A 70,353-nucleotide genomic window follows, 5' to 3' on the forward strand; every position below is an offset into this window, starting at 1 on the left:
GAGTTCACCCCCTGCTTCACAAAATTCATCCCTTTAACACTTTGCATTTATTTGGAAATTTCTTTATTAAGTACTGACCAGACCAAAGCCTGTTTGATTTGGCAAGTGCAGACCTGGGGGAGGGGGTCAAGGAAAAAAAAACAACAACACTGCAGCCGATTCATCCCTCCTTGTTTATTCCACTAGAAATAGATTTGGCAGAGTGCATCAGGAATGAACTAATCAGCAGGGAATTAATTGGCGTGTTAGTTAAAAGGCAGGAAGAACACGGTGAACAAATTCATGACTGGATGGCCGGAGGGTTCAAGCAGCCAGAGAGAAGCACTGCATAGTGGAAACTGTGATTAGTAGGAGAAGTCATACAGCCGTGCCAGAGAGTCAGCAATTCAGAGCTGCCCAAAAGAGCCGGGGGCAAAGATAACACGGGTGTCCTTGGAGACAGAGCTTTCCTTCCCATAAGGCTCCCATGTGCAGGGAGAGATGGCTAGTTTGCAGGAGTGGGAGGGAGGGGTGAGAGAGGTACAGCTGGAGGAGGCTCCAAGGAAAGACTGTGGAAATGTGGAAAGCAGGGAAATGAAGAGGGACACGTCACTCGTTGCAAGCTGAAATGCAGAGGGGGTGTTAAGGGGAAGAAAGGAGCAGGGAGGCAGAGGTTTGGAAGCTTCATCACAGAAGAACAAGCCTCAAGAGCACAGGTAATGCTTGTATATGATTCTATGCCTTCTTTCCCAGGAATGTTTTGTTTCTTCCTCTGGAGAAAATAGATCCATACACCTCAGAAAGAGGTTGTTGTGTTGAGGGACTCTAAAGGCACCTGTGGGAAGAGCCAGGAGAGGAAGGAATATGTGCTGGCTGGCATGGATGTGGAGGTTGGAGGATTGCTACTTACAATTCCTACAGAGTACAGGGGTGTGCAGAGTGAGAGAAGTACGGAGAAAGAAAGAGAAAGCAAATCCTTGGAGTCAGACAGACTATCAGACAGGCAGACATGGAAAGTGCAAGATCTGTGAGTATCTCAGGAGGGAGAGGAAACTTCCTAAGAGGAAGGACCGAGCACTAAATGAGAGAGAATTGAAGATAAGACATATCCTGAGAAAGAAGGCACACCTGGAGAAGAGGCAGAAGGTGAATATTACCTCCTCAAACTCAACAGTACTTTACAGATGCACTGCAGCAGATGTGTACTTTGCACCTGGATGACTTTTTTTTTTTTTCTTCTTTATCCCCACTGTGGCTGCCTGCTGGCAACAGCACCACCCCAGCAGTCTGTCATCAGGGCTGTCAATCAGATCTCCTTGTTTCACAGGGTGGTCAGGCTGTTAGGCTGTTCCAGGGATTCAGATGCTCTTCACTTTCACGTAACATCCAGGTGGAAAATGAGCACTGCAACTCTTAGTTATATGAAAAAACACTATTTAACTCAAATTTGTTGCCAAACTTGAAAAATTCAGGAAGATATTGTTATTCCTATATATCATTATTCTGACCTCAAACCAAGTGTGTGTGTGTGTACCAACAGATAGCATTACACCCACACATGTAAATTGAAGAATATTTCATTACAATGGATTTATAATAAAGACTTGTGAAACAGGTGATATTCTTGCTGTACCACTGTGACTGGCTTAATATTGTAGGATACAATTTTTAAAAATATTTTTGGCCTTTTTCATGATCTTTCCACCATTACATAATTCCACAAGCATATGCTAATGTTTCTTTTTTTTTCTTTTTTTCTTTTTTCTTTTGCTTGGAGAGCTAACAAATGCCATCCGCTTTGCACATAGAACTTGCAAATGCTTTGATTGTTCTGGACTCACAGGCTTGGCAGCTTTCTACTCTAAAAGCTCAGAGACCTTTCAAGATCCCAGGCTGGGAGTCTCAGAGAACTGGCATTAGAAATTGTATGCAGCTACAATATGCATGTTTTCTTTTTTCTTTTTTTTTTTTTTTAAATAAGAAACTGTTTGGTTTATATAACCTGAATCTTCTTGAACGTAATACATAAAACAGAGCCTCTTAGTTTGGTGTAAGTAATATAACCTTAAAATATTGCAATGGAAATAAGAGAGATAGAAGGGGAAAAAAAGATAAAGGAATTCCAACAGTCTGCAAAAATAGTTTTATTATATATTGGGATCCTTTACAAAATAGAGAATCTTAAACATACTTTGATGTTTAAATACCCACAATACCCATTATCATTGGAGTGAGAGCTACATTTTACATATTTATGATTTACCTGAGATCAAACTCCCTGATTCACTTAGAAGAATATTTTATTTCCCTGCGAACAACCCAAAATCCAGAATCACTCCTCAGCTTCAGTCTGAAGGTAGCACAAAAGGAACTGGAAAAAGTTATGAGAGAACAAACCTCAGATGAAAAGCATGAATGTAATTCATTTACATTTCAATATTCAAATGCAGAAAAAAAACCACCCTCATTTTAGGTATCACTGCAGGGATTGATAACTCTAATCAACAACATCCTCTTCTCAAAGCAAGCATGGGCTTGAGCTAACACACTGGGATGCTGATGCAGTCAGGAGAGGGCATGTGCTTAGAGCAGTCAGAAGTACAGGGATAGGTTTCATGCCCTTTTGATATACAAGGGGCAGGCAAGCTCTGCATCGTAAAGCAACAACTCGCATGTCTGCAATAGGATGCGAGTGTTTTCCTCAGGCTTCAGGGGAGAGAGGGCTCTCTGAAATGAAGCTGTGTTTGGTACTAGAAGCAAGTGACCTGGGCAAATCCCCCATATCCTGGCAGGCAGCACAACCCATAAGCAGTGGTGCACTTCAGTCATCACGCTCGACCCCAGTTGTTAAAATCTGAGGCAGACACCAAGGCAATGTCAGGGCTCTGTTGTGATTACCCACTACATTGTGAGGAGGGATAAAAAATGGAAATGGAGTGACAAGAAACCAAAGGGGTTAATGGGAGAGGGACAGCGATGGGAGTTCAAATACTGGCAATACTTCTTTGCTTTGGGGCAGGGATTCTGGCTTGGATGGAACAACTGCTGTTCCCAGCAGGGCTGTGCTCAGGGTATTAAGCTAGCTGAGCTCTTTTATCATGCTGAAGTGAGAAATCAAAAGGTTAAAAGATTAAAAAAGTATTGTGTAATAATAAGACAAATACGTTGGTCTTCACTGCCTGAAGATGAAGGGACTGTCCAGTGAATCACTGAGCCTACCCTGCTCCAAGGGCAGAATGGGATGTAATTTTCTGACATCACTTCATATTATTGTAATTAACAGTAACAATGACAAAACTAATATATTGAAATTGTTATTCTCTGCATTTAGGAAAGAGTTTCCATCCAAGGATGTGAGAGAGTTCTCCCTGCTTATCCATCCGTATTCTACCCTGATAGTACTTTCCAGTGCAACTCTGCAAAAGAGCAGAAGACATATTTGAATCAGCTGGGGATCTGGTTCCTGTTACAGATGACCCCCACAGACTTTTTCAGCTAGGAACTTCATTAGTGAATATCCATTTGTTGTCTACAATTCGACCTAAGAGAGGGAAGATTGCTCATTTTCTTTGTGCCTGAGGTATGAGAATCTACTTCAAAGCTGATTATAACCTGATGTTTGCTGTGATAATAAATTACAGTAGACCCTCAGGAATGCAGGGAGCAAAGCTACAAAGAAACTGGTCTGTGAGGGGCCCTGGGGAACATGTGGGTATTGTGATTCATTTGGACACCTGATGTCTTAAAAAAGTTCGAGCTCAAGTAGGGTGGATTTTCGGTATAAGATGTAGGTGGAATTTATTACCACCCTGCTTTTAACAAATAGAGAAAGATCAAAGTATCCCAGCTGTGGGGTACTGAAACAAGTGGGAGGTGGAAATGATAAGGAATGGACAATCTCTTCAGGAAGTTTTTCTAATTAGCTTGGAAGCCACACTGTCTCCTTGATGTTGGCAGCACTTTCAAATCATTTGCAATTAGACACATCAGTGTCTGGTAAGTCCTTTCCCATCAGGGAAGATTAAAAAGGCATGTGCAGGGCATAGGCATTCAAAGAAAGAGAGGGAAAAAAAAAGCTGTAAAGGCTGGCACATTTATCTGGAAAAGCTGAGAGGTGGAGGAGGTATGGTGTCAATGCAAATAGTTTCAAGAAGGTCCATGAAGTCCTTTTCATTATGAGCCTTGGTGATATTGTCAGACCTTCTTAAAGATCTTTATTTTGGCAGCTCTGAGTTAGTGGGAAGAAAAGGTGTATGCATGTGTGAGATAGGAAGAAGGTAATTTATTTTCCCTTTAAATGAATACTCCAATTAGATGAAGAATACTAAATACAAATTACATCCTGACAGATGGAAAGTAATGTTTTTAAAGTATCATCACATTTTCCATTAGTGTGGTTATATTCATGCTGATACTTTAAATAGCAGAAAAATAAATGCAGTTGCAATTAAAATGCACTAGTGATCAAATGTTAGAAAGGCACAAAGTGAACGGAATTATTTATTTACTGCTTTATCTGCTACAGCTTCTGGTAGGTCTTGAGGTAACTGAATTCTTCACAGATGGTCAGGAGATGAAGGTTGTATTATATTAAAAAAGAAATTTAATGTCCTCATATTTTGCAGTGAGATCTTAGGCTTTTGATGCATGTACATGAATAGGAGAATAATTCAGATTTTCTGGATGTGGCTGCTTCTCACATGAGCCCCTCCATCACTGTGACTAAAGATGACCGAAATCATCACTAAACCCCATGAACTTGGCAATGCATTTTTTCTGCTTGCCATGTGCAATATGTGCATAATGGATATTTTCCACCAATTTCTATCAGAACAGCTGTTCACGAACTTTTTTTTTTTTCCCAATTAAAATACTGATTCAACACCGAGGGACTAATTTATTAGGATGGAATAACAAATCAACATGAGTAATCTGTGGAGAGACTGATCTATCCTCTTACATTTAGAGATGGTACTTGCCCAGGAGGGCATCTAGGTTAGGGTTGACTTCCTTAGCTTGGAAATGATGGCAAACTTGAAAGAAAACAAGGAGTTAAGTGAGTGTTCATACATCAGTTCATACACATGTCCTGTCAACTCTGCAGCTTTGCTCAGGAGGAACTGACCTGGTGACATCAGGGCAAGGTGGAAACAGTACAGGGGTTGGGGTTACCTTTGAGGCTCCATCACTGGGCAGCATCTAAGATATTGCCACTGCTTAGTAGATCAGATAAAAAATAACAATTTTTTATTATTCTGGCCCCTATGAAACACTTGATAAATTGTTTACTAGTTTTTTACCTTGTTTGTCCCAAATACAAAGTAGGGATGCAGTGATTTTCACACTTCGTAGTACTTCCTCCTGACACTGCTAGAACAATTGTAGCTATAAGGTGCTCTCCCAACAAGGCTACACAGGAAGAAAAACTATTTCCCCAGCTGCTGCTGGTTGATGAAGCATCTTAGTACCACTCTGTTCCTTGAAATGGAAGTGAAATTCATACTTGTGAAAAAGAAAAGTCCTTGTGCTTCTGTAAAACCTATTCTGAGCAACTTGAATAACATTTTAAATAAAAACATCACCAAAGAGAAATTTGGTGTTGTGGTGACAGATGGGAAGTGTAGAAAGAGAAGAAAAAAGAAACAAAGCACTTAGCAAGACTTTTTGTCTCCACAGTGACAGGGGGAGGTCAAGATTCTACAACAGCCATCATGGTGACTCTTCCTCTTTTCTTCCTCTTCATCCTTTTGCCCTGCAGTAAATCTCAGGAGGACTTTCTGGACCAGCATCAGAAATGGAATTACAGAGAAGGAGGTAAGAAGTCACAGTGGTGGTTCAGCACGGGGAGGCGTTCAGTGACTCAGAGATGCAGATTCACTTATTTTGTCCTTGGAGTGAGATAGACAGTGCTCATTCATGACTGCTCTTTCTTGATTGCTGGGTAGCTGCTGAGACTTCTGGAGAAAAAAAAAAATTGTTTTAGAAATAATAAGCCCGGTATCCAGTGACAGCAAAATACCTCGGCACCTAGAGGCAGAGAATTACACTGTGAGGGAAAGTTACCTGCTTTTTAATTTAGGTCCTCCATGTGTTTTAATATTTGGCATTTCATTGCAACTGAGTTGTGATGGGGAATGGAATCAAACTTGGAGCACTGGCTTGTGTTTTCTTGTGCTGACACATTTGTTTTCCTCTCTTCTGTGGACATCCTGCTAACCTAGCTGACAAGGTCAACATAGAAGGTGTTTACAGCATTACTCAAACCCTTGAGAAATGGGGAAATGACATCTTCTGGCAAATGAAGCATACCCTGCTGAACAACCCAAATGCTCTCCTGCCTGAGTTCTCCAGGTAATTCCTCTCATCTAGAGGTAGGATTCAGTCCTCTTCTGGGTGTCCTTCCTTGAGCAGGATTCATCTTCTTAAAGATGAATTTTTATATTTCTCAGCTGAGGGGGAATAAAATACACTGTCTCAGTACCTGTCATGCTACTAGCTCTGATTAGTAAACTAAAAACTAAGTTTACTAATTTTACTGATTAGTAAAATTAGTAAACTTAGTGAAAATAGTTACTAAATAAAGTAACTATTTATTGTGAAACACTCTCAACTGCCATCATTGTATTACAAGAATCTTCCTAAAGTAAATTCCCTTGGCAGCTCACACTTGTGAGCACAGCTTGGAAAAAATGAGTTGTTCTATGAATCCACACATGGGTTTGGCCACAGGTCAGGGAAAAGAAGCTGATTTGGTCTGTGATGTTTTTTTTTTTTCAGTCTCTAGCACCTAGATCTGAGAAAGCTGTTCACTAGTTCATGTCATCATATTCCCCCTTTGCATTGCAAGAGATATGAACTGTTGAATAAACTCACAAAATTTACTTCAATCTCGTATTTCCAGAAAGACAGTAGGAGAGGCAGGGAAAGAAAGAGAGGAAAAGGGAATACTGGGAATTACTAGAAATGTAGCATCACTTAAATCAGAACTGCTCATAAAGCAAGTGGCTGTCTTCCTAACTAATTGTTCTTTTAATGGTTGCTTGCAACTCTTTCATTATCAAGGGCCCTTACCCAGCAAGAAACAAAGGTCATGGTAAATTACTCTGCATGCTCAGAAACACTCCCTAAACTGAGTTATTCTTCTAAATTACTCTTTGTAGTCTCCGCCCTGTCTCTGCAGCTGTGGACAACCTTGTGAGGGAAGTCCAGTCGATAAGGAAAAGGCTGGAAGAACTGAATGAACGTCTCAATGTCATCAGCAGAACTGTCCTTCCCCTTCGACTGAATGCTCTGCAGAGCCAGAGGCGTGGAAATACTCAGCTGCGGAGACTCCAAACACATAGGAGAAGGTTATATGCTCGCAGGAGACCTCAGAGCACTTAATTCTCTACCAGGAAAAAAGGGAAATCTTTTTTATTTTTCTTTTTTTTCCATCTGCTTATGCCTTTCTCAATGGAACATTGCTGGAGAGAAAACAAGGAAAGCACTGCCACAAGTCAGCTTTGCTAAGGAGACCAGAATTTCTGCATTTTGTTGTCACCTTCCAAACCTAGGTCAGTAGGTAAAATCTGACCCTGTTCTTTAATGATGGCTGTTTTGTGTCCCGAGCAAAAAAAAGTTGACAAGCTCAATCTACTTGAGTGTGAATACCTTTAGTCTATACAGGCATTCTTTCTGCTTACCAGAGAAAGATATTTCTATAAAGATCAGGTGAATTTATCTCTCTGCCCTATTTTTAAAGCACTCCATCTGAAACAGCTGAGGAAGCTGAACTTCAGAAGTGCTGAATGACTGATGAATGCAGAAAGATGGATTAGTGCTTGGCACTTCCAGCTGGGCAGGGAGAGGAAGTTATGTTTCAAAATATAGCCTTAACCTATTGTCCATGTTCACATGTTCAGAGGGTGGGAAGGGCAGGATAACCTTGGTCTGTACATCATGCTTCAACACTGAAGATATATCAGTAGTTAGGGACCAATTTTGAGCATCCACCTTCTGCAAAGAGTGTTTTTCTAGCTACCTGGAACTGTGCATTTAGAATGGTGTTATTCAGTAGATATGTTCAGAATTTCCAGCACTCTGAAACACACTGAACTGATTTTTGCCAAGACCCAGGGAAACCAGTGTTTTGGGGTTTTTTCCCCCAAAATTATTTCGATATCTAATGGCAAAGATAGGTGTCTGGAAGGATCTTCTGAAATAGCTTAAGAGACTCTTCAGTCCCCAAAATCACAGATAATAACTCAGTTGGTGTTTCGTTCGCAGAGTATTTTCTCCACATGCCAGCACTGACCTCCAGACATTTCCCAACATCCTTGAGCACAATTAATATCTGTAGAAAATTAACAGCCATGCTCTACAAAGACTCTGGTCCCTCAGGGATTACCCAGAATACCCTGCCTTCAGCTTGTCTTTGCCTGTGTCTTCCTGACAATAAAGCTGGTGATAAAAAAGAGTGCATGAATCAAATTATACAATGAACGGAGGATAGAGTGGGCTTGCCCTTCAGGTCTCTAAAGATAAATCCAATACAGAGATTTCCATTCAGCATTGCAGTCAACCGTGTATATGAAATGTGTTGAAACATAAGAAGGAGAGTAAGAGAGGAAAACAAACAGGTTGTCCTTAAGGTCTGGATGGACCAATTTGTGAGAACACAAATAAAGAATGGATTATGTCTAAATCATTGTCTGGCATGACAGTTGTTTTGAAAACACTCTCCAGTCACAGTGAGGGTGCAGACTAGCTATCGAAGGATTCCCAAAGCCTGAGTTTATGGAAAGAAATTCAGTGACAGTACAATAACCTCCAAAAGGAAAGGGGGAAAAAAAAAACTAGTTTCATATGAAATCTTTCAGAAAGGACCAGAAGAATTAACACAGTAAGAATTTCAGCTGCAACCTGGGAGTTAGTTCAGTGGGGGAAGTATGAGCAGTGTATGAGACAATCTGATAATTATTTCCTGGATGTAAATTCTCTGAGTTCAGGTTTTCAGAAAATAACAAAACTCTAACTTGGCTCTCTTTGGCTTTTGCTTGGGAATTTGAAGCACTGTTTAGCTAGAGAAGGGAAAAATCAAGACTGTGAAAAGGATGATAAAAGAATACAGTTGTGCCTTTGTTGAAGTTGTCATCATAATTTCTCAGGAAATGTAGAGCATTTTGATCCCAGAATATATTTACATAAATTACAAGGAATAACAGGAGAGAAAGGCCCCTAACGTCTTGTTATTCTGCATCCAGAGTTTCTAGGCTGTGCTGTAGCAACAGCTGCATCCTTGCACGGACTGCTGATCCCTTTGCTTGGGGCTGTAGGGACTGCTGGTTATTTTGGCCTATCTGGAGGAAGAGTACAACATAAATTTTAGCTTTCATGGTTATATTTTCAACACAAGCATTTTATCAGGCCACCTGAAGTTGTATAGATTGAGGACTGCTTGAAACAGAAAGATGAGACTTCCCTAAGTCCCTCAAGTTAGAGATGGCTGGTGGTGGGAGGCCAGACCAGATCATTGCATACTTTTACTTTATACCTAGATGTCCACCATCAGCTTCTGCCAGAGACAGAGGACAGGGCAAAGTGGACCCCCCAGTCTAACCCAGTCCACAAATTTCTACACTGGTATGTGCAAGTTTGTAGTCTTGGCAAAACCTCCTCAGCACAATGGAGAAAGTCACCATTTGTTTTAAGAGAGAACAAATAAGCTGCAGCACGCAATGTATATTACAATTCTGCAATTTCTTGCATAATGGCGAATAAACCAAGTAATATAAATGGTTAATGAATTACTAATCTGTGACCTTGTCACCAGTGATAGCAGCCCCTGTCATTGACTCTGTGAAAGCCCATGCCAAGCTCTAGCCCAGCTCCCTGACCTGAACACAGCCTGTTTGATCAGATGATAACAGCCAGCTTCTTTAACCTCTTTGCCTTTGCACGACCCTCTCTCTAGATGGAAGTTTTAGTGTCCTATTTCTTTTATAATTTTAGTTTTTGCTCTTTAAGAGTGTAGGAAGGTTATGCGCCAGCCTACTTCTGCACTGTTCACCTTCTCTTTGAGGAGGCAGTGGTCCAGCTGAGCAACTTGAGATGCCACTATCCCATCTGCATGGGCCTGACCCATGGGACTGATTCCCAGAGACTGGTGCTTGATTTCTGCTTCTGCTAACGTCTTCTTAAGAGATCGTGGGTAAGGAATTTTCTCTAACTGGCACTCATCCTTTGACATGCTTTATACACCAAAAAAACACTTGTCACAGGTGTCTGAGTCTTCAATGCATATAAATGTATCCAGCTACATAAGCCATCAAAGCTCTTTGTTGGATTCATTTACATGTTTCCTGGGAAAGGATCTGGATGGAACTTTCAAACAAGAGCTGACCAGTTGGGCGATCAGTGGAAGGAGATCAAATATAATTCAGAACTTCTAAAATTTACCCCCCACCTAAAGCTTACAATATCCAGTGACACAGACCACTTCCTTAAAAAACAGCTGTGTTCCCCTTTAGTGCTGTTTAAAAAAAAACAAAAACAAAAAACACAAAAGACCGAAAAATCAAGAGGTTATGATTTTGCAATTCCAGGAGCACGGTGCCCTTCCACACTACGCACGACACACTTCGCCAGCACTTCCCTTTTCCTGTATTTCATTCCTCTCATAACCCCTCTCATATTTCCTGTCTTCCAGAGATGAAGACCATCTGTTCCCACACTTCACGACTCCTCACCCTCCTGGCCGCCCTCCAGGACACTGCACCCTCCGCGTGTGCCCGCGGTGCCCTCCGCACGGTCCCGGTCCCGGTCCCGGTCCCGGCCCCGGCCCCGCGGTGCAGGCGGCCTGGGGCGCGCCCCGGGGGCGATGGCCGCGCTGCGGGCGGGCGGGCGGAGCGGCTCCGGCCCTCCCACCGCCTCCGAGCGGGGCCGAGCCGAGCCGAGCTGAGCGGGGCAGAGCCGAGCCGAGCCGAGCCGAGCCGAGCCGCGGCATCATGCTGGGCATGGTGAAGAACTCGCTGCTGAGCACGGTGGAGGCATGGCCCCACCGCCTGCTGAGCAAGGGCGAGAAGGTCTGTGCCGGGCGGGCGGAGCTGCTCCCGGGCGGGTCTGCGCTAAGGCGCTGCGAGGGAGCGCGGCTGTCACCCCCCCGGGCAGCGCCTCCATCCCCAATTCCTTCCCCAGGATCAGCTCAGCTACGAGGAAAGGGCGTGCGAGGGTGGCAGGTTCGCGGCGGTGGAGCTGGTGGGGAAGCCGTTCGACGAAGCCTCGAAGGAAGGGGCGGTCAAGCTCCTCAAGTACGTGGGAGGAAGCAACGACAAGGGTGAGAGATGCTGCCTGCCCCGCGGGGCTTGGAGGATGTTTGTGGTTGAGGCTTGGTGAAAGCAGGATGGATGAAGGCAATGGCACTGCAGGCTTGTGGCTCTTGGCACTGGGGGTCTTTGATGGGGATGGACCCTCCTTGGGAAAAGTAAACTTGCAACAGGTTAAGTCGTGTCCAGCCAACTCATGCTATGAGTCCGCTTATAACTCGTCTCTGTTGCAGCATGAAATCTCAGCAATTATTTGTTTAAACAGGGACGAGTTACCTTGCAGCTGGGATAACACGAGGACAGGCAGACGTGTCTATCGCAGCTCCCTGGGTGAGCAGCACCTGATGAAATCCAGGGTATCTGGGACACTTCAGTTCTATCATGTGCCCTCGTGGGCAGTGAAATAACAGTTATGACCTTGATATTTTATCTGGCTATTTTTATTCATGAAAAGGTAGTGAGCAATGAGCTTCTTTTTAATGGTATATCATAATGTTTTATGGCCGTGCTTCCAGATGATTGCTTCTAATTCTCATTTTACTGAAGTGTGCTCATTTTAACCATTCATGGCAGGAAAAGACTACAGAGTAGCTCTGAGGAACAGACATGTTCTTGAACACCTTTCTCCAGCATCTAGTAGAGGGAGTAGTGTAGTCTGAGTAGGAGTAGGAGGTGGATGCAGTGGAAAATGGTATTTATAGCAACATTTTTGGAAAGGTGGTGATCCTGTTGCTGCCTTCTGTAACATGTGACACAAACACAGGTATGACATCAAAGGAAAATGAATGAGAAAGAAGGCTTGATCTCAACTGTTTTTATGGCTGCCCGATCATGAGGTTTAGAGGTTCCCTACTGCTGCAAGAAGAGTGGAGAAAACTGGTCTTCAGTGCCATGTGGTAATGATCAGGAAAAAACCATGCTGGTTCCTGGAGTGTGGACAGCATGGACAGTCCTGCTGAAAGCCATAACAGCGCTAAGGTTTGGGGCACTGGAACTTGTAGGATGTCTGGAAGCATTTGGAAGGTTTTAAGAGAAAGCTCCTGCCAGTATTGGCTGTGGGCTCACAGCTAAGTGCAGATAGTATTAATTTAAATGCTGATGTAGATTTATTTGTGCCACTGGCCTCCCCTGGAGGTACAGACCCTGATGTCTTGCAGCTGATTTTTCAGAAGAACAGAGTGTCTCATAGAGCCACAAAAACAGCACCATTAATAAAAAGTATTTCCAGAGATCAGTTGGGACACTTATTTCCCAGGCTCCTGGTGTGGAGATAGAACATGACCCAAGCAGAAGCCTGATGATGGCTGTTCTGCTTCCCCAGAGGAGCCCACTCCTGACAAGGAGTTTGTTCATATGAGAAGTTCTCCAAAAGTAAGATTAGCTTTTGTGAATTCCCTGATAATTCTGTGAATTCCTGAGAGCCTAAACTTCTTTAGTAATGTCTGTGTGTCTGTTTCAGGGGTTGGAATGGGCATGACTGCTCCTGTTTCCATTACTGCTTTTCCTGCTGAAGATGGCTCCCTTCAGCAGAAGGTGAAAGTCTCTCTGAGGATCCCGAGCCAGTTTCAAGACAACCCTCCTTGTCCTACTGATGAAAGCATTAAGATTGAAGAAAGACAGGGGATGACCATTTATTCCACGTAAGGAATGCATCCTGGCATCTCCAATCTCATGTGATAAGGTCTTCAGGGTGCTCTGAAGAGTAGTATTTGTTCTACCAGGTGACTTGCTGTACAAGGGGTGCATGTGGCAGAAGGAGATGGAGTAGTATGTCTAGACTGAAGATAGGTGTTTTATGTCACTTCTTACCCCTGGTCATGCCGCAGTGATTTGGAATATGGACTTTTTTCCACTGGGTAAACAAGCGTGGAGGCTAGCCCTGAAAGACACTGTGCCATTTCTGTTGTATGAATCTATTGTTTTTCCCACTTCCTGGGTTCCAGATTGTTCATAGTCATTAAGAATATTCTTTGGTGTGGTTCACATCAGACTGTCCACTGAAGCCTGATTCAGATGGACTCATACAAGACTCCACCATGGAAACAAGCAGCCACTGCATTGCTTCAAATCACCTTTGAATGTCTTGGGCTGCTGGCTGACAGCCTGGACTCAAACTAGCATCACCATAGCAATAAGCTCTTCACCTTGTCTTTACCCTTAGGAGGCTCCCCTGCCTACTTTCTTTCTATTTTGGCTGATTCTAACTGACTTCTTTCTTGCCTCCAACTGCTGCTTGGTCTTTGCTCTGGGTGTGGGCCACTTCTGCAGTATCAGCCTGTTTTGTCTAAAACGTTGGCCCTGAGGGAGGGGAGTGAGGTGCACGCAGGCTGATGTGGAAACAGTTCCTGTTGGTGGGAGGTCAACATAAACCAGATCCATTTCAGTCCATCCCTTTTAAATAACATTGTGTTCTGTAATTACCAATTGTCTGTTCCTACCTCCCCTTTTTCTTGGGCTAGGTAGGGTTTGGCTTTCCTTCACTTACTTTCAAGCAGATGGTTGTTCATACCACAGTCAACATGGTTGTTGACAGCATTGGTGAGGACTGTGGGCTGAGCTGACTTGGAGATAACCTTGTGTTTTAGAAAGTTGTTTCTCTGATATGGTGCTGAGTCACAGGGCAGGGCCATTCTGCTGGCTGACATACATGGCACTGTTTGGGGGGATCCCTTTAGGGCCTCCCAGTGGATGACTTGCACCTTGGCTGTGTCACACATGAGACTTCATCTGTCCCAGATGAAGTGTGCTGCTTCACTGTGAACAGTGCATGCACGTTGGCAGGGCCCGGATCAAAATGCATGTCTAAATATACTGTGGCTATATATTGTTCTCTCTCTTATCCTTCTGTGCTGTGCCAGGACTGCTCAACACCTCTCTGGTTTCTTTGCAGGCAGTTTGGTGGCTATGCCAAAGAGGCAGATTACGTGAGCTATGCTGCCAAGCTGAAGGCTGCTCTGGGCAGTGATGCTGCATACCACAAGGATTTCTACTTGTGCAATGGTTATGACCCCCCTATGAAGCCTTACGGACGCCGCAATGAGGTCTGGTTTGTGAAGGAGTGAACATCTGGCTCCCTGTGGTGCTGCCTTGCACTGATAACCTCCTCACATTATGTCCCTGTCCTCTTTCAAATAAACTAATAATTCAGCAGAGGCAAAAAACTATCACTCCCTTTCTCCTATGCCTTAGTCTTTTATGGACCATAAAAGTCATTTTAGAAGAACACTTGCTGACCCTCCTGATGGTCCTACTCTTCATTCCATACCAGGTCCTCAGGCGCATAGACTCTCTTGATCTCTCTGTGGCTTGTTTTTATCTCCTTTGTGCTTCCAGAGTTCAGTGCTGAGAAAGCCAGAAGTACTTAATTGACTGGTGCCTGACAGGAGGCACGTCCAAGTGTAGGCAGACTATTGGTCTCACCTGAGACAGGCAGGAGAACATGACAAAAGTGCACACAGAGACTTTTTTATCTCCTTCAGTTTGCTGCAGCTGTAAAATGCTGCTTTTATCTTTGCCATTCCACAAACAATCTAAAGGGACATGGGCATTGCTGCCAACACAGAATAGAGAAGATAAAAACCCTTTACATTAATTCAGAGTGTGCAGTTCTGTCATCTGTCTGAGAAATGTTTTTCAGAGAAAGATCCAGATTCAGTTTGCAGCTTTCTTCTGTTTGAGGAGAGATATTTTGGTGTGTGCTGTCCCTTCATCTCAGCTAGCAGCCGGACAATGGGACCTGGAGACCTCAAGATTGTTTCCTCACCTTCCTATTAATTCTGTGTAACATTTCTTTAAAACTGGCCTATGCAAGGGCCAAAGCAGAAATGTATGTTGTTGTCTAATTGAATTAGAGAAGTGCAAGGCTGGGAAGAAAGCAGATGCTTATTACTTGTGGTCCAAAGGTGCATTTGAAGAATGGTGAACATAACGGTGAAACTACCATGGGTGCCAATCTAAAAAACTATTCTTAAAATGTGTCAGTTTCTGAAGGTCTACTCAGACCAGCTGTTTTCTTTAGAGGAGGAAAATAAAAACATGTCTGTTCTGGAAAACAGGGACTTGGGTTAAATAATGAGTAGCTTTTTGGAAACTTCAATAGCAAGTGTGGGTCATGTTTCAGGAAGGGTGGCAATGTTGAAGTGTCAGGCATCAAGCCAGCATTTTAGCTGATGGCTGTGCCAGGGAGACAGCAGAATGCCCCCAGTGGGAGCATTCACATCACCCTACTGCTGGGTATGTATAATTCATTACCTGCACTGAAAGAGGTGTGGTCCTCTGGTAGTTAAGTGCCCCATAGTTCAGGTGCTTTCCAAAAGCCTCTTTCCCCTGGAGCTGTAAGAGACATTTTGTCGATGGCATCCTGGCTTCTGGCTGGCCAAGCTGTTGCACGTGAGCCTGCTTTCTGAGAACAAATCTCAGCAGTGAAAGGAGAAAACCTGATGTTTTGATGTGCTTTCCTTTTCTCTCTTGCTGAGCCATACAAGAGCTTTGCTGTGCACTTCATAAGAGTTTCAGTCACCTGTGTGCAAGAACATCTAGTTCAGGGCCGGTAAAAAGAGCAGATATCATTTAATTAAGAAAAAAAAAAACAACAATGATGGGGAAAAGCTATCTGCTATGGTTAGTGATTGCAGTGCAGGGGAGGAAGAATAAAAAAAGAAAAACAAACGAAGAATTAGGCTTTTGAAGGACTTTTTGAAGCAGCAAATGCCCTTTTAAGCTTGCACTTGAATCCAAAGGGATCGTTCATGTCCCAGATTATTTTAACCTGTGTGGGTGAGGAATGGAGGAGCACAGTATTGTCCAGTTTATGCCTTCTCAGGGTCGTTTTGGAGCTTGTGTGGATATGGTCTGGCAACCTTTGATGATCTAAACCTTGAAATTTCTCAAAATTTATCTTGTGAAATCTCACGTTAGGGATGCCAGTAATAAAGCTGGTATAAACAGAGCTGCACAGCTCAGCAGCATGGTGGGATTCTTTTATAAAACACATATCCTCTGAACAGAGAGAGAGAACTTTGGACCCAACAGTGAGGTAAACATCTGTAGACTCTGCCTGTGCAGCCCTGCTACTGGCCTTTGCATAAGGCAGGCAGGATAGGATTTCATAAACATTGTTAAATAATGTCAAAGACTTCTGCAAATTGAATTGCCTTTTCTGTACACACAAAGATGCCTGTGTTTTGTCTGCATTTTCTACTGTTTTGAAATAAATAAAAAATAATATTGTGGTTTACAACTTCTGTGCTGATCACTGACTTTGTGAGCTCAGTGGGAGTATTTGATTTGCTAGACTGTAGGTTGCCAGTTTATCTTTCTGTTTGGGGTACTAATCATGTCACAGAATTTATAAATAGTCATAATGCTTTTTCCAATAAATCACTATTTTGGGTGTCCTGGTGTGGCCCTGCATTGTCTGACTGTGAGAGACAGGAACTGATGAAATAATCTCCTTCATTTTTTCCAGCCATTGAGAGGCTTTAAGCGATGTATTTGTGTTAATGTAGAAACAAGGGGCCAGCTCACCTGAGGAAAATTATGTGTTCCTGTGGCTGGGATTCACAAGTAGTGAACACATGGTAAATACTCATGACTGATTTTCGACATGATCTATGATCCAGACATTTTGTCCCATTGAGGTCCATCCTGTGAGGTCCTGTTCCTGTGATGAACAGTAGTGGACAACTGAGCAAGATTACAGGAGCAGTGCAACTGTGGGCTCAGACCCCCTCTAAAATATTTCCCTGTCTCTAGTACGATGTGGCCCAGGGATTTTTGTTATTGTGCTTGGTGGACCCAGATAGATTTTATCTCATGCATTTGTCAGGTTGCTTTCTAGAAATAAGGCAGATTTACCGTCCATGGAATCCTTTTGTCCTTCCTTAGTTATGGAAGGATAGAAATACTCCTTGAGGGTTTCCAGCAGGCTGTCTCTCTGCTCCTTAGGCAGCTGGGTCCATCAGCTTTTTGATACACTTCTGTCACTGCAAGTGACAGTGTTTGTTTGGACAGCCAGAGCTGCTGTTGACATTGGAGGATTTCCAGCCACCTCTTTGTGCTGGGGTCAGAAGTCAGAGGTTCTGGATTTTGACCCAAGGCCACCATGGCCACAGGCACTGTTACATGTAATTGACTCCTGAACTGATGTTAAAAAAAAAAAAAAAAAATCCATCCCCTGCAGTATCTGAGAGATTAGAGTGCAGCAGATTGCCTAGAGACCTCCTTGCTTCTCTTCTGTGCCTGTGCAGTGTCCTTTTCTGTCTCCAGTGAATGCTGAAATTGGGAGATTTTGGCGCTTTTCAGTTGTTTGACAGGGCGCCATGACGTTGCCTGTTGTGTGTTGATTCAAGAAGACAGTGCTGGGGAAACTGAAAGGTGGATGTTCCTCCGTGCTGAGGCCCCTTGGCGCTCTCAGAGGTCACCTTGCTGGTTTGTTGGGATGTGGTGGGTTTGTGCATCACACACTGCATTGCTGCCCGTGGCCCCTTTCCCACCGCCTCACTTGTCAGTGCAGTGGAACAGCCCCACAGCTGCCTGTGCTGCCTGCTGGGCTGGACAGGTTCAGCAGGGGAGTGAATTACATCTGGGAATTATCTCTGCCTTCCAGAGATGGGAGTGCCCTTGCTGCTTATTAGGAGCTGGGCAGGTCCCTCTCAGTACTATACAAAGTGGTGGTATGATGGCAATAATACTGGACACAGGAAGGGCTACGGTTAAATAGAGCCAAATTTAAAAGCATAATTTGATGGGAATTATACATGTGCCATGTAGATTTAGCTGTGCTGGATGTACAACCTTCCTAAGCTGCTCCACTTGTTAGCAAGGAATTTTCCTGCTGGTATTAACTGTGTAAAACCCTATATATTTATATATATATATATGTGCATATATATATATATATATATTTGTATGTGCATGTGGGTATATAAATGTATGCATATGTAGTGTGTGTGTAGACCAGCTACTTTGATCTATTGTTTGGCTTCTGTAGTCACTAAATAACTCACTAGAATGAATGCAGCCACAGGGTGAACATTTACAGACTGAAGTTTCAAGACTGATAGAATGAGAGCTTTGTTAGCTTCAGAAAGAAATTCTTTACTTTGTAGACACATGCTTTAATATATCTAACACTGCATTAAGAAGGTGACAGCCTTTATAAGAGCTAATTGGTTAAGTTGCCCATATACATCATGCCAAACTTATAATACCCCAGTCACTTTGAGGGGATGGGTGATCTATGGTGAATGAGGAAGTAACATAATTATTTCCCCATTTTCATCAATCCCCGTGGCAAAGAGTGTGTGAGCAGCTATTGTGCTTATGGTCACAAATTTTCAGTTTTGCAATGCTGCCCCAGGGTGAAGGGTCAGAGGAAGAAGATTGTGGCTCCTAGCTCACGTCGTCCCTCCCTATTACAATAATACTTCTTTTAGAATAGTGCTCTGAGCAGCAGCTCTCTTTCTTCTCTGACAGCATTTCAGCCACACTGAGCTAAAAAAGAAATGCATCTCTTTTAACAGGACCATAAGTAGCTTTGGATGTATAACTCCTCTATAAAACTGCTTGGCAACATGATTTATTAGAGCGAGATCAGTGGTAGAAGTGACTTCTCTGACAGTAATGGATGAAACACTTCCAGCATAGCTGCTCTGTCTCTGCTTGGTGCCTATGCCAACAGCAGGCTGGTTTTGTCAGCTCATTCATAATCTCTGCTTTGCTCTCAGCAGAATCCATTGCATGAGATAGCTTTCAGCCGTGGCAGATGCTTTTTTTCTAGTCCTCTGTGGGAGCTGCTGCAGAAGATGGGTCAGTGCAAATGCTGCTTGATTCCTGAGACTTAATTCTACATCCAGACCCTACACCTAGGTGGGAGTTGGGTACATGCCACTCCCATACCCCTCGCTGCTGCCCACTCCCATGAAGAGAAATTTGAGTGACTGAGGTGAAAGGAGCTGCATTGTTCTTAGACTGAGTGTGAAGTCTGACTGATCAGCAGCCCAAGGTCCCAAGGAAGTCTCAGATGTATCTTCTGTGCAGTCCCTGTGAGAAGACTGGGTTGGGGAGATGGAATCTAAGGTGCAGATTTTCAAAAGTACCAGTGGAAGTGCAAGATCCCAGAAACCACATCCTGCAGTACACCATGTGCTGCAGCACTCTGATCTTCACTGTGACTTGAATGACCTTGGGTGTGCAATGTGACCCAACTCTAGGGCTCCTTGTGGTGGAACAGCAGAGCCCAGGCCATGCCACGCGGGCAACTGCACTGCCCACCCTGCCCGTGTCTTGACTTGGAAGCTAGGTGGGTTCTAAGAGACATTCATGCTTGGGATGTGTCTTCTTCAGCACATGAAAACAGAGAAGGATTGCCATGGCAACTATTCTAGAGTATTTTTCCAGTGTTTTCCAATCTTATTCATTTTTTCCTATATCCCTAGTGTTTAAGGCCTTTTCTAATTGGACTCCAAAACACCAATTGAAGTGAATTCTCTGATTAGACAAAAAGTTCGGACACCTTCCCACACAACTTGTGAAGTACAAGATCAACAGAATTTAATGTTGCTGTGAGTAAGAGGAGATCTGAAACTTGAAGTGCGTTGTACCCAGACAAATGAAATAAATGAAGCCTTTTACATAAAGCAAAGCATTGAAATAAAGAATAGCATACAGCATGAAAATTCTGGGCACTCCCTTGCTTTTAGGCTGTTTAATCACGGGTTGTAGACCTTCTCAATCTTCTTTATGACTCAGCTTTGTGAAGGGACATATTTCCAAATCAACATGTGCTGGCTCATTGAGGTATTTTTCATGAGCTCTAGTATTGTTTAATCTCAGTACTTTGAAGGGGATGGTTACTGCAGTGGTGTTTCTTTCGGGTAGTTACCATGACTCTCATTTTCCAGTACCTTGCTTCCACTTTGTGTGTGTTTTGTCTGGGACAGAGTTAATTTTCTTCATAGTAGCTGGTGTGGGGCTTTGGATTTGTGCTGAAAACAGTGTTGATAATACAGGGATGTTTTTGCTATTTCTGAACAGTGCTCACACACAGCCAAGGCCTTTTCTACTTCTTGTTTCGAGTAGGTCAGGGGTGCACAAGAAGCTGGGAGGGGAGAGAGCTGGGGCAGCTGACCCCAGCTGACATTCCATTCCATATGGTGCCACACAGCATATAAAGTGGGGGGAAGAAGAGAGGGGGATGTTCAGAGTGGTGTCATTTTTCTTGCTGAGGAACTGTTCCATGTGATGAGGCCCTGGTGTCCTGGGGATGGCTGAAATTCCTACCTTCCCACGGCAAGTGGTGAACTAATCCCTTGGTTTGCTTTGTTTGCATATGAGGCTTTTGCTTTACCTATGACTATCTCTATCTCAACCCACGAGTTTTCTCACTTTTATTCTTCTGCTTCTGTTCCCCATCCCACCAGGGTGGGTGAATCAATGAGCAGCTGTGTGGATGCTTCACTTCTGGCTGGGATTAAACCATGACACACCTGCACACCGATACCCACGTGTGGGAAACCCAGGCTGGAAGGGAAGAAGAAACCCTGTGGAGGTGTAGGAAGGAGAAGGCTGATGCCTTGGTTGTGCTGACTGGGGGGAGGGCAGTGTGAGGGTGGGTTAGAGGAATGCAGTGTCTTTGGCGGCCTTTTGCCTTGTTGGATGTTGATGGGGAGACTGAGGAGCCCCTTTCAATAGGGTTTATGCCGTGATGGCTGCAGCACAGTTAATCACAGAAGAGGAACTAGACATTCCTCCCAGCTTCTCCAGCCCTGCCTTGAGGCAGACTACGTCTCCTCCCTACAGCAAGGCCCAGGGAACAAAGATGTCGCTGGAAATTCCCCGCCTGACTCTCCTCCCGCTGTGTTGCCATCTGCTTTGCACAAGATTCTGGTACACGCCTTTGTGGAAGCAATGCTCTTCCTCTGAGGACATCTTTGGCTCTGCTTCCCTGAAGGGGCAAAATCCTAAGGCACAAAGTGCAGCTGAGACTGTTCTGAGAACTCCTCCCTGTCCCAAGGCAGGGAGGGGAACAGAAATGACAATTTTATGAGATACTGTGTCTTGGGAACCCGGTCTAAAACAGCCTCCAGTTGGAAACCTGCCCAGCTGATTTCAAAATGAAATGAAAGCAGTCCTGCAGGTTTTGATCCAAATGGGGTAACAGGGCCTGGAGCAGATAGAGGAGAAAATGGGTGCAGTTTCAAGCACACAGGATGCCCAGGTGTGGTTTTGTTCTTCCCAAAACCACATTTTGCATTTGTCAATCTGCCTGTGTGTTGACCCCTGTGTAGCTTCACGTCACACCTCTCCTCTTCCCATGTCACCAGGCATGGCAGTGGCACGGCTCATATGTGGAGTGGGCACTGCTCTGTTCCCCACTGTGCCTCTCAGGTGCAGGTGTGGTTTGTATCATCTTGCAGGTGTCTGCACAGGACATCTCTCTGAATCCAGGAATCATCCTGAGCCAGGGGGTGTTGCTTGGCTGGAGACAGCTCTCCACAGAGCCGGTTTGTTAACAGGCAACAGGAGTTCATCTATTTTTCATCATGATGATGCTATTTCTGAATAAGAGAGAAAAATGCAGGCTTATTTCTGAAGCATACGATTTAGTTTTTGGCCTTTAAAATCTTGTTTATTTTGAATGGAAGCCCAGAATGCACAAAATATAGCAAAAAAATTGCAGATATAGACAAGGATTTTTGTTTCACCTTTCAAGTTACTCCCACTCCTGATGCTAAGGCAGTAGCATTTGAAAAGGCTCTGGATGTTTTCCCTTTCCTTGGAAAGAAACAAATTAAAATAACAATCCTGAAGCAATACTGGAGCCACCTGCTTCCAGATAACTCTGCTGAAAGCAGCAAGGTACAACCAGGCACACCAGGGAGATGAGGAAAATATCCTGGGAATTGCCACCCTGACAAAGAGTTTCCCTGTGACTGCAGTTCCTGCTCCTGAGACGTGTAGCAAGGGGATGAATACGAGCTCCCCAGACAGTCCTGGTGTGAAGGTAAGCACAATTGTTTTCTGAAATGTTTGATCCCATGATCCACAAATCCGTTTATCATAAATAGCCTTTCAAATTGTTGTGACAAACTCTTCTGGACTGAATCCAGCTCCTGAGTTATGAGAAGCTAAAAATGGTGTCTATTCCCATGGCTATAGACAGAGAGATGCTACTCAGCAACAAATGCACCACCAAGTGCCTTAAAAATAGCCCCTGTGGAATTATTCAGTGTTTGGGACTTGTCATTTCATAGGGGTAAAAATGGATTCATTTTGGCACAAAATATGCATAATATGTATCCTCAGCTTTATAAATAGCATTTATAAAATTATGTGTATAATTTTATCTTAAATTGATGCTGAGCAAAGAGACAAAACAATCAACAAGAACTTAACACAAGTTTTGTTCTTAGATAATTATAAGACCTTTTTCTTAGAAATGCATGTGTCAAAAGAGACCTTCCACCCTTCACCCCTCCTTCCTTTCTTTCTTTGGGACAGCTTTAGGGAAAAAAACTTGAAATTGCTCCCATTATGACAAATGTGATAGCTATAAGTCAAAGAAGAAGCCTGGCCCAAAGTTGTCACCCCACACAAATTAATTCCATGGCTTTAGCTATTCTGGTTTTCAAAATGTAGGCCTTTATATCTCTTGGGGTTCCAGGTTTTGCAAGTGGAGTCACAAATAAAACGGAAATTCAGTTGGTGAGATGGTCCTCTGAGAAATAACTGGGCCAATATCTGGAACGTAACTTGAATTGACTCTTAGAAGAGCATTTGGGGACCATGCTCTTTGTCTTCTTCTCTTGTTATTCTGCTTCCTTTCATCTCACTTGTCCTTGCAGTACATATGCAGGGCTGAGGCATTGGTACTGGTGGGTGGGGAGGATAAAGTCTCATTGGAGGGTCCTGGGCATCTTTCCTTTTCTACTTTTATGGGTTCTGTTGAATGGGAACAGGTGAGAAAATGAAGGCTTTGCTGCTTCCCTGCTGCCGGCTTTCCTGCCCACCCTCTACCCTGTAGAGCCTGTCTGCAGGCTGAATGTCCTTCCTGTCTCTAAAGGCACTCAGTAACAATCTGTAGCAGCCTAAGCCTTAGGAAAGGGTGGAAGATAGAGCTGATAAACCAATATCCTGGGAAAACATTTTGTAAAATTGGAGCAATAATAGAGCAGAACAAAATGTGAGGCCTTATAGGCATGAACAACAATTTTGTTAGTGAAGAGAAGTGGTTTTGTTCACTAACACCTGTACTCAGGTGCAGGTGGATGCCAGCATCCAAGTGGTGGTTTACTCTGGGTCAGATTGCCACAGCCACCACTGACAGTCCAGAGTGGGAACCAGGGGAGTGACCCCATGGCCTGTGGGAAGTGCAGGGTGGAGAGCTGGACTTGTGAGCAGGAGGACGCCACCCCTATACACCTCACCCCTATAAAACATCACCCCTATACAACATCATGCCTTGGAGCTGTGTTTGTGAAGTCTCAGGACATAAAAATGTATGAGCAGACTTGGTTGTCCTGTCCTGATCAGGGGGGAATGAGATAGATTAAAAGTGGGATTTGGCAATTGAGAGAAGAGAATAAAACAGACTTCCCAGAACAGTGCAATGGCACAAGACAGCAGCTTCACCTGAAAAAGATCCTTCAAATTGCAATTCTTTTCCTTAGAAATCAGCATTTAAAAACCTTTTAAATGAAGTGCATAATTTTTATTTGAAAAAAACCCTTAGAATACTACATTTTTAATAAAGGGGTTTAAAAATATGATTTCACAAAAGTCAGTAATATTTTCTGCTTAAAATTACACCCTTCTTACCATTTTACTGAAATTATTAAATGGTTTCTAGGGCAACTTACCAATAGCATTAGGCTTCACTTTTCTCTTTCTTGAGGGGTCAGAGGGTCAGATTTCTCTTCTTCATCAGAGAAATCAAGGGACAGACAAAAATGTCAGAACTGTGCTTTGATGTTTTCCCACTTCTTGCTGAAGCAAAAAAAAATTGCCCATTAATGTGATAAAAAGGAGTGAGGCTAGCTGGAGATTTATGCCCTCCTGGAGACATAGTGTGTCAGCTCTCCTCCAAGTTCTCTCATGCTATATCCATGGCAACTCCATATAATGATAACTCCCACGGATTTTCTCCTTTTATCTGTTATTTTGGTCCCAGATAGTGATGGAGTTGAGGCATACATTTCCTTCACACCATTTGATGCCCATCAACAACCAAAGTAAATAATGTCCTCATTCTTTAGGTCTTTAGAAAGCACAGTTAGTTCACAGCCCTTTCAGGAATTCACCTGCAGAGCTGGACAGAGCTGAGACAGGATAAGCAGCTCTTTCCTACAGATGCTTAGAGGAAGCTACAAAGGATGAATGCTCACTGTCGGCACAACGTGACAGGATTACATTCCACTCCTGCTTTTGTCCTCCCCTTGGCCAGGGCAACAGATGGACACCAAGGAGGAGGCCATGGTGTAAGGGCAGGATGGATGGTTTGGGTGTGGGGAGCTGCAGCTCAGCTGTTCTGCCCAGGGAAATGCGAGGTCATTCTGCCTGACTGGGAGATGCTCCCGTTCCCCCTGATGTCTGCTCATGATTGCAAATGTGGTCCGCTCATGAGACAAGTTTTGGGAGTTTCAGCCAGTCATAGCTGCAGCCAGAAAAACCCTTGACCAAGTGCCATTAACCCATGACTTCCTCCCTCTTACGAAATCTCTGCAGCAAAATGCTCCTGGCTGATTTTACGCTGCAGAAGCGGCAGGCATGCAGCTTGTTCTTGGAAACTGCACTTGCTTCATCTGGCTGGTAGGGCAGGACAGGCAAAATATTAGTGCTGAAGTGGAGGGTCCACAGAGACCCTGGAGTCCAGCTGCCAGTGTGTGCTGAGCTGAGCTTCTGTGCTTGGTTTCCAGTTGAGTGCCAGGGACAACTGGACAGTCTGAATGTGAAGACCTATAGCAAACATGCCTTTACTTTGTGCCCTGAGAGCATCCAGATATTCTGCCCCTCCTCATTTCTTCCTACAGAGGCTTCCATTTAAGCAGATGAGCAATGCTAGGTAAGAGGACATCCTCCTCGAGGAAGGGATCTTAAACATTATACTTGATAATAGTGTCCCTTCTGAGTAAGGCTGTTGCTCAGAAGAACTGTCCTACCTGTTTTGTCCCTTCTGTCCTGTAAACCAGATGTTGGTGGGAGCATTTCTCTGTTACAGGGAGGGGAAGGAGAGCACAGTATCATAGAGTCATACAGGTTGGAAAAGACCTCCAAGATCATCAGGTCCAACCTTCATACCCACTAAGACATATCATTAAATTCCATCTCTACTTGTTACTTGAACCTTCCAGGCATGGTGACTCCACTACTTCCCATAGTTTGAGTCCTTGCCTGGAAGCAGCCCAGGTTTGGCTCTCTTTTCTGAATGACACAGAGCAATTCAGCTGGGCGTGTGGGTGAGCAATCACCTAGGTATGGTGAAAATTTGACCTTGACCTTCTTCCCTGAATGTAGGAAGTATCATATCTCCATCATGATAATATGATGGAAGGAGAAGCATGTGGAAGACCTTCTGAAGGACTCTTAGCAACTCAAAAGATGTATCAAAAACAAGACAGCAGAATATCTAAGGTCACCAATGCAAATTGGTGACCAGCATATTGTCCACATGTATTGTGATGGTCCCATCAAGCACAAACAATTCTCCACTCCCAACAGGACTGGGGTTGAGACAGTGGGGCTAAACACAGTAAGAAATCTCTGTTAAGAGGGAGGCCACAAAGACATGTTTTTAAAATCCTTATACGTTTACAAGTTCATGTGGTTTTTTTTTTACTTCTTAGGATTATGCTAAGACACATACTCATAAAAATGATTCCTTAGATACTTAGACCTATAAATATCTCTAAAGTGAGAACTAAAGCCAAAAGAAACTTTTGCCAATGACTGTACCTGTAAGATTTTAACTTTTCCCCCCAATGTTCTCACTTCAAATGTATCATCATGCTTCTATTAATTTCAGTGTGAGCATTGTATGCACAGCTGGAGGCAGAACATGCCCCAAAAGCTGACTACATTTGAAGACTGCAATGTGAAAGAGAAATCAGGTGAGACACTAGCAAGGATTTCATCTCTGGGATCCTGTAAAGGATGCATGCAGCTTCTTTCAGCGCTTCCCCATTCATTCCATAAAGTTGATTCCACTTTTAGAGAGTATTGGCAGACAATAAAGACAAATGATATTCAAAAAAAGGCAAAATTCATCATGAAACTTGCAGAGAGAGGACTTTCCCCTCCTCCCACCCCACTTGTCCGAGGATTTGGAAAAAAGCGCTTGTAGCTAGAACCAGGGCGAGACACCTCTGTAAACCTGTCTTTAGAACTACCGCTGTCGGATGAAAAACGTGATCACACATCACATTCGCAACACTTCACATGTGATGACAATAAATGAACTACTGATCTGGTGTGAACTCACTCGAAGGCTTTGGCCAGGTTAGAATGGTTCAGGGTTTATCTTCGTGGGTCCTGGAACAGGCTCGGCAGGAGCAGAACCGTTCACGGTGGATGCAGACACCGCAGTGCCCTCGCCGGGCTGCTGGAGATCCGATGTCACAGTGAAGCAGAGACAGTTCCAGATTTCGGGTCCTTGGTGCCTTAAGTTTTGGTTTTCGTATTTTCCAGGTTCTGTACTGCATTATTATGTAACTCTGAACTTCATAACAAGTGTTAGCAAGTTCTCCTCACTGTTCAGTTAGACAAAACAATCCTTTTCCAGCCCAAGAGCTAAGGACACTGTTAGAGCTTCAGGCCCAAAAAAGTGCAAACTACAGCAAATTGAGGAGAGCAATCTGGGATGATGCGACTTCATAACCTGAAGCTGTAATTGGACAATTAACCCCGATATGTAAATGGACCAAAACTTATAAAAGTGTGAAAACTCATGACTGGCATGCATCTTGGGTGGAGCCACAGCCAGGCTCCTGTACTTCCCAAGGTGTGTCCTTTGAAGGCTTTTAAATAAATACCTACTTTATTCCTTTAACACTGTCTAGCCTCTGTTCCAGGTAGCCTCTCAAGGCATCATCCTCACACAGGACAGGTTTCTGTTCAGCTTTCAGAGAGTTCACTAAAGCACAGTGGGCAGTAGAGCCAATGTCCTCCTAGGACAGGAGCAGGGCAGCAGAGAGGGGGACAGTGGCACTGAAATGTGGCCAAAAACTGAGTAGACAGCTCTCAGGTCATCTGAAGCAGTACTGCAACGGCCCCACAGTCCTTCCATCAGACTCTGCTCTGGAGAATTGAGCATATCTTGGCTCGGCACACGTCTTTGCATCAGTGAATCCATCTGCTTGTGACCTGACTTGTGTTTAAGAACTGGGCATTTGATCTTGTCTCTGTCGATGTCTCATCTCACACTTGCTGATTTTAACCCAAAAGTCTGGATGTAACAAAAAGAGAACCACAACACAGTCTCTGTACATGGTAGTGATGGCAGTGATGGGTGAGGAGGAGAAAGGACAAATACCCGATTCTTCTTTATGTAATAGATTTGTCCATGTTGTTGCCAGACTCCACAGACTTTGACAACAGGGGTCTCCTGGCTTGCTGACTGGCACAGTCCCACCTAGGCAAGCCTAGAAGCTGGTGGCCTCCTTTTGGGAGGCAACACAAAATGGGGAGCAGAGCTGATGACCCATACTCTGCATGGACAGTCAGTCTGCCAGAAGCATGCTCACTTGCTGTCCACGCCAGCAATTGTCCATCCCTCACAGCCTTGTGAAGCCCCAGGAATCTGCAGCTCTGGGGCTGGGAGCTGACTCATCTTCCTTGACCACAGACACCTCGACAAAAACAGGCAGCAGCCTCTCCAGGCAACCATTTCTCTCCAGCAGCTGAAGTGCAGACAGTCAGGAGGAGGCTAGTTGAAATCAAGTAGTGCCTAAAATAAAATCAGTTCAGAGACAAGCTCTTTGTGCTGCTGTATAAAACTGGCAGAACATCACAGTGGACACTCTTTTTTCAGCTGGAAAGTTATAGCTGCTTGGGGTTTTTTAATATTTTTTTTGGTTTGGTAGTTTTTTGTTTGTCTGTTTTTTTTTTTTAATTTATTTATTTTTTTATTTATTTTTTCGTGATTGAAATACGCTGAATCAAAGAAATCATTTCATGGTGGCAGAGTTGCAAACTTTACCCGAGTTTCAATCTCAGGCCATGAAATAACATTGCTGTTGCTGTTGTTGATGATGATAATAATAATAATAACAGTAATAATAACAACAATAATACTGTTGATATTAAGAGTTTTAATGCCAAAGCTGTGCTGAAACGCGGGTTGTTCTGCCGGATCCGAGCGCGTTTCCCCCGCTCAGCACCAGCCGCTCTCCGCGGACCAAGAGCGCCGCCCGCCGCCGGAATGCCAGCCCCTGTATCTGTCCCTGTCCCTGTCCCTGCCCCTGTCCCTGTCCCTGTCCCTGTCCCTCCTGAACGCAGTCTCCTCCCTGTTTTCGATCGGTGGGACATGCTCCCACTCTGCTCCGGAGAGCACCGTGGCTAGCGGCTGGATGCTGGAATCACTCCTGGAGCCTGCGTGCCTCATTCATTTCGCCCTTGGCACCAGTCTCGGGTGGCTGGGGTAGGGGCTGAGGACGTGGCAAACAGGGGGTGAGGGAGGGCGGTTCAGCACTGCTAAAAACAGAGTGCCTGCAGGAGCAGCCAGCTTTTTGGATTATAGGGGCGCCCTGGGATGATCAAGAGACACTGAGCAGTGCCCCGGTGCCTGATTTCCGAGATTCAGGAGTGTTTGTTCCATCTGGCAAAACCAGTAAAGAGATGGCTTGCAGGAAAGCAGTTTCTTACAGTATTGAGCAAGGAGCAGTACCAGAGGATATTGAGGTCCTTTTCTGTCCGTGATTAGAGATCTTACCAAAAATTTTCAGCATTTCTCTCTACTCAAGCATAGGATCCTCACTACAGACACTTTTGAAAGAGAAACAGCAGACACCGACATATGTTGGAGACCCAGCATTCTATTTCAGCTCTTGACTAATCAGTTAGAGAACAAGATGCCCATTTTGTAAGCCACAGCCTTTGCTTTTTCCTCAAATGCACCTATTACAAGTCTGATGGGAGAAACCCGCTCAGACAGGCAGAGCCCTGGCTGTGTCTGGAGATAGATGCAGATAAAGTCAGTCTGGTCAGACGGGAGGGCAGCTCCTGCTCTATGCCTGGCACTTCAGAAAGTCTTTTGCAGGAAATGGCACTCACATCTAGCAGAGTGCTTCGCTTGCCACCACAGCAAAAGCAAAGCAAACACCAGTTTCCCTAGAAACTGCAAGTGGCGGCGCATGTTGACTTTAAGGGAGGGAAAGAATCCTAAATATGAAAGTACTGGGTGCAGAAGAGTGAGTGTGCTGCAGGTAGAGAGAGGGGACAGGACATGTCCCAGGCCCAAAGGAACCAAGGTGGCTGGAGTGGGGCAGGGACCCCCAGCAGAGACTCTTGTGGCCACTGCCACTGTTCAGTGCAGTGTCAGAGACTGCCTTGGGGCAGAGGCAGCTGAATCCCCTGGCTGCGTGCCCCAGAGTGTGTGCACAGCTCCACTGAGTTCAGCTGCTCACCAGCAGCTCACCAACCCCAGCCTGTCACAGCCTGGGTGCAGTGACACACACCAGGTAGTACCCGAGGGATGGGCTTGCTGCCGCTGAAGCACACCTCCACTTTGCATTCAGAACCCCAGAAAGCAGGCAAATTTGAGCAGGGGCTCCTGTGCTCCTCCAGTGCTTCCTCCTAGGAGAGGCAGCTGCCACTGCAGCCCTCAGCTCAGTGGCCTCGGGTGCTATTCTGGCTCCTGTCCTCCCTCCTTACAGAGGGAAGCTCAGGACTGACCTCAAGAATAGTCCCTTCTATTTATAACCACATAAGCTCCTCCAGGGCAAAGGGAGTAACTGGTGCTGGGGAAAATGAGTCTGAAGAAGGCACTGTCCAGCAATGCACACTTATAGCAATGTACACCAACCACATACCAAGGTATCTGAGTAAGGGTGAAGTCAGCAAGGTGAGGAATTGGTTATCTCCTTTTATTTAGTGCTCAGGAGGTTCAGTCTGGAGTACTGTGTTCAGATTGGGTCTCTCACTGCTACAGAGCTTGATCAAAGGGAACAAGTCTGGCAGGGGAGCCATTGAGACAACTGGGAGCTGCTTGGACCATGCTATCAGGGGGAAAGACTGAGGGACCTGCTTAGTCATCAGAGGAAAGGCTAAGGGAGGTCCAGGTGCTCTTGTCTATTAACTAAGTGGGTGCTATGGGGAAGATGGGACCAGACATCTCTCAGAAGTGCACAGTGAAAGGATGACAGAGAAGCTGCAAGAAGAGAAAGTCTGATTAAACACAGGTTTAAAAGAAATCCCAGTGAGAGCAGTTAGACACCAGCATAAGGACCCCAAAAAGCTGTGTGATCTCTGCCTTTGGAGACATTCAAAGCTTACCTCAAACTGGTCTTTGTGATGAGCTTTGTTGAGACCAGAAGCTGGACTGGACCTCTCCAGGAGTTCCATCTGACCAAAACCTTTGAGTCACTCTGCAGTACCACTAAACCTACTAAAATGTAGGAAAGAGCTGGAAACAAGGAAGAAATCTGTGGCTTCTCAGAACCACCAGCTACCTTCATGTTCTGTCAGCTTACACTTTAAAGGGAGCAGAATATTCTGCTTGGGGCAGAATAAAGCAAGAGGCATCCCATGTATTACTCACACATGACTTTCACACTGGCAGCTTTTAGATCTCATGTTTGTCTTTGAGAAGCTGCAAAATCAGTCCCTCCCTGGGGAGTGTGTGTGCGTAAGAGCAGAGTCTAAGTGGAAATGTAGGGCGGGCTGAATGCTGTCTCTTGCTCCCTAGTGTTGTTGCCCTCTAGGTGCTGCTCAGAGGCTGCAGTGCAGCTGCCAGGGATGGCTGAAGGAGACTGCTCCCAGCTGTTCACTTTGCCTCTGTCAGGGCCAGGAAAATGGGAGCCATTTCTCCTCTTCAGCTACCTCTGCTTCTGGCCCAGTGTGATGAGAAATACTGAAATCTACTGTGACTGCTGTAATTGGGCACTGGACACACCACCTGTACTGCCAGCCCTGCTGTGAGACAGTCAGTCACCTCTGGCAAAGGAGCAACATGCACACTTGGACCAAAAGATGCCACATCTGAGTTGTGGCCCTGTTCCTTGGGGAGCAGATCTGACTCTAATGATTACCTGGCCCTGTGAGCCTGGAGAAAGTAGCCCCTGCTGAGGAAGAGGGACTCGTGACCCCTGTGCCACACTAAGCGCTACAGGGCTCGTAGGAAGAAGGTGAATCCCTCTCAAAGAAAAGTTTTGTTGAGGGAGGGTGGCACCGGCACCAGCTGCCGGAAGGGGCAGAGAGCATTTGGGAGGTGACCCCAGGAAAGTTCCTCCCCATTCCAAGTTGTGTCACCACTGACCTGGGTATGTGCCCCAAGGGTTTATTGCACCCTGCCGTGTTCACTCCTGGCCAGGCACGTGGAGCCCTACAGCCCTGGCAAGGCCATGGGATGGTGACCCCGAAGGTCCTGGGACCAAACAGTGTTTATGTTCTTCTTTGCTCTTTTCCCATGACACTCCTGACCTGAAGTTCAGCAGTTTATCCTGCCTCCTGATAATCCTGGCTGCTTTCATAATCCACGTGTGCTCTGTGCCAACCCTTACCTGGTGTGTACATTTCTGGCTCTCTGGTCTCCTTGAAAAGGGAAAGGAGGGACTGGAAACCAGTGGGCCCTGAAGGCAGAGCACCTGTAACCACCACCACCAAGGGAGCCCTGAGCAGGAGAGAGAGTAGGGATGAGCCTTCCTGGGTTTACAGACCTCCCAGTGAGCAGAAAAAACTGCTGTTTCAGAAAAACCAGCACAAGGATCCTGCCTCCTCAACTCACTTGTTACTTTGGGTTTAGTCTGTCTGGCCTCACCAGTTCAGGATTTCCCTGGAACATGTGTGTGACTCAGTGGCCAGCTGGTTTGGTTTAAGCTCAATTGTAAGGAGAGAGGAAACTGCTGCTTTTCCAAAAGCCTCTCCTGAGGTGTGAGAAGCCTGTAGTGCAGCAGCACCCCTTACTCAGCAGTGCCAAGTTCCACAGAAATTCATGTTTATTTTGGCATTTAAATGAGCTCTCACACAAAGCTGCCTTAATATCAAACAAGTGCAAAATAACCTTGGGGAGATTAGTATTTGTCATTACAGAGGTTTAAAATAATTTCTCTAAAAGGCACTCTAAATCTGTGGAAGGAGATTTTCATTCTCTGCCAAGCAGCATGCACAGTAACAACCAAATAATCAAGAAAAATCGCTATGCCCTGAATCAATGGGAGTGCATATGATGTCTCTCATGCCTCCTAGTTCTGCTGCCTCTGGGGCCAAGGCACATTGGGAGGTACTTTCTGGTCTGTGGCAGTTACTGAAGGAGTTGGTAAGTGTCTGGGATATGGAAAACATATGGTAAGAGCACGCTTCACTCCTATTTTTTCTGTTAGCCTGTTCCTTTGCTGTACCAGACTCCACTGAAGCAGAGGAGCTGCTGGCTCGCCTTCAACACATTTTTGAATCATCCTGGGACATACTGTAGTTATCAATGACACCACATCTACTTGAAAAGCTAATTTCTTGAAAGTTAGGTACTGTTTCAAGCATATCTCTCCTACCTTCAGTCTGCAAATCAACAAGTTGCATCACAGCTTCACAAACCCTTTTCCCAGCCTGCTCTCCAATGTTATATTAGCATCCTTGAGTTTCCTCCCTCATTCTCTTTGTTACACCAGTGGACTGTGTAGGTGGGAGAGAAAAGAGGAGGGATGGTCAGCATCATTTCTACCTCAAATTGACTAGAAAAAGGCAAGTTACCCTGTGATACATTTCTAAATCAGTTCTCAGGAACGATCTTTCTCATGCCAAAGGATTTTGAAGCCCCAGATGTCCTTCCATTGCCCTTCAGTGCTTCAGTAGGCAGAGTGGGGAAGACCCAGGCTGCCTGATTCTAGACAGCACTGTGCCTGAGGAAGGGCTTTACTTGCCAAGAGCATAAGGGTATGTAGTAGCATAACACACCATGTAGAATCTCACAGGAGAGTACCCTCTGAAAAGGGAAATTATAGGCTCATACTACCAGGAGGTTTAAAAATTATCATCTACACTGGTAAGATTTTGCTGTGGCTTGGATTTATATTTCCTTGTTTCTTAAGCACTCCTAACATTGAATTAACTTTATTCAAGAAAAGTAGCACTGAGAAGCTACTAACCCTTCTTCTGCACCCTCAAGCAGCTGAGCTTTGGTCCACAACAACAGCTTCAAAGAAGCATCTCTGTGCCATTATTCCCTACATGCAACCTTCCAGGTGGCCCACTCCAACCCCTGGAGAGCTACTGCTGTCACCCCACCAGCCATTACAGGAATCACATTCCCAAGGAAGAACACCAATTTCTCATACTCAGGTTGTTTGGGTTTTTATTAATTAAACAGTCCATATGCAAAGTACTAAATAAATATACAGCTGTGTCAGACGCCACTGTACCACACACACCCACTTTGAGAGCTGTCTGTACTTATATATGAAATACCATGGAAAGCTACTTATCAAATGCAAAGCAGGTTACAGAATGATTCAACTCAGCCGACTCATTGCTCATCACCAGGGTGAAGTCCACACCCCACACACACACACACACACTTTTGCTCACTCATGCCTGGGAAGAGGGGTGTCTGTCCTCTGTAACCTGGCTGCTTAGGAAATGTTTGTGTTAATATCACAGACACACTCAGGAAGAGGCCAAGATCCAGGGTTCACAGGATTATATCCCACCAGGGTATTGCAAGGAGCCACATGGAAGAGGCTTTGTCTTTGGGGATCCACAGCCTAGAGTGGCCAGGGTGGGGAGGGAGAGTTTGTAGGGGGGCAGGCACCTTGGGGAAGAGCTCAGCTGGGGCACGTGGGTAAGAGCCAGAGCTGGAAAGGAAGCTGTTACAAGATGAATTGGAACATGTGTCAGGGTAAATTGGTGTAGATGGTTTTATGTCTTTGTCTTCCCCATCTTCAGCATGGTCCCTAGATGATGAGGAAGGTGCTGGAAGGAAATATGAAGATAAAAAAAGGAACACTCTTTCTCTCTCTGTCTCTTCTCCACTGAACTCTGGAGGACAGCCAGGCAGGGCTGGGAGTGGGCACACAACTAACAGTGGATGCATAAAAATGTCCTCAGTAGTACCTGAGATGTCTTCATGGGTGGGCAGGAGGAAGGAATGTGTAGGACTGATGCTCCTGGTCCTTCCTCTTCTCCCATCAGATGAGGGGTGCAGGCACCCACACGAGCTGATTAAAGCAGGTCCTGGCTGGGGCAAAGCCAGTCACAGACTCAGCTGATGATCTTCCTGCTTCTCTAGCACTCCTGCTGAAACTAGGCCAGGATGCTCTTCCATCAGAAGAGAGAAGCTTCATTTCATGGAGAGAGAGAGTAGGGACAGGATGGCCAGGGCTGTGTCTGAAAGCTATGTCTGAAGAATAACAGGGAGATGCAAAGATGCCTGTGTGGGGGAAAGAGGATCCCTCTCCATTTTTGCTGGTGTGGGTTGACTCTTCTGCAGGATCATCTCACTTGTCACTATGTGGCCCATTCCCCATGCCTCTGCCGAGGGCATTTAGTCTCTGCTGACTGCGGAGCTGCTACATGGGGCTTTTCCCACCAGTGTAGTCATGGTATGGGCTTGTCCGAGCCTTGGGGCGAGGGATGGAGAAATCATTCTGGGGTTCAATGGCCTGAAAAGGAAGCACAGAAGTCCTTACCTTTGAAAACTGGACACAAGTTAAAAAACAAGGCTTGTAAAGAAAACAAAGAAGGGAGAAAGAGAGCTGAAGGTTTCCTGGGAATGTGACCAATAAGGCTGTGGAAGAAGATCCTGGCAGAACAAATTAGTGATGGAGACACGTCACCAGAGGACATGTGGGAACATGATGTGAGCTACTAGACCTGGCTAGGCTGTGGTCTGAAGGAGGACTGGTGAATAGACAGGTGGACATGCAGATGGCCCACTCCAGATCTGCACTGCAACTTCCTGTGTCTGCTGGTGGGAATACATTCAGGACATGGGTTGAGGAAATAAGCACACTCTCCTGAGGAAAGGGCAGAGTCTACTGTAGAACTGAGCTTGAAGAGAGGACTTCTTAGGTAGTAACAAATCCTGAAGTATTGAATACCACAACCTCTTTACCTTGGGCCACTCTTGCCTTTCCATGTCCCTGGACATGTCATAGCTCCTTCTTTCCTCCCAGCCAGGCATCTCCACAAACATGTCACAGAATCACTTGGCTCCATACAAAGCATGGGTCTGCTTTCACAGAGCCTGCTCTAGGTCCATCTGTCTTTGCCCCTTCTCCTTCCCTTCCTTTCAGCACCTGAACAATAGCTTATAGCCTGCATGTGGTGAAACGTGCGACAGCGGCGTGAACTTACCTTCATCTGGAAGTGAGAGGAGTACGGCGAGTAGTTGAGGTCTCCTGTGTCACAAGACAAAAGCAGAGGAAAGTTAGTGTGTTAGCATTACACAGTAGCTTGGAAATAGCACATCAAGGGAGACTCAGAGGGTCTGTGGCTCTATGAGCAGCTGCTTTTAGACTGGTCTAACTGAGCAATGTGCAGGCAGGAACAGGCTAAAATCCATAGGTGGAGGACATTAAATATTTCCTTCTGAAAGCAGGAATGAATGGTATTGCAAATAACAGGACTCAGGTGGCCTTGGAGTTTAGACACCTCCTGTTGCCTCACAATTACTGTCACCACCACCAGCCAAATCCCTCCCACTTGTATGCACAAGACCCCCTTCATGGTATTCCCTGGGAGAGCACAGGCTTTCTTGGCTATTCTTTCACAAACCTGGGGGTCTGACTCCAGGTGGCAAACATGATACCGGTAGCAAATCCACAGTCAGAGGAATCACATCTCTTACCCATAGGTTTAGGAAACCTCAACTGACAGAACATTTTGCTTTGTCCAAGTAGGCAGCACACAGAAAAGCAAGACCTCCCTGACCTTTTTCCTATGGCCAAGGAAGACCACCTTAACTCCTTTTAGGATGATGGATTCATTCTTACATGGGTATGATCAGAACTGAAATAAATAATCTCCAAATTATAACCTAGGCAGGCCTGAAGAGCTGAGGCATCACTAAGAGACAAAAAAACCCCTCCTGATTTTTAACACGGACTTCCCAGACATAGCAAGGTCATAAAGAGTTATATCTCAGCCTTGACATGTACCAAATCTCATACTCAGTCACTCCTACACATCTTTAGCTTTTGCATTGGTCCTAACTAATTTCCCTCACATCTGGAGATTAATTTTTCACATGCATTTCCAAAGTTTCATCAGTCTGAAACTTCTTCCTAGCCTCTAATTTATCAATCATCTTCAAACCTTTTCTTTTTCTCTCCCACCTCTTTTAGGTCATGAGTGGTGTTTGTGTGCTTAGGGCTGGGGGGGACAGTGAAGTCACTCACTTCACCATACCTTGCACAATTTCATCTTGGGTGTAGGCACGGTTGTCCACTCCAGTTGCCTGCTTTATGAACTTGGGTTGGCAGAAGTCATTTTCTGGAGGGTAGTCCTCTAGCTTCAGAGGAGCAGTGAGGAAACAAATTTCAGGGACAATATACATTATCAGGAAAATCCAGCCATTGGACACCAGAGCAATGGCCACAACAGGATCATCCCACATTTCTTTGCCTAAATCCGTGTTGCCTTTTATGAGCATTGTGATCCACACTACCCAAATGGCAATGGAGAACAGGACAGTGACAAAGATGTGCGCCCCATGCCTCTTCCAGCTTTTATATGACCCACAGAATGTGAACATGGAAACCAAGAAGGTCAGAGCCATCAGGAAGAGCACGTAGATCAGAAGCATGACAAAGTCCTTGTTGGTATCCTCCCGAGTCATATTCAGGAATTTGTCTCTCTGGTTTACTAACATGGTGACTAAGTACTCAATGCTGATCACAACTTGTACCAGGGCAAAGGAAACAAGGAAGAGCAGCAGCACCCGCCAGGAGAAGGGCTTTCTTCCTCTCACTAGTTTGTTGAGGTTGCAGGCATGGGTGAGGAGGCACGAGAAGCAGAGAGCAAAGAGGACCCCAAATAGGAAGAAGCGAGTGGGACGAGTCCTGTCATTGAGTTTAATGATGAAGGCAAAAGTGAGACCAAAAACGCCAAGTGTGCCTAAAAGAAAGAAAAAGTAGATGGAGATCGTGTGCCGCTTGCTGTTGTCTTGGACTTTGCAGATGAGGAAGAAGAGCGAGCAGATGAGGAAAACGGTGATGAGGATGCCTGCTGCAGCCAGCGACTCCAGGACAATCCCCCAGGCCTGCTCTGTGTCACAGAGCAGGTGGTAGTCAGCACCGATGCTGCCGCAGCCTTGGGGCGGTGACGTTGTCATCCTCTCGCCTTCCTGAAGGACCTCTCCAAAGCTGAAGAAAAAGAGAAAGCACAGGATGTCAAGTCAACCAGCTGGGTACCACCAGTAGTGGGGAAGGAGGCAGGACAGACCTGCATCCCCACCTCGCTGGGAAAGCACAGCACAGTGCTAAGGACATGGGGCAATGGGAGCAGAGTCATGTCATGGTTTTGGCATTGGCTCTCCATCAAGAGCAAGCCAAGCCCCTCTGGAGGATGTAATTCACCTTGCATGTCCTGTGCACTGTGCCTGATGTTGTGCAATGTTTTAGGAGTGTGGGGAGCAGGGAGAAGGTGAGGCGCTGCAGCAAACACTTGCTTGGTGCCCTGCAGTGCAGAGACTGAGCTGCCTTGTCACCTGTGACACAAGAGCAGCTGTTAGTTGTAACACAGTTAATGCTCTTCTGACAAGCTCAAACAAAATCAGTACCTTGTACCAGGGAGATTCAGAGATGAACAATGCAGAACAAGAAACTCGTTCTTTTTTACATTCATCTTCCCCCTTTTACATTCTCTGAGGCACTTCTGGTTTTGGTCTACTGTTATGAATGAAGGGGTAACTTTAACACTTTACCTTGCAGATAAGTCACCCGTATGCCTCCAGCATAGCCCTTCTCACTCCAAATTCGACAATAAACACAGGCCACCAACCACTAGCCCTAAACTCACATTTCTCCTTCTTCATAGCAGTGTTGCAATAAGGAGTGTCTCAAAGACCTCAGTCTCCACCCCAAGATATTGGCTTGCACTGACTAGAGGGCTGACATGTCAGATCCAGTGCTGCTCACTGTGAGAAGTAACCAAGTCACTGCGTGAGGAGTCCACAAATCAATGATGTCACGGTCTCTAACACATTGCTGCTGCCTCATCGTAAGGGTTTCAGTGCTGTCTGACCAAGCCTGTCTCCCAGGGGATAAGAGAGCTTAAGTTGGCTCTTTAGGGGAATTAAATTCCCTACTTTCTTTGGAGCTTGAAGCACATGCAGAAACCACAGCATGGGGGCCTTTTGCACATCATGGCCCATTATGCAGGCACCGAGGGAATATAGACGCTAGGGGACAGGTACTGACTTCTAAATACTAAATTCCTCCGTTAGGCTTGTGTCTCTAAAATCTATCAAATGAGGAATTTAGATACAATATCACAATGAAACACGAGAAAACCTGTCCTTAATGGTGACCCACACTGGAAAACCAGGGGCTAATAGATAAAGAAAAACTAACCTTGCAAAATTTAGACTTTAGTACTTACAATGCCATTTGCCTTGAGTTTCCTGCTCCAGAACAACATACTGCACTTATGAAGTTGGTTCTCAAACCCTTCCAGGAGATTTTAGTGAGTGCAGATTGCGTTTTTAATAAATGGCAGCTGACCTAACCAAGGGATGAACAAAGGGTGAAAATATCACTGACTGACTCTCAGCCCCACATATGCTTCAATGGACTTGCTTATAACTGAATTGGAAAAATATTTTTCCAGCTTCTAACCTCACTGTGTAAAAGATGTGTGGCTCTTCTAAAGGCTGCACATAAATGCAAATTATTCAAATATGCAGGAACTTCCGACTCCCATGGAGAGAACAGAACAAGTGGATAACACATAAAGGAGTTTTCATAATTAACATACACAAAATTTTGGAGGTTTATGATCGCTTGCACAGACGGCTGGGTTATCTGGACAACTTCGAACAATAAATAATGAACCTTTCTGAAAGTCTAGAGAGAAAATACTAACATTTTATCCGCGGACATTTACTGTTGATTAGATTAGCTTATCTGTTCACAGCTCTGGCAGATACGGACTGGTGCTCGCTGTTGAAACACGTGGAGAGCCCAGAGAACCAGCATGAGTGACCTCATGACAGCAGGGCGCACACCCATAGCTCTGGGTCCTGACTGGTGCAAGTGGCACCTGCCACAGCCAGCCACCACGGCCAGTGGGACAAATGGGATGGAAATAACCTTCCTGACTTGGGCAACTGGGCCACTTGCAACCATTTTTACTGCCTCCTCTTTTTTTTCCAGGGCAGATGTCCTGTGAGGTATGAAGAACCTCTACCCCATCTCCTGGGTGAGTGTTGTTCCGCAGAAGCCGAGTCTGCTCACCCGGCGCCTACAGCAGCGTCCAGGAGCTCCAAGGGGCTCTGCAGTCTGCGCAAAGAAGCCTGTGCTGCGGTAGCTTACACAGCACGTGCCAAATCATAGCACTCTCCACCTCGACACTCCTTTCCCATTGATGCTCGTCCATAAAATACACCCGTTCACCCAACAAATTTCAAATGGTTTCCCGGGAGCGCCTCCCCAGCTCCAGCTGGCAGTCCCACCTTAGAGTCAAGGATGGGAGGCACTATCAGCTCAGCGTTCACCCCACGGTCCCGCACGCCATCCCACCCCAGCTGCACGAGACAGGCCCACCCTGGATGCTGTAAAGCATTTTAATGCACGGATTACCTTTCTGGGTGCTGCCTGGTGAAGGCAGCAGGGAGGCTCCGTCTAGGAAAGGCACTTTTCCAGCACACCAGTAGCCGGGCGCCTCCGCTCCCGCAGCCCCGTCCCGGCAGCAGCAGCTCCGCGCCCCGCGCTGCTGGGAGCTTTAACAGCTGCAGGGCTGGGGAGGTGGGGCCGAGCACGCCTATTCCAGTTCCACCGCCTCTCCTCTCTTCTCCCACAGGACACGGCTGTGAAAATTCGGCCCTGTGCCAGGAAATGAAGTCAGGGCTCCCGACGTCAGCGGGGCACTCACCCCTGCGGTCGGGGTGGAGATGGAGCCCTGGGACGGCGCTGAATGCGGCTCAGTCAGGCACCTGATAAGGTGCTGCTCCCCTGGCTGACTCCTGGCACCCGTGGGTGGGGACCGCGACTATGAATAGCAGTGCGTCCCCTCCCTGCTCCGAGCCTTTTGTCTCCTTGCCTGCTTTCTCGCCAGTTGAACTGCTTGTGAAGTAAGCCATGGGCAGGCTGTGGTGTGTGAACCGGCCCGCAGTGCCCAGAGGGAGCGTGGCAAGCCCGGATCCGGAGATGGTTTGTGTCCTCGGGGCTCTCGATAGGAGCTGGGTCTGTGTGTGGGGACACGTCTGCTCCGCTTGTCCCTTCCACCCGTGCCAGCGAGAGCCACCGGCTTCTTTCCTGAAAAAGGCAGCTTGGCTTTCCTTGTGTCTGGCTCAGACCAGCCTTGCTTTCCGAAGGCTCAGTTCTGCCTGCTCCCGAGCACTGAGTCACTCTGTCCAAATTGCTGGCCCAAATGGTTAATGAACAAAGGCAATGACAAATTCCCCCTTGCTCTACATTTTATGCCTCTGGCCCGACACACCTATCAGCACAATCCCATCTAAATCCTCGAGTATAGCCAATGTGTTCATGACTTCATTTGTTATTTTAAATATTACTCACTGGGAGTATTTCATTATCCTGATTAAGGAATTGACATCAAGGCCTATCCATATGAAGCACTCAGTCCCTACACACAGCCCCAAACCTAAAAATCCCTCTCACCTCACAAAGTTTGTGCTCCTCCCCAAAATCAGAGGTGGGAGTAGAGCACATGCCTGTGCTGAGGTCTAAGTGCCCACAGGTATCACATGTTTTTGTTAATTTTGTTTGTTTGTCTTAGGGCTTCTGGCTTATTTCTGGGTGCTGATCCTTTTTGAATCTCACATGTGGAGATTGCCACAAAACTCACATGACAGAATCCTCTTTTCCACACCCCACAGAAGTGCATGAGGACCTATAGGGATGAGTGGCTCATCCAGTGAAAGGCAACACTTGGTGCAGTCATTGTGAGATGGGCCACGCTGAGCTCTGAGGCAGTTCTTCATGTCCTTCCTACTTTTATTTCAGTGTAAAATCCTGAAGGATCCTCCTTAGGAAAGGACGTACTAGGTCTCTCTCCGTGAAATTAATCTAAACTTTAAAGCAGGCCCTGGGTTTAGTGAGCCAGCCAAGAAGGAGGCAGTTATGAAAAATGAGAAAAGAAAATAAGTAGTGATGGAGAGGAGCTTAGCAACACCTCAGTGGGACCCAACTTGTCTTAAGAAAGCATCCCAGGAAGCTTTCAAAAGTCACTGGCCACTGCCAGCCTATTTGCATCATGTTAGAGCATGTTATGGACTGCCACCTACTTCCCTACAGTTACACAGACACACAAAACCTCATGGAATAGACCATGTCAAATTATATCAGGGGAAAAAAAGATGAAAAGATAAAAGCAACAAAGACATTTTTCAGAATTCCCGAGAAATCCATGAGAGTCGGTCATCAAACATAACCTGTACTTTCAGAAGGCTAATGGGGCTATGTTTAAAAACAATCCCAAGCGTTTTAGGAGCCTGAGGGTGGCTGACTCACTGTAGTGTAAGACATGGTGTCCATGGCTCTCATACTGTGCCAGGGAGAGTGGAGAGGCACCACTGGTCTACATGTGTGAGTAGAAATGGCACAGTGATCACACCAGAAAGGTGAGATGTGCTGGCAGGAGAACACGGGTTTCCCATACCTCCTTTATCAGATCTGGCAGTCCTGTGCAGATATTTTTGATATTCTTAGGCATCTCAAATCACCTTTGTAAGAGCAAATGGATTGAGTGCTCAATCTCCCTGGCTATTTCAGAGTTGAGATGCCCAGCTTATATGTAGGTGCCTAGTCCACTATAAGCACTAAATTCTGGTACACTAGCATAGATAAATAGTTAATTGAAGGTGCTGTAGCTCTGTTACCTGTTACCCAGTGAACAGCCATATAAGATAGAACAGCTGTGGGAATCAATCCTTTTGGAGCATTAGTTCATGCTAAATAGCACAGAAGATCCCAAATTACCCTAGTCAGCAGTGTATGGACAATTAAATTGACTCCTAGGCATCTACAGAGCAGACTTCTTCATTGGAGGTAGTCATGTGAATTCCCACTACAGCTGGTGGAGAGAAAGGGGCACTTCCAGGGTTGATCTGCTTCAAAACAAACCAAATCACACCTGAGAATTACCTGTTTCTTTCCAAGAGAGATGGGGAACAAGAGAATGATATAGATCTTTACACTTGACAGCTGAACTGCATAGCAAATCTCCAAAATAATTTAAACACAATCCAGTGGCAAAATGCTGGTGATGTTGGAAGTTCCTTTAGGTGGGAGGCTGTTGGTAGCAAAACTGCTTGCTTTGGCCACATTGCAGCCCTGGACAAGCAAGCTAGCTGCTGGTAGGGGGAAGGATAGTGACTGGTTGACAAGGAGAGTCAGGGACAGCAGCAGGACCTGACCCCTTTGGGAACAGGCACCCACAACTCCCAGTTCTCAGGCAGCAGGATGAAGGCTGGGCTCTCCCTCTGAGTCTGCTCTGCTCCGTGCCCCTTCTTGCTGCTGGTATTGCCTGGCTCTGCTCCCTCCTGTGGGAGTGCCCAGTGCTGCCCAGTGCCAGCCCTTCTCCACTGGCTTCGGTGTCACAGCAAATGACAGGATTCTGCAACCCCCTCAGCTCAGCCAGGTGTGGGGAAGGAAGCATCTCTGGGAGGTGCAGGGACTGAGATAGCATCTTTTATTAAGACGAGTAATAAGGCAAGCAGATGCCTGGGGAGAGATGGTGCATGGCGCTCTGGAATGTGTCTAAATAACATGTTTATGTTTGACCGGTGATATTGGCTGCATTGTGAATAGGCTTGTGACATTCCTTCTGCTTAGCTACCTGTGCACAGCAGATAGCTTAATAACATAAGAACAGCCTTGCTCCCTGGAAAATATCCCCCTGCCAGTACTTATCACAGTCATCCTGAGCTAACATTACAGCAAGCTCCACCCCATCCTGCTCCATCCATTTTCTTCATCTTTAAATCAGTTCAGGTATAAACATTATGACACCCTTGGAAAGAACCTGGCAAGAGATGATGGGTCTTCAGACAGCCAGTTGGGGGCACCATGGAGAGAAGACAAGGGAGAGGGTGTCATTTCTGGAAATGGATATGTGGGATCTTTGCGTAATACTGGACTTCGTCCTGGGTATCCTGTCCTTGCATCCCTCATGTTCTGGCTTTGAAAACATGTATCCAAGGATTACCAAAAACTCTAAGACTCTAAGGGTTGAATAGTTTTCCTTTGGAAATTAAGCGTGTTGCACCAAAAAGTAAATATTATTTAAAATAACTGCAAAAGAAACACGTTCTGGTGTCCTTCAGAGCCTTTGCTTGTCTCTGCAGCTATCAGTTTTTCCAAACTGCATGCTGTGCTCCTTGCCATTTTCAGTCTCAGGAAAAATATAAACATTTCTGGTATGTAACAATGCTTTGCTTTCTGTGCTGGTTGCTGCCTCTTCTCAAAGAAGTTTCCTTCTTTAAATGAACAGGTTTTGGCCAATCCCTTTATCTTCCTTTATCTATCCATTTAGGGCTCCTAAATGCCCTAATTCCCGGTACACGACTTTCATTTACTGGGAAAGAGAGAGATTTGGTCAAGAAAAGGACAAGGAGACTTACTAAAATATTGAAGTCAGTGTTCTTGAGTATATCCTATAAACAGAAGCTTTCAAACCTGTGAATTAACTGCTACAGCATTCCTAATCAGTGAGAAGACCTTGCTTATGGAAATGGACTACATGGTCCTCTGCTAGGGGCATGATGCTCTGCAACTCTGCAAACAGGATCAGTTCTGCAGGCAATCCCAGGGGTGAACAGCCTGGTATCTGGAAACCCAGGGGCAAGGGCTGGCTCCTGGAGTACCTGATGAATCTGCTGAGTTCATACCTTGGACTTGCTCCTGTCCTATGGCATCACAGGGGCAGATATCACAGGTTTTCCTATTTCACAAGTGTGGAAGCTAGAGCAAGAATGGGCAGAAATAAGTGGAGAACAGCTGAAACTGTGACTGTGATCACTTTGAAGGAAGGGTCTTTACATACAACAAAACTGGTGCTTTTTAAGTCTGTGAACAAGCCAAAAAATTAGATTTATCAACTCCTTTAGGACTTTCAACAGTGTGCTGATAAACATTTCACTCATGACAACTGAGCCATTCCTCTAGATGTAGTTTCCTGGAGGTTTCCTGTGCCCATCCACTTACCAGTTCAGCAAAGAATGCTCCAACCCTCCTTTATGACATTAACCTCATTTGCTTTTATGCTGATGCATTCCCAAAGCAGCAAGTTGCCCTAATATGGATGACTGCGTATTGTATATATACAAGAGACATTTTGGAAAAATAACTCTCAGTAAACAAGGGATCTGAAAACATAGCCCTAGAAAGGAAGATAGCCAGGAAAGATCCAGGAGGACCTGCATTTGGTCTCTCCCAGAAAGACTGACTTCAGGGCTGGGGTAATGATTTAGGAGAGAGGGGATATCTGGCTGCATCTTTAGCTAGTGGGACATGCTGGAGAGACTCTCAGCAAAGCACTCCAGGAGGAGTCAGCCTTTGCTTTCCTTGTGTCCCAGTCCCGATCTTGGTACCCTTGTCTGGCCCCTAATGGTGTTCCTTTTGCCATTCCTTGCACACTGTGTCTGAAGTAGTTTCCCCTTTTCCTTCCTCGTCCACTCTACGTTGTGAGATGTAGGGTTGCAAAGACTGAGATTCTCACTGGGAGAGGATCAGGCTCCCTCTTTCGTGGCTGGCTGTTGGCAATAGAGATTTTGAGATAGCCATCCTGCCCTGGGATCTGATTTCTCCTGCCAGCAGTATCTTGGGTAAGAGGTTCTGCAGGAGACTGCTTCTGTGCAAGAAGCATTCCTGGGAATCAGATTGCACACAAAAACAATCCTGCTCAATGATACATAAAATTCTTCTTTACTGTTTCTGGACAAAACACCATCACAATAGCACAAATAAAAGCTGAGATCCAACATAAATCACTCCTCCCTTTTAGTTTTCATCAGGAAAGAAAAAAAAAATCCCCAAAACTAATAGATTTTGGATTATTTTTTTCAATGAGCTTCTTCACGCAAGTACAGATCTGTGTCCCCATGCAGCCAGCATAAAAGCTGGCATGAACTCAATATTGTCTCTCCTGGATAAATTATCAATAATACAGTTGTGTTTGCATGTTTAATCAGATACATCCGGTTTGGCTTGATGATCTTGAAAAATTTTTCCAACCTTATCGATTCTATGCAAAGGCTACATACAAATCTGCTACTGTTTGCAGAACCATGACGGGGAAGAATCCAGCAGTTTTGGTCAGTGTGTGTAGGCTAACCTTTAATCAATGCTATGATTTTCCTTAATAGAAATTGAGCATCAGGAGAGAAAAATATAAGGAACAATTGTAAAATAAGGTCAAGTAATAGAATTCACAGCCTATTGATCCCAAATATTTTCTTACAGTTTAGAGCAGGTGTCCAGGGCAGGCAGTTCTTGTTCTCTGAGTGTCACAAATCCCTATTTCATCTCCTGGAGCTGGACAGTTGCTGAGGAGCCATGTAGAGAACCACCATGGGAATCTCAGTCAGGCTTCAGGAAAATGTAAGCAAAAAACATAACACACAATGCTCTGGTGCTAGCCCTACTGAAGGATGGCTTGCTGCAATCCTGGGAGAGAGAGATTCTTTTCTGTGCAGTTTCTTCTGGGTTACTAGGGAGTTGGGGACTCCACCTGCCTGCTCTGCTCCACAGACACAGAAGCCATCTCCCAGAAGCCATGGGCATTACGGTCTGTGACGGGATTTGAGGGGAGATGGTTTGTGTTCCTGTGGGTTAGAGATGGAGACTGCTTACCTGGCAGAAATGCCAGTGAGTAATAGTTACCAAATTAAATGTAAATTACTTATAAAGCCAACACCTCACTTCTGCTTGATAGTTGACTCAAGATAAAGTTTGTTGCTTGGCCCTGATTATAGATGACCATAAAACTCCACAGATATCTTCCAGGGCCACTCAAGGACTCACTCAGTTGTCAGCATCCATCAGGGGAGTACTAGCTTGATCCATGCTGAAGTCCTTCCCCAGCTCAGTGTGCATGTGCCAAAAAGACCACTATAGCTTTGAAAATGCTCAGAGAGGAGACAGGAGAAAAGCAGGATGTGTGCTTTATCAGGCTAGGGCAAGGGCCATGTTTTCAGCATGCAAAAAATGCCTTTTCACTCAAATCCTGAGGACTTCCTTCCCTGTGGCAACCCAGGAGCCTGGGGAACTTGTTTTTTGGCACAGGTAGATGGTATGCCCTGGAAGCCTGGACATCTCATGCACAGATGGCAGTGGGTCCCACCACTGCTGGGGCAGCCCAAGTGACTGCTTAGGATGCTTATCCTGGGTGGAAGATTGAGCTGGCTGGGTAACAGAGCTCAGTATCCTCCATTTAAAAGGCTAGCATACTGCTGTGCACCTTCTTTTCACTTGGCACAAGATTATGCATCCAGGTCTCCTTCCACTGCTTCCTCCATCATGGTGTGCACTGAGGTGAGTGGGTTGCTCTTCCAGCTTCAAAGACAACACAGGCACATAAGCATCCCTAGATAGTGCCTCTCTGGAGGCCCAAGACTGCATTTCAGCTCTTTACTCCTCCCAAAAACTTCCTTAAATGATTCTCTTAATGCAGTATTTGCCAGAAGTGACCAGTTGTTGCACCACTGTCAGGTTCTCTCAAGTTTTTTTTCGGCCTACTTGCTACTCACAAATGATGCTTTATGAAATCTCCAACTCCCAGGTATCACCAGAGACACTGAGCTCCCTAAGGGACATACCAACAACTTGGGTGTGTTTCAGAGGCCTGATAGCATTCCTGTTGGCTTCTGTAAAAGGATGCCTCTTTCTGCAGTTTCTGCCTAATTTCAGCAGGCACATACCCACACAAACACACACATACCTGTGTGCAAGCACACACACCCTGCTGTCAGCCACACCCAGCCTCACACTGCCTGCCACGCTTTTGCCTCTGTGTCTAGTTTTAGTCTACTCAAACTAGATAAAAATGCAGGACTTGCAAGGTGTGAGGGTGCTGTTGGTGGAAGTGGTAGCTAGGGGAGGGAAGAGCAAGAGAAGACAATGACAAGCCAGGAGTGGAAGTGGCAGTCAGGTAGGTTGAGAAAGAGAAGGGGCAATTGCAAACCAGGAGCATCACTGAAAATGGTTTTCCATAGGAAATTCACTGCAGGATATCTACCTGTTCCTCTGCAATAGGTCTCCTTTGCTTTGTGACACCAGACCCAAAAGATGTGCACTCTTTAAATGCTATCTAGTTCAGTGGCTCCATTTTTAAAAGATGGAGCACTTCAGGCCATAGATTTGAATCCTAGCCAGAGAGATTAAGTACTTGAGAACTGAAGCAGAGGCCTAATGTAATCCATTTAATTATTCTCCTGTTAAATCTTTCATGATAGAGTGAAAATCTCAAAGGGGAAGTTAACTGAAAAATGCAGTCTGTGCATAAAATTCCTACTATTATTGTTTTAAGTTTTCTGAGGCATACAAAGAAAAAAGAATCCCTCAAGTACATAGTCTTAAACAATCACACATACACAGATACTTTTGCTCACTCATTTGACCAAAAGTCCATTATTCTATTGAAAGTTCAGATGGAAATTTCCCCAGACAATTCAGACCAGCTGTCAGAACTCATGTCTCTTGATCTGCTGCTGGGATAATTTCCTTGTCTCACCTTACATCTTCCTTTAACTCCTCTCCTGATTTCAGATAAGGCTGTGGAAATATTTGCTATCTCACATTTGCTATGGTCACTAAAGATATTGTAAACCTGCAATGTTTACAATAACAAGCAGCAGCAATATTGGATTAGAAAAGAGCATTAAACTGTTAAATGTGAACTTCCAGACTGGATGTTGTGTCCAGGGCTAGGAGGAGAAGGCGAGATCTGAACTAGACAAAAAATACAACTGGTTGCCATGTCCCTGGCACTGATTATTTTTCTTCCAAACTTATTGACAGCCTAGGAGCTCCCTTAAGCTAGGGGGAAGAACATCAGTGTGCAGTCATTATTAATAGCCAAAAGGAGAGGACTTGGCTGAAATAGAGAAGGTTTACAAAGCTTTTGGCTTGCAGTATGAAGAGAGCCTGTGCAACCATTTGGACCAGTAATTCCAACCTAAGGAACCTCTTCTGGATACACTGTGCTTCTTTCCTGGCCACTTAGCTGGCTGCTGGGTGCGATGGACAAGCCTCCCATGGGAGCCCCTGGACTCCCCATTGCTCTCCAGACCCAGCAGCCCTGGCTGTTTTGCTTGGTAAACAAAAGCAAGACTGTAAGTGACAGCCATACCCCAGGGAAGGGTTGAGTGGAGGTTTAATTGCCAATTAACTTCTTCAGAAATGCAAACACAGCTTCAGCTAATGGTATGAGCGATCCAGGAAAGCATCAGAGATGAGGGATGCCTCTTGGTGAGTGCATGATATGGCAAAGAGAAGCTTTGCCTCTCTGCAGCAGGTTCTCCTCTTCCAAAGTTGTTGCATCTCCTGCTAATCCCTTCCTCGTTCATTACAAACAAACTGCTATAACAGACATTTGTTTGCAGTAATGAAATATCAACTGGAACACAAGCAGCTCTCCTTAAAAGGCTATATACTGCTTTTTCCAGGAATCCCTGGCTGCAGACAAGACCGCACCCAGGATAAGACCCATCAGCCTCTGGGCACCAGGTAGTGCTGCTGCATTTCAACAAGCACATGTTCCCTCTCTAGGACCTGAGGGGAGGTTTATTTGATCACACAGAAAATTCAGTGCCTATGTGCCTACATTTTAAAAGGCAAAAAGAATCACTACAAATTTTAGCATGGACCTTCTGCTTGGCACACAACACATCCCATTACGTGGGATGAACTAACTTGGAAAAAAAAAAAGCCTATGCTTTATGTGAATGAGGGGATCCCACCCACATACACTATGGATTTGAGCAATATTATTGGTCCAAGGGCTTTATCAAATTACAGAGCTGTGATACACATGGGATTCAAGATATTTATGAGATTTTACAGTACATGGGGCTAGCTTTCCCTCAGTCAGAATTGAACTCACACTGTAGACCGGAAGCTTTGTTGAACCAGAACTGAACCAAACCAACTTCAGTACTTAACAACCCAAATAAGAACTAAATCCAGCCTCTAATGATTCACCTGCCTGCTTAGCAGTGTGCTGTCACTAGAGGTAAAGGCAAAGGAAAGTAGCAATCCACATGCATGATTCTGCCAAACAAAGCACACATTCTGGATACATTACATTACAATCTGGTTTCTTTAGCAAATGCAGCATCTGTTCACAGCCCTGTTCCAATTAAAAAAAAATAAAAAAAATCTGTCATTACATAACAGTTGATAATCCCCAATCTCCGGAGTGGTTAATCTAGATGTGTGCATGGCTAAAACCTCAGCTGGACAACTGAAATTGACTTTCTTAACTACTCATTTATAAACACTGAGCAGAACAATGACACTGTTAAAACTGTTACTGGTTAGGATGCATCCTAAGCTTGCAAGACAGCACAAAATTTTGATTGTTTTGCCCTAAATCCAAGCATCCTTCTCGTAACGTATTGAAAAAAAGAATTGACTACTACAAGTAATGAGTCAAAACAAGTTGCTGAATATAAATAAACCATATTTTCCTAACAAGAAGTGCTAATTAATTAACAAAATTAACATTAATTAATAAGAAACTTGCCCACAGAGCCAAACAGGATCTTTATTACCTTCTATCATATACATACTTGTTTGGTATTTTCTAGAGCATCTGGAAACACAGATTTCAGCCAGTCCCTTAACAGCTGAGGTGGGATATGCCTGCAGGTGTGCAGTGGAGGAACCTCTACCTGCACAGGGGTTGCAGAATCTTCCTCTAGGCAAGAGGCTTCAAGGCACACAAGTGTTTCCTAAACTACCATTAAGACAGGGAGAGCCACGTGGGAACTGCTGAGGCAGCTCACAGCTTCCCTATACTCTGAAAAAAAAAGCAAAACAACTGAAAGCAAGCAACTTGGGCAGACACCTGTTAGACAGGGGAAAAGCCTGCAGGACAACAATGCAATGCAGTAGAAAGAACAAAGCACAGAACCAGCTCTCCTAAGGGGGCCTCGTTGCAGGCTGTTTGGTGAGGCAAGGCTGGGGAGAAGGAAGCAGGAGAGAGTGCAGAAGGTGCTTAGAAAAGGGGATGCATACATGAGATTTTCATGGTGAAGGAAGGGATTGAAACAGGTAGGAGAGGCTAAAGGTGGTGTGGGAAGACTGGAGGTCCCAAAAACCCACCAAATAATGGAAGCTTACTAATGCAACACATTCCGGGACATGCTGAGCAAGAGGAAATCTTGCCTGGGAACGACCTCAGCGGAATTCAGCAAGTCTGTGCCAGCTTAAGAAACAAAGTTAATTATGTGAAGAGAACCCTTGGCCAGTGCTTCCAAAGGAACAAGTCAGTCCATGTGGAAAGACCTGAAGGCAGGGAGGGTAGCTGCACCCAGGCACTTGTGGGTGGAGGGGCTTCCCTAGCCCAGCCTTGCAGGGAGATTGCCTGTCCCTCAGTCACAGGAGAGGTGGTTCCCCAACTTCATGCAGCTCCAGGCATCACTGTCCCAAGATAGCAGTCACTGAATGCTTCCAAAGGTTAGTGGAATCCCTTGGTCAACCTTAACTGATCAAATTATGGGAGCAGACTGGGGAATGATGCAATCCTGCAAGACAATTCAGGAGAGCAGAAAGATGCAAAGCCTGCCTTTGGGATTTTGCTGACATACAGGGCAGGCATGCTCGCCTGCTCTGGTGTACCAGTACCTTGTATGTCAGGCAATTCTGGTTTCTGCCATGAGGCTCAGCCCATTGCCCACTTCAGTCACAGAGAAAAGCCTTCTAGGTGAAGCAGAACCCAGGGCAGTACAGAAGCTCACAAGCTGTTTCCCTCTATACAGAATTCATTTTAAGGCTCACAGAATCTGGTTTTAAGGCTCATAGTTTTACTTTGGCTAAGCAAGCAGAAATTTGCATCTTGTTCCTGCCAACATGAAGGCAGAGGAAATGAGTATCCAGATCACAGAAGTCACTTCTAAGCAAGGTCACCCAACCATGGCTGGCTTCAGTTGTCTATTTGTCAAAAGTCTTTTCCCACCAAGAGAAATAACAGCTTCATGCAAACTCACTATCTTGCTGGAAAACAGGGCCTCTCCACCCATCAGTCCTCCTCCTCATCCCTGTATTTTCATGTGTCAATAACTTACAGCACTTCTTTTCCACAGACTTCAACATATTTCTGGACATTAACCCACAAAAGCATCCCCACCTGCACATTTTCTGTGCTGTCTATATAAACTGGTAATACACAGTCCTGTAGATCTCAGGCGATGAGAGAAACAAAGGGCTAACAAAGCTGAACACTTCCAGCTGCCCCAGCCCAAGCAGTGGAAACTAAAGAACATGACAAAGGAAGAGAGCTCTCAAAGGTTTTAATTTGTTTATCCTGATTGGCAGAGGACACACCAGTTCAGGGGCTCCACCTTCCTTTTCAAGAATAACAGAGCAATTAGCTTTCCAAAGGGCTCCCTGTGTTAAAATGAAAAAAAAAGAAAAAAAGGAAGTCTTATTTGCTGTATGTGTAAGATGCAGAGATGGAATACTCACCGAAGATTTAATTGATACCATGCCCTCCAGCAAGCTCCCTTGCCGTTGCACAACAGGGTCATCAACAACAGAAGGCTAACAGGGCCTTTGCACTAGTCAAATCTTTCCCTACACTTGCTACTTCTACTAAATCCAAGAGAGCCTCAATTTTCTGCTGTAGGATTTTCAAAGGATGTTACATACTCACAAACAGTCCCTATAAATACAAGAGCAAGACCAGTGACAGGGATTCCCCCCCCATCGACCCCATCAGCTTAATGCAGCCCTGATGGAGAGGGAATTTCCACACGAATGACAAAATGTTCAGACTGACCAGGTGGCAGCATTTGAAAGAGGAGGGAATAGCCTGGTATACAGAGAATGGATCTTCAGAAAAGTCATCCTCTGAACTAGACAGACTCAGTACAATTAGAGTACAGAAGTCATATCTGAGTGGCTGCTTTGGAAGAACCAAAAGGTTACAAAACACTAGCAGGTGTTTTTACAAGGAAGGGCTCGCTAACAAGCTCATCCAAGATGAGAAGGCCTGGCTACAGCCAGCCAGATAACCTCACATCTGCCTGTGCTTATGTCTAAATTTGATCTTAGAGACAATACAGTAAAATATCTGTTACATTTCTTCCACAGATCTTTTATAATCATTCCTCACCATGTTATACATTTTGGAGAGAACAGCGTTTTTTTTAATTTTCAAAAGTTTACATTTTTATCTAAACTCTTTTTGAAAATTGGGAAGGCAACTCAAAGATTCCTAGATAATACTGAAGAAATTCTCACCAATGGGTAGAGGAAGACTACACTAAGATACACACACATACATCCCTTGAGTGTATCCAATGAAAAACAGCTCAAAGCTCTGCAGGATCTCCAAGCATCTTGAAACCTGCAACTACAGGCATGGGAAGCTGCTTTGTCAGGGGTCTGTTAGGCTGTCTGCTTCATGTTGTTGACTGTGTTTGGAGAAGACTAATCCTTAATGACCAAAGACAGCCTCTGGCAGGCACCAGGGTAAAGGCTTAACAAGTCTGTAAGCATGCACATGAGCAGCAGTAATGGGAAATCACTCACTTGTGGCAAATCTATCATTCTGAATACATACTGAAGGATAAGAAGTATTACTTTCCTGCTGATGATACACCAAGCACAGAAGCTGTCAAGGACAGACCAGGCAGGGTATTTCCTACTATAAATTCCCTTCAACTGAACTACATTTAAGACAGAAGACCAAGTATATGCAATTACATGCATGATTCTGGGGTAACCTTAATATCTGTTGCTTTAAATGAAACTGAATGAGCTTCCACACGTTCTCTCCCAGGCTTTCTCCATGGATCCTTACATTGCTACTGCAGGAAAGGAGGTACTTTTGTGACTCCAGCTCTTATTGTGCAAAAGACTTTCTCCTCCATCAAAGCCAATAAATTTCATGCTTTAGCCTTATTCATGGGACGGAGCAAATGTACAGTGAAAACCACACAAAGGAGTCCTTTTTTTCTGGAAGCCTGAATAACCCAAGCAGTTCATCCTTATCATGCAGTCCTCTATCTATATCACACAGATAACCTGCAGGGCAAGTTTTGCTATTTGCTTTCCTTTACACAGAGGCATGTTTGTGAGTGAAAAATTTGAGCAGGATTAAGGAGGGGGGGGACTTAAGTCCAAATGGGAATACATACCAAAAAACCCACCTTCCTTGAAAATATCAAAAAGGGAGGAGGAAGTGATGGACAGAACCAATGGTGTCTCTGAGATGCCAGAAAGAAACTTTTCCCACTTTTTGCATAGGAATCCTACATTACATTTCCCTTTCCCCAGGAACTTTTACAAGCGCCAAGCCCAAGGGAAGACAGAAATTTTTTACACAAGCCCTGTCCTTAACCTTATTGTAGAGAGAGGCAACAGACCAGCATGCTAATTTCTGCAATGACGAGTATCCTCCTGAGGAGAAAGCAAAGAGTTCTCTACCCTTTGGGCATGCAAAATTACCCTGTGTTAACCTCTAGGAAACACAGCTTCAGGCTTGTAGGAGCTTCCCTGAAAAAGTGCTGAACAAGCTCCAAAGGCATCCACCCTTCCCTGAGGACCTACAATTTTAGTATCTAAAAACCACACAGTGCCACTGTCTCCTATTGCACAACTAAGCACGACCTTGGCACAGTCCAACACACATCCTACCATGAGACATGACGTGTACTCCATTGCCATGTTCAGGAAGGCAAACACTGGTGCCCGGGGGGGGGGGGGCTTTGGAAGCAGAGAGAAAGTGTTATCATCATCATCCTAAGTTTTTGTATTTGAAAGGTCCTCAGGAAGAGATACAGCACTGGAGGCGTGGCTGTATTCATCCTTGGGCCAGAGATCAAGTAACCATTTCCATTTCTTAGGTGTCAGACGAACAAAACTTCCTTAGTTCTCCCTTTTAAATGTTGTTATTCAAAAGGAACTTTCCTAGTCAGACCATGAGAAAAAGCCATCTGAAAACTAAGAAAGTATCTTTTAACCTTTTTTTTTTTAAAGTTCAGGAGTTAACCCCAAGTCTTGGGATTCTGTCAGAAACTCATATTCTGATTCTTCGTGTTTACAATTGTTGGGGTTCCCCTCTCACCTCCCCCCCCAAAAAAATCTAAGTACATAAGGAAGAGGAGTACGAGATGAGAGTGACTATGTGAACTACATCTGGCACCAAAGCTGGATTTTTACAGCATTTACTCTGCAACATTTACAATAATTAATTGCTCACCTGAATGTTTACAGAAGCTCCTTGCAGGCTCCTTACATGTCATTGCAGGCAAACCACAACTTCACATTTATACAACACCAGAGTGGTTGGTTCATGGCTGTGTCTTTCACAGGTCATGCAATGAATTCCATTCATTCTTAGATATGTTCAAGAGCTTTTATGTATGTTGGATATTTTCCTTCTTCTGTGTTTGGTTAAACTGTGAATTTTTACTAACTTCAGTCCTGATTTGTAAACTAAGGCCTTCCAGATTGCCAGATACTTCTGGGAATTCCTCCTAAACTGAGACTCTTCTCAGCACAAGTTAGTGGTGTTGCTAGAAAGTCACGGCATTCAGCTCTCCCTCTTTAGTTCTCTCTACCTTTCTGGGGCAGGGGGACAGGTGGGCTGTCAGGTCCTTGAACAAGCTCATGTTTGCATCATTACTTTTAGAAGATTTAGGCTCAGGCTGCTGCCTGAGAAGAAGGCCCTGGTTTGCCCACTTTGGTTCCCAGCTGTGCTTTCTGGCCCATACCTTCTCTTGCAGCCCCTGGGCAGGAGGTGCGTAACACTGGGGAACTGACATGGCCAAGTCCTTTTCACATGGGTCAGTTCAGTGCAGTTTCTATACTGGACCACTGGGTGGTTGCAGGGACTGCTACTGTTTTGCAGCTATTGTCACTTACCTTGAAGTTAGTTATCCACACTGACATGCATGTTTAATTTTACTTCTCCCCTCACAAGGGTTGACCCACTTCTGTTCGCTCTAGAACATTTAAATGAAAGACACTCTTTTCCTATTTGTTACTACCCCAAGTACTCACCTATGCAGTACTAAAAATCAAAACCATAAAACATAATTTAAAATATGTTATTACAAATACATAAACACCTTGTCATTCTGGACTTTGGAAGTACAGAATTGTTTTAAACTGCAAACATCCCCACTGAACATTTTTTGAGAACAGAACTTTCATTGAAGCGTGAGTTTCAACCATAAAAATATGACAAACTGTGTTAGCCCAATCCTACCTTACATCATGCTAAAGTTAATATTCCACTCATGTCCCTGCTGTGTGAAACTCGAGAGCATGCAGGGGTGTGCTTCAGAACTGCTCCTCAAAAGCCCTCCTGACTGAACAAACACACTGGCAGCAGCTGTTGAACAAAAGTATGCAGCCATGCACATACCAGTGCTGATCTTTTCTTAACATTTATTCAGAGACAGGTCTCACTTCATTCTTTTCCCCTTGTGTTTCATTAGATCAGCTAGATATTTTGTTTTTAGGCTGGCTGCAAATTCTGTTTTGCCCAAATACATCCCTGGACACTCCCTATTCCACTTTAGTTATACAAACACCCTCTGACCCAGCCCCTCTGGAGTAGCCACAATAAAAAAGTCTATTTCCTGCCCCTCCAAGCTGTTGAGACATTTTTAGTTGAAACTGAATGCACATACCTGTGGCAGGTGAGGCACCAGTGAGAATGAGGGTGTGGTGAGACCTTTGCTTGTCTCATGCCAAGTGCTTCTACAACTTGTCCTTCCAAATCAAGGGAGGTGGCCAGCTGTCTAGTCACTCCTCTCAAGGAGGCTCTGTACTCTTTCACAAGGATCAGCTCTATTTCTCTCCACCAATATTCTTGCTACTGTAAAAGAGGGATAATATTTGACTCCATCAAGGGACAAGACATCCCCTCTACTGTTGCAGGCTTCCACATAGGAAGAACACAGTGAGATGCTACAGACTCAAACAACCCTTTAAAGCAAGCCTCACTACTTCTGAAAGCCTCACTACTCTGCCTGCCCTACCTCTTCCAGCAGCCAAGGTGCCCTTCACATCACTTGACAGGACTGACTCTGTACTTCATCCATTATATAGCTGGGAATAACACTCTAGAGGTCTTCCAGGGATCCAGGACCCTCAGAGAGATTTAAGATTCCTTTGCTGATACTGGAACCAACCCCATCCTGCATGCAAATAATAAGAAATTTTGTTCAGGCACCCAGCAGGACAGTTGGGAGTGTTCCTTTGCTCCATGGGGAACAAGGATTTGCATCTCCACCCATATTATCACTCATTTTATTCTCTCTGTGGTGCATTATAGGGCTGTTTTCTCTTATCTGTGTGGTTTGTTACCAAAGGGCCTCATATAATGAACGTGTTGTCATTTACAGGCTTTCATCCCTGCCCCTCTGTGTTAGGACCTGGGGAAGATAAACACTCTTTCTGCTTTACACAAACGCTCTTAGCAGTGAACATACCCAAGATTTGTAAACTATTTGCCACTGACTCAAGACCATTTAGAGCTATCAGACTTTAAGACAGTTGGAAGGTTTAAGTAAACTACTGCAACATAAATAGTGTGAACACTGGCACTCTTTTTGCTCTGAAGAGTATCTCAGTTCCTCATGAAAAAAACAGAGCTAGGTTTTAGGGCATTTCTTTGCAAAATGTGCTGCCCATTACAAAAGTGTAAAAGCATTCTGACTAACATACACGTGGATATTAGATTTATGCTGAAAGTGTGAAATAACCACTGTGGTCATCCTGACTACTGCAATAGCTTTTACTTTCCATTTAGATCTAAAAATAACTATTTTGAACATAGTTTTTCATGCAGCACAAAATCCAGTTTATGAATGGCTCTACTGGGCATTAAGTTTTCACGTTTTCCATGAATTTACATATGCAGGAGCTTCTCACTCTTCTCTCTGCCTGCCAGCAAGAATATCCTGTGTGAAAATTTTTACTGTCATTGAGAACTAGCAGTAACCTTCTGGTTTTATATGAAGTACATTTATCTCATTTTTGCAAAAGTATTTATCTGGCATGGAACACTGCCTAAAAGTAACAAAGTTCCCTGCCTAGGGAAACAAAGAGCTTTCTAGGATACCAGTATTTCTGTACCTCCCAGCGTGTGAGTTGCTTTCCCACGTAAATACCCCCCTCTTGTGTTCACTTGTAAGTACTACGAGAATCGGCCACAAAAACCCCATAGAAAACCCAGACCTATCATTGATGCTGTCAATCATTAGCAGATATTGGACTGAATTCCAGGCAGTGAATAGTTTCATCCTGCTGCAACTCGTTCTCTCTGTGCTGGACTGCTCTTCAGCTGACAAATCTAAGGTATTGATGTCACATCTGAATTGCTGGGATTGACCCAAGAAAACTTGGCAGAGCTGATACACAAAGTGAACAGAACAGGTCAGTGACACGGTAAGGAAAACCAGGTAGCTTTAAAATTAAGCAAAATATATTTTGAGTTCTCAGTGTAACACATTCCTTCACCAAGGCAAGGGCATCACAGCTGTGCTGTGAAAACTCAGTTACTTGTTTTTTACTTTTTCCTCTTTTTTTCCTGCCAGATCTGTCTCCAGATGCACTCAGTGAGATTGGATAGTGGGACAGGCTGCAGCAGTGAAAAGCTGCACTCACACTGCACTTTGTAGTGAATAAGCAGGGCCAGACCACAGCTGCTTCCAGGTCCAGAGGTGATGGTCTCTGATGTGTCCCTGAAAGGAGAACTGGTACTATGGTACCAACATGGGCCAAGCTCAGTCTGTAGCTAGTGAAGAAGAAAAGTAGATTTTTTTCCTCAGGACTGCCAAATTTCATATATAGTTCTGAAAAAAAATCCACTGGAGATGGCTTAGTCGACTACTTTTGATAGCTCAGCCATAAAGAGAACAATAAAAAAGTCTGTTCAAATACCAAACTAGAAGGCTTTCCTTTTCTTCTTTTTCCCTCCTGCCACCTTATTCCTGACACCAATAGCCTCTTCTGTGTCATCATCATCATTCCGAGACCTCTTCTTATCTCCCTGCTCCCGCAGCTCCTGCAATGAAATCAACAGATTGACCCAGAGTTCTGAAGAAATCCAGCCTACAACAGTGAGGGCATGGTCAAAAAGCAAGGACCCACCATTCGAGCAAACCTCTGGGCCTCAGCCACACGCTCTGTCAGCATCATAACTTCTTCCTCTTGCATGGGGAATGCTGGCAGCTTCTTGCCAATCAGGTGTTCAATGCGCTGGAACAGCTCTACATCATACCTGAGGAAAGACAAGACACCAGCTTGAATCAGCCCTCCTGAGAGAGCCTCAGCTGTCACCACTCACAGACTTCACCCCTTATCTCCAGCCCACAGACACTGTTAGTTTGCTGATGGTCTCACAAGCAGCTCAACTGCATCCAAATGATGCCGTTTGGCATGGCTTCTCTGATTTATGCAGCTCATCTTTGTTCAGAAGTATTTGGCAAAGATTTTCTTTTTAGACAAATACTTTGGTGTTTATAAAACACCCCCACAGTTACTGAACCTGCATTAGATATTTTAAAAATATATAAACATGTTGTATAGTCCAGTTACAAACAGTTCTGCTCAATGAACACCTGCTTCTACAACTTATCTAGACTTTCCTTTCTCCCCACCCTAGGCTTTGAATTCTCTCCCCTTTAACTAAATAAAACCAACTGCAGTTCAAAATGAAAAGTAGATAAGGTCAGGTGTTTTCTGCTCTGAAACACAGCTGGAAAGAATAAGTACATTAAATTTTATCACTTACTGTGTGACAAAGGTGATAGATTTGCCAGATCTCCCAGCTCGGGCTGTTCTCCCAACACGATGAATGTAATCCTGGAAAGAATTTTCTTGATAAGCAATAATGTATGTTCACCAAACACAGAACAGATCTTATGGCAGATCAGCCTTTATATTTTCTCTTTAGGAAAGAACAAGAGAATGTCAAGAACACAGTGGCAGGATTAAATGCGCAGGAGGGCATGCAGTATCAGATTTGGAGAAGAGGTATAAGAAGTATAAACTTCAGTTTCAACATTTGAATTCTTCTCTTTTTGAATGAGAAGACCAACTCCAATTATTCCAGACTGCAGGACAGAAGTTGCAATAGATGACCTTTGCCAAGACTTTACTCTCACTTCCTTGGAAAGCTAATATTCACAGTGACTGCATTTTCAGTCTTGGGATCTAATGCTCCAAATATTGCATCTTCCACAGAAACTCTCTGACAAATAGATTTAAACTTGGAAAGCATGGTGAAAGAGAGGATGACTGAGAAAAATTTAGAAGAGCCTGATCTATTAAGCATCTTTGGTCAATAAGATTCTAGGCTGTTTTCCAGGTTTTACACTACATTATGAAAATCAAAATGCTCCCTCCTCCATACAGGATTTGCAGAGAGAAGATTGTAAGAAAGGATCTGTTCTATGGGTAAGATGAGAGGGAAGAGCACAAAGACCATAACACCATTCAAGCTGCTTCCCCCATTGTCTTTTCTTTTTTCTTACTTCTGTGCTTTTACAAAAGGATGTCTTCAAAAGACCTACCATGCTTTCTTCTGTTTGCAAGGCACAGTACCTTTTAATTATTGTAAGCAACAATGGCAACTCCTGAAGTGCACATTAATGATCTGCTTCCTGGAACTAAGCTTTCCCAAACAGGCACATCCCTGAGATAATCCCATACTTTAGATAAGACAGAGAGAGTTGGTAACTTACTTTCTTTTCCTTTTGCTGTATTTTGTGATATGAAGGACACCTTTCTTAGCCAAATGCTTGCTGAATGTCATAATGAGAGAATTAATTTTTTTCTTTTTTTTTTTAACGCAGTTTAAAATATGAAGGTGGACCTGGATCACAGGCACAGAGATGACTACATGAAACTAGTAACATGTTAAGACTGTTTTCAAAGCCCTTTAATGTAATAAGGCAAAACATACAGTCTGAGCAGAAATGCAAAGAATTCCTCACCTCACCTCTTCACTTACAGAATCACTTCTACAACCGAGGCCATGAGACCATACAAACAGAGACCAACTCAATTGTGGAGGCTGAACTACACCTTTCAATGTACAGAATCATGAATTAGGCTTCCAGTTAGCAGAACAGAGAAAAGATGTCTCTGTTCCTTTGTCTACCTTCTCTGTCCAGCTGCTCCCAGTGACCAGAAGCTGTCAGCTGGCACACAGACAGGCTTACCTTAGAGTGCGTAGGAATATCGAAGTTTATCACCACATCCACATGTGGGATGTCCAGACCTCTGCTTGCAACATCAGTAGCCAGCAGAATGGAACGTGCCTTTGCTTTGAACTTGTTTAGAGAGCCCAAACGTTTATTCTGGGAAAAGGACAAAAAGGGAATGAGAGAGTAACACTCATTCTAGTTTCTAATATGCTCTTGTTAAAATACTGGCACACAAGACCTGGGGGAAAAACTACTCAAAAATTTCACTTCCCTCCTTTCTTTCTAAAATATTACATAATCAGGGGCAGCATTCACATTAGTTAAATTTCTATGGATCAGTCCAGTCCAATAGATGTGAAATACTCCTCTTGCAAGGCAGGTGTGACTCAGTATGGTGCAGCAGCCCATTTCCCAAGCCCCAGGCCCCCTGCCTACTCTGTTGTGTGGGGTCATGCCCATACCTGACTCATCTGCCCATGGAGGGGAATGGCAGTGAACCCCAGGTTGCGGAGCAGTAGAGCAGTCCTCTGAGTATTGTTACATGTACTACAAAATATCATGAAAGAGTTACCAGCCAGTTCATTCAAGATATAAACCAGGTAGCTGTCCTGTAAAGAAACAGAGGAAGAGTTCAGAAAACCCTAGAGATAATCACACGTGCAACATTAAGTCGAGGCCTCAGAAAATTACAAGACATTGGACGGATACAAGAACAAGAAAAGACAGTAAGAGAGAAGAAACAGAAGTGCCATTACCTTGAATTTGGAGGGGATAAAAATGTAGTACTGCTGCAGTTTTTCAACTGTCTGATACTTGGAAGAAACAGCACATTTAACAGGATTCTTCAGAGCAGCACGCTGGAGTTTTTGAACCTGGTAAGATCAATGAAATTCAGTTGGACAGAGATCTTGTCAGAAAATTGTATTAATACAGTCTAGTCAAGAGGATGGCCTGATGGAAAAGAACTAAAACAGATAAATCTGCTCCCACCTTCTTGGTCATAGTGGCAGAAAACAGGAATGTCTTCCTGTCTCGAGGAATCACTTTCAGTATCTTATCCACCTGTAAAAAAATAAGGAAATGGAAACAGTAAATACTACAAGCAAGAAAGACACAAGCCTTCCACAAATATAAAGACCATCCACATGAAGAGTAATGCACGTGTAAACATACAGTAGGAACAAACTTTTCTCTTCTAAAGGGAAGGTGTATGCTGATACCTTGTTGACAATTAGACAGTGTGAACTCCAAAAGTCCAACAACAGGGCAAATACCAGGCAATGTTTCTGCAGGAATGTGTGTGTGATAGTGCTTTCTATACTAACTGCATTATACATCAGACATTCCAGAGACACCAGTGGATTTCAGAGACAAAGTGTCTCCTACTGTCCTGGCAGCGCTCTGCAGAACTCTGCTGTGTTCTAATCACCACAGACTTCTGCGTAATTATCAGATCTTAGTTACAACTTACTACTAATTTATACAGAACAGCTCAGTGTTTATTATGTGACCACATGAAGCAATTTTAAAGGGACTCCTCTGGTGTTCCAAACTTGTCTTTTAGCAGATTCCTACCTCTGTCTCGAAATCCATGTTAAGAATCCGGTCAGCTTCATCCATCACTAGGAACTTCAGAGCTCGTAAGTTGAAGCCCTTTGTGTTCTCCAGATGATCAACTAGACGGCCAGGGGTTGCTATCAAGAGCATCATAAGTGAAAATTCAGAATGAAAGCAAAGGAAAATATCCAAACAGGCAAGAGACTCACCCATTACAGAAATGGGATTCTTTGCCCAAGAAAAGTAAAGATTGCTTTGTAGGAATAACTCTTTCACAGGGTATCTTCAGAGAGTGTTTTGAAGAAAGACTAATGGAGTTAGACTCTCTAAAGAATATCCTAAAAATAAGTGACACAAAAAAGACTGTAGACAAGCTGTACTGTGAAGGATGAGACCTGCATTTTAAATATTTGAGGAGAATGAAAAAACAAGCCAAAAGCACTCTAGGTCTAGGTTTGGAATGAGCTTGTAGCAACAAGTTACTGGTGGTTACTTCAGAAACTTTAACAAGCCAGTACTCAGAGCTTGGGACAAAAAACAAAATGAAGGATATACTGTCCTTTTTCTTGGTTAGCTGCAGTTTGGTAATATTCATACTCCACATCCCCAGGACATCAACTTACCAATTATAACATGTGGTTTCTTGGCTAAGGCCAAAGATTGAGACATCGTGTCAATTCCACCAACAATAACCGCTGCATGACAAACAGAGTGGAGTGAATCCCTCAGCGTAGCACCAGCCCTCCCGTGGCACTGCAGTGTTTACTCCTAATGCCCACCAACCACAGCAATTCTGTACAAATGAAAAGCTACTTATTTTTATGAGAAAATACTTTTTTTTAGCATATATGACCTTCCTAAGCTTCTTAAGTCATGCAATTAATTCCTTACTGGCCGCAAATATTTTATTTTCACAGCTGAAGAGCTACAGGTAGAATCTATTCCCTGCAGTTTAACTTGGCTGCAAAAATCTAGGGATTCTAAAAATACCCACAATGCTTTTTCTGACAGATTATCTAAAGAATCAATACAGTCTAAGAGGAAGATTAAACTACATCACACCACAGCAGGGAGCTCCATGCAATTGCACTGGACACAAACCCACTACTGAGAACATTCTCTTCTACTTCCACCTTTGACTATTTAGATACAGAATGCAGAAGAGCTGTAGACCGCTCCATGCAGAAAAACCATGTGGTCTTTTTTTCTTTCTACAAACCTGATACCAGACCTGTCTTCCAGCAGCATAAGCATTTCTCACATTCTGTTCAACCCCTCATACAAATCCTCTATTTTTATCTTTGCAATCTCAAGACGACAAACTGGTCTTCAGGAAAACTCATCCAATACCATAAAAGCTACTTACTGCTTTGAACACCGATGGAGGATCCAAGAGCTTCAAACTGCTCTGAGATTTGAAAGGCCAGCTCCCTTGTTGGTGTGAGGACAAGAGCAAATAATCGCTGAGGTGTTTCCAGCAGTGCTTGAAGAATTGGCAAAGCAAAGGCTCCTGTTTTTCCAGAGCCAGTTTCTGCCAGTCCGATCACGTCTCTGCCTGCCAGAAGGAGCAAGGGGGCAAAAACTGTTATGCATCCAGAACAGAGAAAGACTTTAAAGCACTGTGCAACAAAACATAAGCATTCTCTGAGAACAGAAAAAAAAGCAGACACAAGAAAGGCAAAAAAAAAAAAACAAAACAAAAACCCAAAGGGCCAAACCAAAGAATTTCAGAATCTCTCTGAAGCATTTTTAGACTGTGATTTTATTTGTACAATGATTACAGGCTCAACAGTCAATTTTCTAGCTAAACTTCTGTTAATATACAGGGTTTCATGCAAACTTTAGGTTTAAAATAAATTTTACATTATTATGTTTCAAATCTGACAACAGTTTACAGCTTAATGACTCTATCTCACTATTCTAGTCCAAATGTTGTCTGTTTACTGGCTTATGAGGAAACAGACTGTGGTGTTTGAGACTTCAAAGCACAAACTACAGGACAACAGCACTACCAAGCTCACATTTCTCAAGCCACAGCTGTGCCATTTAAAGAGTAATCCAAACCAGTTTGCAATAGGAAGGGTAGGACAGAAAGTCTTTTGTCCCAAAACAATGCAGGCAACAGGGTAAAATTCATCAAGAGAATCCATTATAACCTCCTAAGCTTATACAGCCAAGAAGACCATGCTGTCAACAGACCTTACACTGGAAGCAGTCTCTCAGGAATGCAGTATTACCTTTGTGTTTTCTTTTTTTTTTCCCCCAAGAAAATCTTGTATGTGTAGTAAAAGAGTCTGACAAAAGTTAAATGCTAAGACAGAAGAGATACTGAAAGTTTGTTCCCATTCTGTCACTATGTTGCTCCTTTCCTCCCTGAGAGTGTTTTGGAGGGTTTTGTTTAAAAAAAATACGTATTTCTAGAGGTAGAAATGTCTGCTGAATTCAGTAATTTTTTTTTTTTGTAATTCCAGAATGCTTACAGAAAATCACTGTGCTTTGGTTATCTCTCCTTGGAATTCTAATTTCAAAGAGTTGCCTGCTTACAACAAAGCAAATTATACACACAGTCAAGGCATTTTTACTTTCAGTCACACACATTCTGTAGGTCTCTATCAGAAGCAGCACAATATAAAAGCTATTGGAAGCTTCCTGTATATCCCTGAGCATTTCAGGAACGAAATTATCAATGCAGACTAGCAGTACAAATGATTAATAAGAGTTCTATTTAACATGGAGTGCCAGAACTACAAACAGGGGTGACCACTCAAGAACAGTGTTTGTACCCATTGCCAAGTTTGTGACCGCAGGCAGTGTTATAGGATAAACTAATATTACAAGCACCACCTGGAAAGGACACAGAATGAATATGAAAACTACTTCTAGGCAGAGATCCTCAACAATTAAGAAGGTGGGACACACTCATCCCTGATCCTTCTCACTCAGCAAAATTCATTCACATAGAATTCCTGGAGCAGTCCCCAGATCAGGATCAAAGAAACATACTGCTCACCTTGGAGAGCCACTGGAATAGCCTCAATTTGGATCTTCGTTGGCACCTTCCATCCCAGCTGGTCACAAGCTTCACACAGGACATCTGTTACTCCCTGGACATTAGCGGTAAGAGAAAAGGGAAACAGACATCACCAGAAAGACGTAAATTAAATCACAGAGTTAAATGAAATACATGCTGCAACAGAGCCATCTTGTCTCTAGCAGAGACAAACCGCACCAGGCCCCCAGTGCTACTCTGCTGCTCACAGCGATCCCCACTTCCACCAGTAACTTCACCGGATTTGTTCAAAATCTGTTAGAGATGACTGTCACAGGAAGAATAAGATCGGTTTTACCCTAGTTTACACAAGGAAATCCCCTCTGCACACACAGCTATCTCTTCACCTCAGGGGTGACCCATGAGTGTAAGAAAACAAGAAACACCATGCCAAGTTAAGACAACTTGAAGACAGCGGCGATGGGAGCAGCCACGCCAACCCCAGCGTCCCCGAGTTTCTGGGGAGCGCCGCACGTGTCTGTCTGCCCGCGGGCACACGGCCCGGCCGGGAGCTACCCCGGCCTCATCCGCGCGGGGGGAGCAGGACGCTGCTCCTCGGGACAGGGCAGCCGGCACCGGGGGCAGAAGCGGCTCCGGCCCGGCCTCACCAGGTCCTTGAAGCTCCGTGGCTCCTCCGCCGCCGGCTCCTGCTCCGGCTCCGCCGCACACCCGTCCTCTTCTCCTGCCGCCATCTTGGCCCGTCCTCTCCCGGCGCGGCGCAGCGCAGCGCAGAGCATTCTGGGAGCTGTAGTCCTCCCCGGGGCGCGACGGGATTTGTAGTTCCGGAGAAAGAGCCGAACGGGGCAGGTGGATTTTCCCTCAGTTCCGAGAGGTTCCCAGGGAAGGGAGACTTGCGGATCTGCAGCCGCCTGTCCTGGGACAAGGGCACCCTGAACTGGCTTTGGGAAATCCCGCCAGCCTGCCCGCCCGGCGTTAACCCCGAGCAGCCCAGCCTCAGGCCCGCAGCTCAGCGCTGCACGGCTTGGGCAGTGCGTGATGCTGTTCCCAGTTCATTCCTTCTACAGCTGTGAAAGAACAGGCAAAGTGAGCGGACCAGGCACAAAAACACAAGAATGTGTATTAACTTACATCCACAGTGCGTATAAAGAACAAATTAAGTGCTTGGGATGTGTCCGTATGAAACATTCTGAAGTGATGGGACGAGGGAAAAGAGCTGTCGTTGTTCCCTATATCAGTTCTGTGTTGTTTTTCTGTTTATGAGAATGAGTATAAATTTTTGAAGTGCCAGAAATACAAAATAAACTGAACTCAGGCCTGCAAGAGCTTGGTGAGAGGTGAAAATGGATATGCATTTAATTACCATCCAAGGAGTGCAGCATCAAAATATCTCCACGATGGAAGTTTCTGAGTCATTGGTTTCCATCTGGTCTGGGTGTAACATCTCTGATTTATAGTCCTGATTGCAGCAGGACAACCTTGTAGCTAGGTGAGGTTCCTTTGTTTTAGGGAAAAGAAGGCTCACATATACAGCATGCTGGGGTTAGGTGTTTGGGCTTCAAAAGGATAGCAGAGTTGGCTCCAAAATAAAACTCATGGCTGCATTTCTGAGCAGATTTCCCTCTCTCTGGGAAAGCTGTCTGGGCGTGCTCTCAGTGGAAATGCTGATATATACTTCAGCATCTGTCCCTGGATTCCAAGTGTGGCATTTCCTCTGTTCCCAGAACAATGAGGAAAGTGAGAGGAAATACGAACGAACCCTCTGCGTGACAGGGAAAGAAGAGGAAACCTGGAACAATTCATGGGCAGGAGTAAAAATGTGAAACTGCTGCATCCCACTGTGCTCAGGAGCAATGATAATTTAAACAAAACAAACAAACAAACAAACAAACAAAAACCCCAAAACCAAAAGAACAAACAAGCAACAACAACACCAACAAAAACAACAACAAAAAAATCAACCAAAACCACCCTGTGTACATGCTCATTTTTACCATATGTTTCAAAAATTACAGCAGTTGGAGCCATCAGCTTGCTGGCTACCATTAGTGCTGAAGGTTAAGGCTGGCCAGCACGTAGACATGAACCCCTGTAAGGGTCACTGGGATGCCTCAGGAAATGGAGTCAGGGATGTGACAGGAAGTCACTGCTTTTAATGCTTTATTGAACTCCTTGCCCATATAATCTGGTGCAGTTTTAGTGGGGAGCAGGGTGGAGCAATTCTATTCTGGTGAAATTCCAGTTTGTGCAATTCCCTATTGTCAATAGATGTATTTGAATGAAAGTTTTCTCCTATCCTAAACTGTTGTTGGGAGCATTAATGCATGACAAAATGAATATAGAGTAATAATTCTAAGTAGTAATTCCTTTCTTGTGCTTTTCAGCACAGGACACTGCAGATTCTACTGAATTTAGAAATTGTCACTGCAGGGCTTTCAAACTTGGCTTTTAAACAAATATGCTCCTAGCTCTACTGCATATTACAGCTCAGTCTTCCTTAGCAGGGTGAGAGCATCCCCAGCAGATGAATTTTCGTACAGACACGATGTCAGTTATTTCATAAGGGGTGCATAATGAGATGAGATGAGATGGACAATGTGGACAGCACATCACCTCCAGGTGTGCCGAGAGACACTGACACAAAAGTGCTTCATACTCATTTATTCGAATCAGCAGTGTACTTGTTCATTTCTGGCAAACAGGCATGAGTTTCAAAAGCATTTCAGTCCCACTCTGGGGAATCAGAGCTTTTATTCTTCCTACAACATATTAAAACAAACATTGATATAATGAAAAGAAGAGACTAAAAGAACAAGGATTCAAGCTTTGTGACATGGAATGTTGCTGTCCCTAAAAACTTAGTCAGTGTTACAGAATTACAGAGTAGGCTTTTCTGATCATTTGCATTTGTGCCTGCGCAGAGAAGTTTCCCTTATCCCCTGGGGCAGGCTTGTGGAGGGAGTTACCTCTGCGTTAACTCTTCTAGTTGCCTCAGGCTAGTTTCAGGGTCTCTTCCTTGTATGATCCCCATCATCACCATACTTGGGCACTTCTCAGTGGGATGATCCCAGAAACATCCTTGTGAGGTAGGGAAGTGCTATTATCCCCATTTTTAGATGAGGATCTGAGGTACTGATGGCTCAAAATCACAAAGGGCATATTTAGCAGAACAGTCACTTAAAACAGGGTCCCAGTCCTTGCTCCTGCTTTGTAGGGGCTGTGCCACTGAATCTTCCTACTCCTGTCTACCCCTCCTGAATATCAGTACCCCCATCTGTTTCACTAATGTGAAGCCTTCCCCAGGAAGCGTCGCTAGGAGTACGTGCAGCTTTCCATGAGTGCTGCCTCCCTCCTCACAGATGATCCACTGTGGGTCTCACAGGCTGCTTGACTGCATGGAGAGTGGCACCTCCACCTCTCAGGTGTGCTCCCATCACAGCTCCAGCTCAGACCAGTAACACCAACCTACGCTTCCCTTCTGGCTGTGGGAGATATAACTGCTTCCTTCCACCAATGCCCTGAGGCAGACTCTGGTTCCAGGATCACCCTTCTCTCTGTTTTGGCTCCTAAGACTTATTGTCACTGTTTGACTGTGTTTCACCTATTTTATAACTATCAGTATTCAGGTCATGCTTTCCTTTTCCTACAGGGATTTGCCCTCCCTCACATCAAAATAATAGATAACTTGCTCTCACATGCTACAGACTTGCTTTTACTCTGAAAAACAACAGCTTTCCTTTGGAACAGAGGCCTCCTTTAAAAAAAAAGAATATATATATATATATATATATATATATATATATATATATATACACTCTTAAATACAATATCATAACCTTAAATTCATACTATGTAAATAAATAGAATACAAATGTCACATTTCTCAGTCTGGAGAGGTTTCTTCAAAAGGGATAAATTCTGGCCCTGCTTTTTCACCCTGGGATGGTGAACTATCCATGCAGTCTGTCATATCTGGAGCTGCTTCTTTCTACAGCCTTCCCAGATGTACCTTGGTAATGGGATTGTACTCTACTGGAAATTGGCAGCTGCTGGCTTTTTTTAGGGTACTCCAGCCCTTGTACCACACGCAGATTCAGAAGTTTCTTACAAACCAGGTTCAGTCAGCATCAGGTATTTCATCCACCTCCTGACCTACTTCTTTTTGCTGCTTTGGGGAAGCAGAGCAGTGGAGATGTCTGGGCAAACAGGGCTCTGCAGAACGTCTGCCTCATGGCATCAGCACCCTGAACTGTGAAACAACAGGCAGCAGTGCTAATGGTCTCAGTTAATGATGTCACGTCTCCAAACCCAGTTTTTATATGTTGCTCTGAAGCACTGTTTCAGCTGGACGGCCTCAGGCTCTCGGCAGTGGTTTTAGCACCCAAGCAGAGTCTCCTCGTACATGGGGAAAGCTCTGTTCTGGACTCAAGAAGATCACAGACTTCATCCATTGCCCTGGTGCAGGTCTCAAGGTTGTCAGCCAGCTTCTGGATTTTGGCCTTCAGCACAGCCTGGCTTACTTTAGTGACCTCCTTTGTGTATTCCGGCACGAGGAAGCTGTGGGAGCCGCAGAAGACCATGAAGCAGACGGAGTTGTAGAGCGAGATGGACGCCCTCTTCTCCGACTGGAGCAGCGCAGGGTCCCCCGGGCCCTGGCCCCGGCGAAGGAACTCCAGGCAGCCGAGTATTTCCCTCATCTGTTTCCGACAAGTCATTGCAATTTCCTGCACCTTCCTCACCTCCCGGGAATTGCAGAGCACTAAGGAGAGGTCGGAAGTGATGCTGAC

The 70,353-nt window shown here is 44.7% G+C and overlaps 4 protein-coding genes and 1 long non-coding RNA gene across 7 annotated transcripts in view; 1 reads left to right on the forward strand and 4 right to left on the reverse strand.

Annotated features, from left to right (window-relative positions):
* Positions 1-4,329: 4,329 nt before the first annotated feature.
* On the reverse strand, positions 4,330-10,793 carry LOC134043246 (uncharacterized). 2 transcript variants are annotated; one of them, XR_009933126.1, is made up of 3 exons: positions 10,707-10,793; positions 6,043-6,200; positions 4,330-5,936 (listed from the first exon to the last, which is right to left on the reverse strand). It is a non-coding gene; the product is annotated as an uncharacterized LOC134043246 (long non-coding RNA). The 2 variants fall into 2 exon arrangements; XR_009933125.1 differs by having other exon boundaries at positions 6,043-6,196; positions 10,707-10,780.
* A 120-nt stretch (positions 10,794-10,913) lies between these two features.
* HEBP1 (heme binding protein 1) lies at positions 10,914-16,521 on the forward strand. Its single transcript, XM_062492276.1, has 4 exons — positions 10,914-11,042; positions 11,155-11,293; positions 12,742-12,922; positions 14,173-16,521. Exons 1-4 carry the CDS (start codon positions 10,965-10,967, stop codon positions 14,342-14,344), a joined length of 570 nt encoding a protein of 189 aa, XP_062348260.1. The 5' UTR covers positions 10,914-10,964; the 3' UTR covers positions 14,345-16,521.
* Positions 16,522-34,996: 18,475 nt separating this feature from the next.
* On the reverse strand, positions 34,997-37,761 carry LOC134043247 (retinoic acid-induced protein 3-like). The gene is made up of 3 exons (XM_062491389.1): positions 36,837-37,761; positions 35,784-35,827; positions 34,997-35,089 (listed from the first exon to the last, which is right to left on the reverse strand). Exons 1-3 carry the CDS (start codon positions 37,759-37,761, stop codon positions 34,997-34,999), a joined length of 1,062 nt encoding a protein of 353 aa, XP_062347373.1.
* Positions 37,762-56,577: 18,816 nt separating this feature from the next.
* Positions 56,578-66,300, reverse strand: DDX47 (DEAD-box helicase 47). Of its 2 annotated transcripts, XM_062491392.1 has the most exons (13): positions 66,217-66,300; positions 65,570-65,663; positions 63,926-64,114; positions 63,183-63,254; positions 62,578-62,696; positions 61,993-62,064; positions 61,758-61,874; positions 61,464-61,610; positions 61,018-61,155; positions 59,586-59,656; positions 58,943-59,072; positions 58,733-58,856; positions 56,578-56,663 (listed from the first exon to the last, which is right to left on the reverse strand). In XM_062491392.1, exons 1-12 carry the CDS (start codon positions 66,298-66,300, stop codon positions 58,737-58,739), a joined length of 1,353 nt encoding a protein of 450 aa, XP_062347376.1. In that variant the 3' UTR covers positions 56,578-56,663; positions 58,733-58,736. The 2 variants fall into 2 exon arrangements, with proteins under 2 accessions (XP_062347376.1, XP_062347374.1); XM_062491390.1 differs by lacking the exon at positions 56,578-56,663 and having other exon boundaries at positions 58,266-58,856.
* A 3,606-nt stretch (positions 66,301-69,906) lies between these two features.
* APOLD1 (apolipoprotein L domain containing 1) overlaps positions 69,907-70,353 on the reverse strand; it is a 741-nt gene continuing 294 nt past the window's right edge. The window contains exon 1 of the mRNA XM_062491393.1: positions 69,907-70,353. This exon is cut by the window's right edge and continues 294 nt beyond it. Coding sequence (XP_062347377.1) covers positions 69,907-70,353 — 447 coding nt within the window.

This window comes from Cinclus cinclus, chromosome 4 (assembly GCF_963662255.1).
Source record: "Cinclus cinclus chromosome 4, bCinCin1.1, whole genome shotgun sequence".
Lineage (NCBI taxonomy): Eukaryota > Metazoa > Chordata > Aves > Passeriformes > Cinclidae > Cinclus > Cinclus cinclus.

Coding starts and splice junctions, on each gene's coding strand:
- HEBP1 (XM_062492276.1), top strand. CDS start 10,965: ATGCTGGGCATGGTGAAGAACTCGCTGCTGAGCACGGTGGAGGCATGG. Junction 11,043..11,154: donor TGCTGAGCAAGGGCGAGAAG/GTCTGTGCCGGG, acceptor TTCCTTCCCCAG/GATCAGCTCAGCTACGAGGA. Junction 11,294..12,741: donor GGGAGGAAGCAACGACAAGG/GTGAGAGATGCT, acceptor TGTCTGTTTCAG/GGGTTGGAATGGGCATGACT.
- DDX47 (XM_062491392.1), bottom strand. CDS start 66,300: ATGGCGGCAGGAGAAGAGGACGGGTGTGCGGCGGAGCCGGAGCAGGAG. Junction 61,875..61,992: donor CTGCCACTATGACCAAGAAG/GTGGGAGCAGAT, acceptor TGATCTTACCAG/GTTCAAAAACTCCAGCGTGC. Junction 59,657..61,017: donor ATATTCCTACGCACTCTAAG/GTAAGCCTGTCT, acceptor AATTCTTTCCAG/GATTACATTCATCGTGTTGG.
- LOC134043247 (XM_062491389.1), bottom strand. CDS start 37,761: ATGACAACGTCACCGCCCCAAGGCTGCGGCAGCATCGGTGCTGACTAC. Junction 35,828..36,836: donor CCAAGATGAAATTGTGCAAG/GTATGGTGAAGT, acceptor CTTGTGACACAG/GAGACCTCAACTACTCGCCG. Junction 35,090..35,783: donor CCTCTCACTTCCAGATGAAG/GTAAGTTCACGC, acceptor CTTCCTTTTCAG/GCCATTGAACCCCAGAATGA.